Consider the following 60,948-nt stretch of genomic DNA (forward strand, 5'->3'; position numbering starts at 1 on the left):
TATAACTGAGTATTATGAAGGTGATGATGAAGAGTTTCCTGGGAATTCCAGAATGATAGCCCACATGGAGGAGTTTATTCTGGAGCCGGTGGCTAGCCCCCCAGTGCTTAGAACAGTGCTTTGCACATAGTAAGTGCTTAACAAATGCCATCATCATCATTCTGATTGATAAGTGTTTAGTACAGTGCTTGCACTAAACTAAACCCTGTCTCCCCTCAACTGCCACTACTCTCTCCCATCTACCTACTGTATTCCTCAGTCAATCAACTGCCACTCATCTCTCCCATCTACCTACTCTATTGCTCAATCAATCTATCAATCAGTGGTTTTTAATGAGCCCTTACCATGTCCAGAGCACTGCACTAAGCCTTTGGGAGAGTAATAATCATACTAATTTTGATATATGCAAAGTGTTTACAAAGTACAGTACTAAATGGGGTAGATGCAAGGTAATTAGGTCAGATTACGTGCTTGCCTCACCTGGGGTTCACAGTCTAGGTAGGAGGGAGTACGGATGAGAAAACTGAGGCACAGAGAAGTTAATGACTTGTCCAAGGTGATCCAGAGGCAAGTGGCAGAATGGGGATTAGAACCCAGGTCCTTGAATCCCTGACCCATGTTCTTTCCACTAGGCCTTGCTGCTTCAGTAGAGTTAGTAAACACAGTCCCTGACCACAAGGAGCTTACCATCTCTCCCAAGTGCATAGTACAGTGTTCTGAACTGAGGAGACGCTTAGTAAATACTGTTACTACAACCCTAGCACTAGCCCTAGCCTTAACCCTAAACTTAATGCCCCCTCATGCCCCTGAGACCTGGCCGGTGAGCCTCTCAGTGCTTCTGGAGTCCCTGCAGGCAGCTGTCTTTGTGCCCACCAGCTCGGAGCGGAACGTTCCCATTAGTAGCGGGGCTGGACGGAGCGACCTGGTTTCCGCCCCCACGGAAAGCAGAGCCAGGGGCAACTCTGGCAGAACCCCTCCTGGATGCCGCCTTCCCCTCCCCAGCAGGACGCTGGCTTCCCAAACTCCTTCCTGGACCTGTCCCAGCTCTGCCCATCCCTGGCCCTGTCTGCCCCTGCAGGTGTAGGAACCGGAAGCTTCTCCAGAAATATCCTTGTCTTCCCCAGTGGGTACCAAACACCTCGGAGTCAGCATCTTCACAACCACTCATCTCCCCTCTCCCCTGCTCTGCTCACTGCTGAGCCCCAGCTCAGGTCTCCCCTACCCCTGACACCTCCAGGCATGGCTGGACTGTCCCCTGGCCAAAGCCCCAGGCCAAAGGACCCTCTGCCCATGAATTTTACTTCAGCCCAGGAGGCAGGAATCAGGTTGTGCCTGATCCTGCCGCTGGTTTCCTGATCCTACAGCGTATCCCTGGGTACTGCCACCCCCAACCCCCCACCTACCCCCATCTTGAAGTTATGACCTGGTGGAGTGAGTGGGAGACACTCTGCCTCTGTCTCTCTCCTCCATGTCTGTCTCTCTTTTTCTTTCTCTCTGCCTCTTTCTACCTCTTGCTCCCCCTCTCTCCTCCATTTCTGTCTCTTTCTTTCTTTTTCTCTCTCTGTCGTCCACTCTTTCTCTCTCTGCTTTTCAATGTCTGCCTCTCTCTCTCTCTCTCTAGTCTCCCTGCATTCCTGTCTCTCCCCACTCTAGTCCTTAGTTCACTCTGATGTCGGGATCATTTTTCTAAAAAAACAAACTGTTCAGTCCACAGCGTACCTCTCCTCAAGAACCTCCAATAGTTGTTCATCCACTTCCACATAATAATATTTGTTAATCACTTTCTATGGGTCAAGCATTGTTCTAAGCACTGTGGTAGATACATGTTAATCAGGTTGGACACAGCCCCTGTCCCATATGGGGCAAACAGTCTAAGTAGGAAGGAGAATATATTTAATCATCATTTTACAAATGAGGAACCTGGGCACTTAGAAGTTAAGTGATTTGCCTAAAGTCAAACATCAAGTATTTGGCAGAGCATGGCTTCTTTCCATTAGGCCATTATGCTTCTCAATATTTCCAATATTATTAATTCTTCTTATTATAGCACTTGATATTCACCCCTCCCTCAGCCTCACAACATTTATATACATATCCAAGCGCTAAGTACAGTAAGCGCTCAATAAATACGATTGAATGAAAGAATGAATATCCACAATTTATTTTTACTGATGTCTATTGGGTGAGGGGGGAGCAGGAAAAGTGCCTACCAATTCTACTGTATTGTACTCTCACAAGTGCTTAGTACAGTGCTCTGCACACAGTAAGCATTCAATCAATACCACTGATAGATTAATTCGTCTCTTTCTTTTTCTGCCTCTGTCTTCCTCTTTCTGTCTCCGTTCTTTTCCTGCCTCTCATTCATTCATTCAATCATATTTATTGAGCACTTACTGTGTGCAGAGCACTGTACTAAGCGCTTGGAAAGTACAATTCGGCAACAGAAGTACAATTTGGCAACAGACTGCAATTTGACAGCAGAAGTACAGTTCAGGAACAGAATCTCATTCTTCCTGTCTCCCCACTCCCCATCATCTCATCTCCATATCTCCATATTGCTCTTTTTTTTTTTCTGTCCCTCTCTTCCTCTCCCTGTCACTATATTAAGCACCTGGGAGATTATGACAGCAGACACTACTCCTGCCCTCCAGGATCCTCTGTTTATCAGGGGAGACAGATATAAAAAATGTGTAGATGTATTGAATCCAGATCTGCAAAATGTGGAATACCTGTTCTCCCCCGTATCTAGACTGTGAGCCTCATGTAGGCCCTGCTAGACGCAAGATAAATCAATTCTTATGAGTTCTAGATGCCCAGTTCTGCTCTTGCCAGGAGACCCGATCCAACCTGGCTGGGGCAGAGCAAAGCCTATTCTTTCTCAAGGTGCCCAACCTGCCTGCTGACACCCCCAACCCTCCTCAGTGTGCCCGAGCTCTCTGCCCCTGCTCCTGGGTGGCCCTGGCACCAGCCTTGCAGAGTCACCCGGGAAGCCCTGTGTCAGGGAATCTTTCCTAATTAAGGATAACCACTGAGACTTTACCTGCCTGTATGAGTGAGCCAGGGGGCTAGGTCTTGGGCACGGACCCAGCCTGCCCCAGAAGAGCAGTGAGTGAGTGCTCTCTCTGGCAATCAGATGGGGCACAGTCCAAGCCCCACATGAGGCTGCCCGTCTAAGAGGGAGAAACAGCAGAGGACCCTTGTGGAAAGATGTGTGGGACTGGTAGCCAGGACACCTGGATTCTAGTCCTGGCTCTGCTCCTTTCCTGCTATGTGAACTTGGGCAAGTCATTCGATTTTTCTGGGCCTCAGTTTCCTTGCTTGTACAATGGGGTTCTCTCACTCCCATAGGCCTTGAGCCACGTTGGGGACCGGGACTGTTTCTGGTAGGAGTGTATGTTGCTAACTTGTACTTCCCAAGCGCTTAGTACAGTGCTCTGCACACAGTAAGCGCTCAATAAATACGATTGAATGAATGAATGAATGAAGAGTATCTTGTGTCTACCCCAGCACTTAGCACAGAGTAAGTGCTTAACAGACATTGCAGTTAGTATTATTTGTGTCTGTTTATTGTTGTGCTGTACTCTCCCAAGTGCTTAGTATAGAGCTCTGATGATGATGATGACATTCGTTAAGTGCTTACTATGTGCTAAGCACTGTTCTAAGCACTGGGGGGGGGGGGGTACAAGGTAATCAGATTGTCCCACATGGGGCTCACACTTTTAATCCCCATTTTACAGATGAGGTAACTGAGGCACAGAGAAGTTAAGTGACTTGTCCAAAGTCACACAATTGACAAGTGGCGGAGCCAGGATTAGAACCCATGACCTCTGACTCCCAAGCTCTGCCCAAAGTAAGTGCTCAGTAAATGCCTCTGATTGATTAAGAAGGTAGCTGCAGCCCAGTGAGGCTCAGTGAGCTGCCCCAAGTCACCCAGCGGGCTGGGGGCAGAGTCGGGGCTAGAGCTCTGGGGTGCTCCCAGCCCCCGACTTGGTCCACTGGCCCCCCCTGCCCCCGACCTCTCCGGCCCTGGGTCCGGTGAAGCGTTGAGACCATCCTGTTCCATTCAGTTTCCCTCTGTTGAGTAGAGGCGTTTCCGGGCTCTGGTGGGAGTGCTCTATAAAGGAGGAACCACCCGGCTGTTCCTTGCCCATTGCCCAACTCTGCCCCACCTGCCACGCGCCATGAGGGCGTCGCTGCTCCTCCTCACCCTGCTGGTCTACCTGGCCCACGCCCCCCAAGGTAGCACCAGGGCCCTGGGGGGGATGGGGGCCTGGTCTCTGGAGCCAGACCTACCCTGGGACTATTTGGGGGGTGGGATGGAGACTCCACTGGGGACCCCAGCTGCAAGAGGGGGCCCTCTGATGTCGACATCAAGCACCCTGAGTGGAAGAGCCTGTGCTCCTCCTGGGACTCTGAGTCCCAGCAGCCTGCCAAGACCACCCCTCCAACCTCAGACTTGCTTCTCTTATCTCAGAAGCCTCCTGTCCCTAGGATGGTCAGTGTGGGGTTGGTCAGTCGTAAGCGCCCCACTAGCTCTAGCAGACTGTCTTGGACTTGGATGTGAGCCCATCCCCCTCTGACCCGGGAGGTTAGGGCTTTGGGGTCAGAGGGCAAAATGCATTTAGCTTTAATTCTATTTGTTCTGACGACTTGACACCCGTCCACATGTTTTGTTTTGTCGTCTGTCTCCTCCTTCTAGACTGTGAGCCGTTGTTGGGTAGGGACCATCTCTATATGTTGCTGACTTGTACTTCCCAAGCGCTTGGTATAGTGCTCTGCACATAGTAAGCGCTCAATAAATACGATTGAATGGAATGGAATGGTAGGAGATGACTGGCTTCCCAGGGAGGGACATAGCTCACTCAAGTCTGCCAGAGGTGATATTGCCGGTGGGCTCTCTGCTTGGGCCTCTGCCCCTCTGGCTTCCTTAGCCTGGGTTGAAGGTGACAGGTGACTCATCGACTTTGGCTTTCACTCTCTCCCACCAGGCATTTCTAGTTCTGAGTAATGATAATAATAATAATGATGATGTTTGTTAAGTGCTTACTATGTGCCAAGCACTGTTCTAAGCACAGGGGGAGATACAAGGTAATCAGGTTGTCCCATGCGGGGCTCACAATCTTCATCCCCATTTTACAGATGAGGTAACTGAGGCACAGAGAAGTGAAGTGACTTGCCCAAAGTCACACAGCTGACAAGTGGTGGAGCCGGGATTAAAACCCACGACCTCTGGCTCCAAAGTCCATGCTCTTTCCACTGAGCCATGCTGCTTCTGAGTGCCCACAGGGTCTGGACTCCAAGCCCATATCCAGCTCCCTCTCTACTCCAAGGGGCTATTTTAACCCTCTTCCTCCCACACTGCTCCCTCCGTTCCCCCTCCTCCCCCCCTCACGGTTTCCCCGGACCTGGGCACACTCTGAGTCTGGACTCTTACCCCCCACCCCCACCCCTGGGCCCCACTCTGCTCCCTCTGGTGCTGAGCTTTTTCCTGGATCCAGGACCCCCAATCTTGGCTCCCCAAGAGGGGGAGGGAGAGACAGAGATCCAGAGACAGAGAAAATCAGAAGGAGAGAGACAAGGCAAGATGGGCAGAGATAGAGAGGTAGAGCAGAGAAAAAAAAAGCAAGAGAGACAGACAGAGAGGGATACAGAGCCAGAAAGGCAGGGAGAGAAATAGACTGTGCATGTCTTTCCACTGACTTGGAAGTGTCCCCCAGTCCCAAACAACAGGGAAGCATTTTAGCCTGTTTCTTCTCCCACAGCTTTCTCTTGTAAACTAGTGTCTCCATGCCCACAGCTTTGGGGAAACCCCTTTGCTCCCACCATCGTCACCCCAAATCCCACTCTCACTCTGTAACACCTGTTCTTAAACTGGTCCCATCTTTCCCACCCTACCCTCTTCCCAGACCCTCTTCCCTTTCCCTCCTCCTTTCACCCCCCTTTCCACCCATCTAATCCCTTGCCTCTAACCTGGGTAGTTCCAAGGGGCAGAGAAGGAGAATGCCAGGGGTTCAGGTTGGCTCTGGGCCCGGCCTTGGGGAGCCCTGTCACTGGCCAGAAACCTCCCGAGAGGAGGGGCCTGGATTCAGCCTATTATGGGTTTAGGGTTAGCCCCCACCCTCCCAAACCCCTCAGCCACCACCTCCATCTTCCTGTGGTTTCCTGTTGTCTTCAGAGGAGGCTTGGGAGAGGTGGGGTGCGGTTTGGTGGGGAATGAGGGGAGAATCCCCTCCAGCCTGAGGTCCTGGTTCAGAGCTGGGCCTGGGGGTGGGGAAGGTCTCTAGCCATTTCTAGATGATTGTCCCAACCCAATGCAAAGTGGGAGGAAGTTCCCCATATCCTTCTCTGATGGTCGGAACCTCTCTGTACCTTCCATGACTCCCAGGGACCTCTCTCATCCACAGGATGGGGTGGGGGCCTTTGAATGCAGCCTAGCAGAGAGCTATTGGCCAGTCCATGGAGGACATATTGCACTGCTCTCCCTCGCAGATGTCTCTGGGATTTCCGGGGGTAGGTGACTGAACCCCTCCACAAGCGGCCCCCAGAACCTTCCGCCTCTATTTTTCAGCGCAAGGTGTATTTGGACCCAAGCGCTGCAAAGACAAGGTGGGCTATTGCCGCCACAAGTGTCAGCCCAAGGAGGTGCAGGTGAGCCAGTGCTCCAACAAAGTGGTCTGCTGCGGCGTCAACACAGGCACGGGCTCCTCAGGGGACTCCAAACTGGTCCCTGCCGTCAATCCTCAGCCGAACCCCCAGGAGAACGAGCCCGAGGAAAACCCGAGGGAGGAAGCCACCACGGTCTCTGAGTGATGGGGCCCCAGGCCGCAATAAACCTCCCACCTCCTCCACGCTGGTCTCCGGCTTGTGTTTTCCCTCAGACTGGTGCTGCCTTGCAGATAACTACTGGGCCACGCTGGGCCGCCGGGGCATCTCTGGAGGTTCGGGATCCTGTCCGTGGGTCCCTCCCCGTGCCCTTGCTGTCAATCGACCTCCCCTGACCCCTACCCCTATCCCCACCCCTTTGACAGGGCACACAATGCCTTGGGCTTTTCTGGTCCTCCCACCGCTCCATCAATCAATCAATAAATCAATGGTATTTATTAAATGCTCACCTCCCTCCCCTCCAGCTTGCCAGGGTCACTGTGGGGTGGCCAGGAGGGGAAACCGGAAGGCCTGAGTTCAGTCCTGGCCCCAGCCTAGCAGGAGGAAGGGAAGCCTGGGTACAGAGGGGTGGGGGGCTACTGCTGCTCCACCACACAGGCCTCTCTCTCAAATCCGCCCTACTGTTGCAGCAATAGCAAGGACACTGGTGGTCCCAAGACAGAGGGCAGATGCTCGGATTTGTTAAGCATTTACTCTGTGCCAAATGCTGCCCTTAACACCGGGGGTAGATCAAATATAATCAGGTCAGAAATATAATCAGCTTGGACACAGTCCTCATCGCACACAAAGATCGTTATAAGAAGGAGGGAGAACAGGAATTTGATAATAATAGCTGTATAATTTGTTAGGTGTTTGTTATGTGATGAACACTGTGCTAAGTGCTGGGTGTAGGTACAGGTTCATCAGGTAGGACACAATCCCTGTCCCTCATGAGACTCACAGTCTAAAGGGGAGAGGGTACAGGTATTCAATCCCCATTTTCCAGATGAGGTAACTGAGGCACAGAAAAGTGGAGTGACTTCCCCAAGGTCGAGAAGCAGCATGGTTTAGTGGATAGAGCATGGGCTTGGGAGTCAGAAGGACCTGGGCTCTGACCCAGCTCTGCCACTTGTCTTCTGGCTAACCTTGGACAAGTCACTTCACTTCTCTGTGCCTCAGTTCTCGCACGTGTAAAATGGGGATTAAGACTGTGAGCCCCATGTGGGACAGGGCCTTCCAAACGGATTAACTTGTATCTACCCCGGTACATAGAACAGTGCCTGCCACATAGTAAGTGCTTAACAAATACCATAAACAACAACAACACGCAGAAGGCCAGTGGGGGAGCCAGGATTAGAACCCATGTCAGCTCCTTGCTTGAAGGCAGAATGGCCCACCAGGGGCCAGAAGGGGTTCTCCTGCCGGTCTCAGCTCCGCAACATTGCCAAGATCCGCCCTTTCCTCTCCATCCATACCGCTACCCTGCTAATTCAAGCTCTCATCCTATCCCGTCTGGACTACTGCACTAGCCTTCTCTCTGATCTCCCATCCTCGTGTCTCTCTCCACTTCAATCCATACTTCATGCTGCTGCAAGGATTATCTTTGTCCAGAAACGCTCTGGACATATTACTCCCCTCCTCAAAAACCTCCAATGGCTACCGATCAATCTGCGCATCAAGCAGAAACTCCTCACCCTGGGCTTCAAGGCTGTCCATCACCTCGCCCCCTCCTACCTCACCTCCCTTCTCTCCTTCTACTGCCCAGCCCGCACCCTCCGCTCCTCCACCACTAATCTCCTCACTGTACCTCGCTCTCGCCTGTCCCGCCATCGACCCCCGGCCCACGTCATCCCCCGGGCCTGGAATGCCCTCCCTCTGCCCATCCGCCAAGCTAGCTCTCTTCCTCCCTTCAAGGCCCTGCTGAGAGCTCACCTCCTCCAGGAGGCCTTCCCAGACTGAGCCCCTTCTTTCCTCTCCCCCCTCGTCCCCCTCTCCATCCCCCCGTCTTACCTCCTTCCCTTCCCCACAGCACCTGTATATATGTATATATGGTTGTACATATTTATTACTCTATTTATTTATTTATTTTACTTGTACATTTCTATCCTACTTATTTTATTTTGTTGGTATGTTTGGTTCAGTTCTCTGTCTCCCCCTTTTAGACTGTGAGCCCACTGTTGGGTAGGGACTGTCTCTATGTGATGCCAATTTGTACTTCCCAAGCGCTTAGTACAGTGCTCTGCACATAGTAAGCGCTCAATAAATACGATTGATTGATTGATTGATTGATTCTCCTCTGTCTTCTGCCTTTTGCCCCCAGGCTTGCTTGGGGATTGGAAGCCACTGGCACAGGCCCAATCTGAGGAGGACCCGATTACGCTCAAATCCGGCCATCACCCTGTGACCCCCAAAATTAGAACTCCCGAGCACTCCAGCCTGGCACTCCTGTTCTCCGTGACTTTGGTCACCGTCTGGAAGTTTCATTTTCAAATTATCATCTGCCCTCACAACTTTTCATTCTTTAAATTCTGAATGGGGAAATATTTTGATAAAAACACCAACATTTTCAACATCTTCCTAATAATACATGCCAACCACAGGGCTAAGATACAAGAGAATCAGTTTGGACACAGGCCACGTTCCACATAGGGCTCCCAGTCTAGATAAGAGAGAAAGCAGGTATTAAATCCTCATTTTACAGATGAGGACAACAGATAATTTGAGTGACTTCACCAAGGTCACACAGCAGGCAAGTGGCAGAGCCTGGATTAGAATCCAAGTCCTCTGACTCCTAGCCCCGGGCTCTTTCCACTAGACAAAACTGCTTCCTGCTCCTCAGCACCTGGAATTGTTCAACACCACCAGCCCCCCAAGAGGGGTAGTGAACAACCAGGAGAAAATTATCTGGATAATTCAGAGACGGGTGGGACAGTGCAGGGCAATTTCTATCTGGGGAAGCAGTGTGGCTCAGTGGAAAGAGCCTAGGCTTGGGAGTCAGAGGTCATGGGTTCTAATCCCTGCTCGGCCACATGTCTGCTGTGTGACCTTGGGCAAGTCACTTCACTTCTCTGAGCCTCAGTTACCTCATCTGTAAAATGGGGATTAAGACTGTGAGCCCCATGTGGGACAACCTGATCACCTTGTATCCCCCCAAGCGCTTAGAACAGTGCTTTGCACATAGTAAGCACTTAACAAGTGTCATTATTATTATTATTATTATCTGGTGCGGTGGGGAGGAGGAAAAGGAGGAAGGGGAGGATAGGCCAGTTCTTCCCTGCCAGAGCATTACTGAGCACAGAAACCAAGATAAATTTAGCAAAAATCTAATCTACATTCCCTTTCCCCAAGTGATGGGTTAGTGGAGAAGGGACATGGATGGAGAAGGCGGAGTCAGGAATGGAGAGGGCAGAGTCAGGGCTGTGATATGGTCCATGCTGGGTCACTGGAGAGAGTCATGGGTGTTGGAGGGTCCATGCTGGGACAAATACAAGATAATCAGATTGGAAACAATCCCTAGCTCTCATGGGGCTCTCAGTCTGAGAGGGCTGGACAGCAAGGATCTTATCTTCAAGGAACTTACAATCTATTGTGGACAGAACACTGTACTGAACGCTTGGAAGAGTTCCCTAGAGTTAATAGAAAACAATCCCTCATCTCGAGGAGCTCACAGTCTACTGTGTGAAGAACACTGTATTGAATACTTGGGAGTGTCGGATAGCATTAGTAGACACTATCTCTGCTCTCAAGGATTTTATAATCTCCTGTGTGCAAAGCACTGTTTTATGATATTTGTTAAGCAATTACTATGTGCCAGACACTTACTAAGAGCTGGGGTATATACAAGATAGTCAGGTTGGACAAAGTCACACTCAAGGTGATTCCAGGTGATGAGGTAACTGAGGCACAGAGAAGTTAAATGACTTGCCCAAGGCCACACAACAAACGGTGAAGCCGAGATTAGAACCGATGACCTTATGATTCCCGGGCCCGTGGTCTATTTAATTTAATTTGATTATGTATTTATGGTATTTGTTAAGTGCTTACTATGTGCCAGGCACTGTATTAAGTGCTGGGGTGGATACAAGCAAATCGGGTTGGACACACTCCCTGCCCCACGGGTGGGGGTGGGGGTGGGGGCTCATAGTCTCACTCCCCATTTTACAAATGAGGTAGCTGAGGCACAGAGAAGTTAAGTGACTTTGCCCAAGGCCACACAGCAGACAAGTGGCTGAACTGCGATTAGAACCCATGACTTTCTGATTCCCAGGCCAGTGCTCTATCTACTCTGCACACTCATTCCCACGCACACATGTACACAAACACGAGTGTGTGTGCATACACACAAATACAGACACAGACATCTCTCTCAAATGCCTAATCCCTCGGCGTCCTCCCCACCAACACACATACATGGCAGGGCCAGTTGTCTGCTAAGACAGGATGGGGTGAGGAGGGGTGAGATGAGGCCACTCTTTGCCCCAAATGTGGAGTGGGGCTGAAGGAATCTAACCGGGGGTGGGGTAGGGGGTAGAGTCCGGGAGCTCCCAGGACGTCGGACCGTCCAGCTCGTTCCCCACTGGACCATCCTTGCTCCCTGCTCAGAGCTTCAGAGCTCTCTCCCTGGCGAGGGCCTGGGCTGAAGTCCAGGAAAAAGTGACCAGTCCAGCGATGGGCCAGTGATAATAATTATGGTATTTGTTAAGCACTTACCATGTTTTTTTAATGGTATTTGTTAAGCACTTACTATGTGCCAAGCACTGTTCTAAGTCCTGGGGTAGATACAAGGTAATCAGGTTGTCCCACGTGGGACTCACAGTCCTAATGCCAATTTTACAAATGAGGTAACTGAGGCGAAGAGAAGTTAAGTGGCTTGCCCAAAGTCACACAGCAGACAAGTGGCGGAGCCGGGATTAGAACCCACGTCCTCTGACTCTCAAGTCCGTGTGCTCTTTTCACTAAGCCACTCTGCTTCTCACGCTTGTGCGTCTCGCAGGTTCCCTGCCCACAAGGAGTTTACAGTTTAGAAGAGCCCTTAGTGCAGCAGTAAACGCTCAGTAAGTACGATTGATGGATTGATAGAGGAGAGGAGCCCCCAGGCGTCCTGCAAGTAGGGCGGGGCGTCCCCCAAAGTCCCCCGAATTCTCCAGTGACGGGGCGCTGTCCACGGCGGCGCGCTGCGCCGAATCGCCGCAAGGCGGCGCCAGACGCCGTCCCCAGGGCTCGCAACGCGCTCAATCGGCTTGAACAGGTGCATTATTCATGCATTCATTCATTCAATCGTATTTATTGAGTTTTTCCTGTGCGCAGAGCACTGTAGTAAGCGCTCGATGCCCACGCTGGGCGGAAGACGGGGGTCGTGGGGTGCCCCTTCCCCACTGGGAGCAACGGTGAGGAGGAGGGCGCCCTGTTGAAAAGCCCCTCATCTCCTCCTCACCCCCTACCTCCTCTTTATAGTATTTGTTTAGCCCTTACTATGTGCCATCATCATCATCAATCGTATTTATTGAGCGCTTACTGTGTGCAGAGCACTGTACTAAGCGCTTGGGAAGTACAAGTTGGCAACATATAGAGACGGTCCCTACCCAACAGAGGGCTCACAGTCTAAAAGGGGGAGACAGAGAACAAAACCAAACATACTAACAAAATAAAATAAATAGAATAGATATGTACAAGTAAAATAAATAGAGTAACAAATATGTACAAAGCCAGGCACTGTACTAAGCACTGGGTAGATATAACAATAATAATGATGGTATTTGTTAAACCCTTACTATGTACCAAGCACTGTGGTAGATACAAGGTAATTAGGTTGTCCCACATGGGGCTCAGTCTTAATCCCCATTTTACAGATGGAGGTAACTGAGACACAGAGAAGCTAAGTGACTTGCCCAAAGTCACACAGCTGACAAGTGGCAGAATGGGATTAGAACCCACGATCTCTGAGTCCCAAGCCCGTGCTCTTTCCACTAAGCCACACTACTTCATCAGGTTGGCAGGTTGGACACAGTCCCTATCCTACATGGGATTTAATCCCCATTTTACAGATGAGGGAACTGAGGCTCTGAGAAGTTAAGTGACTTGTCCCAGCTCAAACAGCAGACAAGCGGTGGAGTCGTAATTAGTATCCAGGTCCTTCTGAATCCCAGGCCCGTGCTCTATCCACAAAGCCATGTGGTTTCTCTTATTGTGCCATCTTTTAATTGCTTTCTAGGTGCTGTTGTCCACCCTACTCCAACAGAAGCGGCATTGACTGCATTTTCCCTAAAGGGTTAGCATAACCGACTCCACTGTATGCAGGGCTCAACGGCAGGGTTTGTGAGGAAGAGGCATCGACCTCGCGGAAGATTCAGTAATCGAAGAGGGCTGACACTGACCAAAGCGGCTACACACTGTCTGAAACGACCCCATCCTGTGTGGGCGATGTCTCCTGCTAACGTCTCCTCACAACAGGGTGCCAAAGTTTCGCGGGCCCGGGGAATCCTTTGTGTACCTCAGATGGGGAACCAAATAAAAGGGAAGAAGAGGCTGGAAAAGGGGCTGTTCGGCACTCGTACCTCTCGAGAGGTGATCGGGCTAGCAATCAGCTTTCCTATCTCTACTGCTCCATCTGAACTCATGTCTCCGAGTCAATCAATCAATCAATCAATCGTATTTATTGAGCGCTTACTGTGTGCAGAGCACTGTACTAAGCGCTTGGGAAGTACAAGTTGGCAACATATAGAGACAGTCCCTACACAACAGTGGGCTCACAGTCTAAAAGGGGAGACAGAGAACAAAACCAAACATACTAACAAAATAAAATAAATAGAATAGATATGTACAGGTAAAATAGAGTAATAAATATGTACAAACATATATACATATATACAGGTGCTGTGGGGAAGGGAAGGAGGTAAGATGAAGGGGATGGAGAGGGGGACGAGGGGGAGAGGGAGGAAGGGGCTCAGTCTGGGAAGGCCTCCTGGAGGAGGTGAGCTCTCAGTAGGGCCTTGAAGGGAGGAAGAGAGCTAGCTTGGCGGATGGGCAGAGAAAGGGCATTCCAGGCCCGGGGGATGACGTGGGCCGGGGGTCGATGACGGGACAGGAGAGAACGAGGCCTAACGGGGAGGAGATTAGCGGCGGAGGAGCAGAGGGTATGGGGTGGGCTGTAGAAGGAGAGAAGGGAGGTGAGGTAGGAGGGGGCGAGGTGATGGACAGCCTTGAAGCCGAGGGTGAGGAGTTTCTGCCTGATGCGCAGATTGATGGGTAGCCACTGGAGATTTTTGAGGAGGGGAGTAACATGCCCAGAGCGTTTCTGGACAAAGACAATCTGGGCAGCCGCATGAAGTATGGATTGAAGTGGGGAGAGACACGAGGATGGGAGATCAGAGAGAAGGCTGGTACAGTAGTCCAGATGGGATAGGATGAGAGCTTGAACGAGCAGGGTAGCGGTTTGGATGGAGAGGAAAGGGCGGATCTTGGCAATGTTGCAGAGCTGAGACTGGCAGGTTTTGGTGACGGCTTGGATGTGAGGGGTGAATGAGAGAGCGGAGTCGAGGATGACACCAAGGTTGCGGGCTTGCGAGACGGGAAGGATGGTAGTGCCGTCAACAGAGATGGGAAAGTCAGGGAGAGGGCAGGGTTTGGGAGGGAAGACAAGGAGTTCAGTCTTGGACACGTAACGCGGGTAACACATTGGGTAACAAGGAAATGGGGCGGGGCAGTGCCTGTCCCGGAAGTAGCCAGGCTGGCCTTCAGCCGGTTAGAGCATAAGCACTTCAAGGGCAGGAATAAAGTCTTTAATATCTCTGTGACTTCCAAAGTTCTCGTGCTGCGTTCTGCCCAGTGTTTATTTCCCTGCAGGCTGCTGGAGAGGGTGGGACCAGTCCAAGGCCCTGCCCCTGCTGTCCACCCCCTCCCCTTCCTCAGCCTCCCTCTGCCTCAGCATCTCAGCCTCCTCTATCTCAGACTCCCACTACCTCTCAGCTACCCTCAGTCTCTCAGCCTCCTCTGCCTCAGCCTCCTTCTGCCACTCAGCCTTCTTCTAATAACAATAACAATAATGGTGGTATTTGTTAAGTGCTTACTTTGTGTCAAGCACTGTTCTAAACGCTGGGGTAGATACAAGGTAATCAGGTTGTCCCCCGTGGGGCTCACAGTCTTAATCCTCATTTTACAGATGACGGAACTGAGACACAGAGAAGTTAAGTGATATGCCCAAGGTCACACAGCAGACAAGTGGCGGAGTCAGGATTAGAACCCATGACCTCTGACTCCCAAGTCTGGGTTCTTGCCACTGAATCACACTGTTTCTCCCAACCTTCCGCCTCTCAGCCTCCTCTGCTTCAGCCTCCCTTTGCCATTCAGCCTCCCTCCTCCTGGATGCCTTCCATGCAGAGCACTGACTGTGAGCCCACTGTTGGGTAGGGACTGTCTCTATATGTTGCCAACTTGTACTTCCCAAGCGCTTAGTACAGTGCTCTGCACACAGTAAGCTCTCAATAAATATGATTGATTGATTGATTGATTGAGAATCGACTGAGGGCAGAGCCCTGGCCTGGAAGCCTACCTGTGCAGAGCACTGTTCTCCCATTTGGGAAGGACAGTGAAGCAGCGTGGCTCAGTGGAGAAGAGCACGGGCTTTGGAGTCAGAGGTCATGGGTTCAAACCCCGACTCCGCCAATTGTCAGCTGTGTGACTTTGGGCAAGTCACTTAACTTCTCTGTGCCTCAGTTCCCTCATCTGTAAAATGGGGATTAGGACTGTGAGCCCCACGTGGGACAACCTGATCACCTTGTAACCTCCCCAGCGCTTAGAACAGTGCTTTGCACATAGTAAGAGCTTAATAAATGCCATTATTATTATTATTATTATTTGGGAACACACAATAAACATGCAATCAGCCCACTCCATGGAGGAACTTTCACTAATGGGGAGAGGGACTCAGGCCGTACCCATACAAGTATGGCCACATCTCTTCACTCTTTTCTTCCCAGTGCTCCCCACCAGAGGCTAGTAAGCCCCCTTGGGTGGGAGGGACCCCTATGCCACCCCCCCCCCCGTGGCTCAACGGAGGGGACCCACTTCCCCAAGCTCCTCCCATTTGGAGTGACCCCACCGTGGGCAGGGCTTTGTCCATTCGTCTGTCCTTCCTGCCTCTCTGGAATGTTCCCATCCCTCCCATCATTCCCACCCTGTGAGGCACAGGTGGATGGCAGTTGGCGTCAGCCCTGACTCACCCCTGGGGCTTGTAGGCAGGGCCGCCTCTCTGCCCATGGTGCGAGGGGCAGAGGAGGGTGAGACAGGTTCTCCAGGTGCCAATCAAGTGACCCTCCTTGCTGTGGGCCAGCCTGATACCGTGGTACTGGCCCCCAACTCCCCCAATTACAGGCTGGTCTGGCCCAGCCCTGGAGGGAGGGGTGGGCACAGGCCAGTGGGGCCGTGGGAATTCCCACAGCTACTGCAGAATCAACTCTTCCTCCCTGCCCCAATCATTCAATATTAATCAATAATATTGATTGGGCACTTATCATCGTCAGAGCTCTGTCCCGAGAACTTGGGGGAATACAGTAAACTAGATGCTAGATATGATCCCTGTCTTTATGGATCTTACAATCTTATGGGGGAGATAAATGCTAAAATAAATCAGAGATAGGGAAGGAACAGAGTTTAAAAGTATGGGAATAAATTTTACTGAGGGAGGGGTGAGCTTCCAAGTACTTATGGGGAGAGATGATGTGGAAGGGCTGAACTAGCAACGATGAGGGTGCTTAGTACAGTGCTCTGCATTCATTCATTCAATCGTATTTATTGAGTGCTTAATGTGTGCAGAGCACTGTACTAAGCGCTTGGGAAGTACAAGTCGGCAACATATAGAGACGGTCCCTACCCAACAACGGGCTCACAGTCTAGAAGGGGGAGAAGACAACAAAACAAAACATGTAGACAGGTGGAGTAAGTACTCACTAAGTACAATTGATTGAAATGGGGGAGAGGGATGAGGGACACATTTATTTGCTTGGTATCTTTTCTGACCAAGGGGAAACGCTTAATACAGCGTGGTCTAGTGAATAGAGTCTGGGTCTGGGAGTTAGTGGACCTGGGTTCTAATCCAAGCTCTGGTACTTGTCTGCTGCGTGACTATGAACAAGTTACTTCACTGTGCCTTAGTTACCTCATCTGTAAAATGGGGATTATGACTATGAAACGTAGACTGTGTCCAACTTGATTACCTTGAATCTGCCCCAGGGCTTAGTACATTGCCCAGCACACAGTAACCACTGAACAAATACCATTAAAAAAGAGGAACGTGAAGTGCTCTGCACATAGTAAGAACTCAATAAATACAATTGATTCATTGAGTTATCCAGGCGGAAACTCCTTCTGGTCCCCCTGCCGCCCCCCAGGGCCCCACTCCTCATTGGACCAGAGGGGACCCAGCCATCTGAGAGCCCAGGGTAGAATTGGGGGATACGATGATGATGATTGTGGCATTTATTAAGCATTAACTGTGTGCCAGACACTACTAAGCGCTGGGGTGGATACAAGCAAATCGGATTGGACACAGTTCCTGTGCCACGTGGGGCTCACAGTCTCAATCCCCATTTTATGAATGAGGGAACTGAGGCCTCGAGAAGTGAAGTGACTTGTCCAAGGTTACACAGCAGATAAGTGGCCGAGCCGGGAGGCTGGAGTCTGACTTGTCAGTCACTTGATCCTTTCTTTCAAAGCCCTCTACAATTGCGCAGCCTCCGAGTGCTGTAGACATAGATGTGTCACCCCTGCTTCCGGGGGCGGGGTTCAGGGCTGGGGGCTTGGGAGGAAAAGGGATGAGACAATCAAAACCTCAAACTTAATTAGGGCCAAGAGGATGGGCTCAGCAGGGTGAGGTCCTTGCTCCAAGGCACCCTATAAAACCCCAGAGCCCTTCCGCTCTTGGGCATCAGGACGACACCCGCCTGTCTACACCTGTCTACCACCACCACCAGGACAACACCACCACCACTGCCACCACCTCCCAGCTACCATGAGGCTCCACTACCTCCTCTTTGCCATCTTCTTCTTGTTTCTCATCCCTGCTCCAGGTAAGTGGGGTGATGGGCTGGGGAGGGCTGGAGGCCACCCCACGTGGGGAGGCGGCAGCCCCCCGGAAGGCTCTGGGGTTCAGGGGATTTGGGCTGGTGGGAGCCACCAGGCTCATGCTGCCTGGATATGGGCCGAGGGACCGTTTCGGAGTTGTGGTGGGAGGGTTTTCTGGACTCAATCAACAAGTCGTCAATGGTGTTTATTGTGTGCCTGTGCTGGAAGAGCTCAGTACTGAGAGCTTGGGAGAGCAGGTGCGAAGCAAAAGGCGTGTTTCCTTCCCTCAGGTGCTTACAGTCTAACAGATTCCTAAATGACCAGGTTACTGAGCTCTTAGTGGGTGCACAGCACTGTACTAAGTGCTTGGGAGAGTACTCCCCCCTCCACCTAAATTGTATCTTTTTCTTCTCCCTCAATCTGCTGAAATGGCAACGTTTGGGCCCACCCAAGCCAGGGGGTGGACATTGGAGCAAATATCCTCTTCTAATGCCTACCCTCAACCCCTACAACACCCCCAACCTCCCAAGCCCCCATCCCCTATCTCCAAGCCCCCAAATACTCTCTATGTCCAACTCTCCGCTTAAATATCCTTTACCCCAAACCCCCAACGCTTCCAACCCCCAACCCTCCAGTCTTCCCAATGCTCCCAAAACTTCAATAACTCCAAACTCCCCAGTCTCCCAAACCCCCAATTTCCTCAACACCTCACAACCTTCAAATCTCCAACCCCCTGAATCACCCCCAAACTCTCTGACCCACCAAACTCTTCATCACCTTCCTGGTCCCTGAATCCCCTAAATGCTTCAATCCCCCCAACACCCTCCAACCGCCTGAATCTCATCATCCTCCATCCCCCCTTAATTCCCAACCCAACACCCCCAATGCCCCCACACTGAATCTAAAGTCTTCATTGGGGAGCTCACATCAGAGATTCCAGAAATGGAGGGCCAAGGGGGCCATCCACTGGAAGACAAACTCTTTCTCGTGTTTGGGACTAATCTTCCACGGAAAGAAACCATCGAATGGGGAAGATTATCTATGCCACGTTTCCGCCCCCTGGCTTGGGTGGGCCCAAACGTTGCCATTTAAGCAGATTGAGGGAAAAGGAAAAGATACAATTTGGGTGGAGGGGGGAGCACTCTCCCAAGCACTTAGTACAGTGCTGTGCACCCACTAAGCTCTCAGTAAATACCATCAATTAATAGATTGGTAGATTGATTACGAGCCTTGTGTCCTCTGGAGAGGACACAAAGTACAGCAGAAGCCTTCCTCCTACAAGGAGGGGGAGGTCAAGGGAGCAGGAGAAAGAACAGTGTGGCCTAGTGGTTAAAGCCCAGGCCTGGGAATCAAAGGAATCTGGCCCCGGTTTTGCCACTTGCCTGCCTTGCCTGCTGTGTGACCTTGGACAAATCACTTTACTTCCTTATCTGTGAAAGAGAAGTGAAATGACTTGCCCAAGGTCACCCAGCACACAAGCGAGCCAGTCAGGATTAGAACCCAAGTCCTCAGACTCCCAGGCCTGGGGTCTTTCTGCTAGTTCATACTGCTTCTGGAACTGAGGAGACAGATAAATCCATCGAAGGCCACGAGGGCAGAGGACAGTCCATCAGGCTCAACAAACTTCCTCTTCCTTTCATTTGCTTCCTTTATCCATCCTCAGTCCCACAGAATTTACTTCTGCATCCAACATTTATTGATTTATATTAATGCTTGTCTTTCCCTCTAGACTGTAAGCTCATTGTGGGCAGGGAATGTGTCTATAATATTGATATATTGTCCTCTCCCAAGGGTGTGGCTTAGTGGATAGAGCACAGGCCTTGGAGTCAGAAGGTCCTAGGTTCTAATCCCAGCTCTCCCACTTGTCTGCTGGCTGACCTTGGGCAAGTCACTTCACTTCTCTGTGCCTCAGTTACCTCATCTGTAAAATGGATCTACCCCAGCACTTAGAACAGTGCTTGGCACATAATAAGTGCTTAACAAGAACCATAATTATTATTATTACTAGTGTTTTGCACGCAGCAATCGCTCGGTAAATATGATTGATTGTTCGATTGATTCCTTGCAGGGGATGGCCGGCTTCTGGAGCGCATCAACAATTTATACTGCCGGGTGCGGAGGGGCAGGTGCCGGTTGCTTGGCTGCTTCCCCAAGGAGGAGCAGGTGGGCACATGCTCCCTGGGCCGGAGGAAGTGCTGCCGAAAGAGGACCTGAAGCCCCGGTGGGGTTGGGGAGAGGGCAGCGAGGTGACCAGTGGCCAGTTCCTCTGGGATCCCCTCCCTATCCCCTACTCCCGGGCAATTCCACTTCCAACTACATGGTTCCGGTTTCTCCACTCCACCTAGCTCTCTGTTACCTGGGCTAGTTGTGGGGGGAATGGACATAACGTGGATAATCGAAATCCACAGATAATCCACATATATCACTCATATTTATGGTCCCAGTTCCTTCTTGGTGTCCCTGCTCCTGGTTATGTGGACAAGTGGGGGATGGGAATGGACACAGAGCAGATAATTGAAATCCAATTGCCAATTGTGATAATCCACGCACACTGCTCATATTTGTGGTTGTAGTTTCTTCTAGGTGTCTGTGCTCTCAGTTATCTGGAAACAGGGAGGGAATGGGCACAACACGGATAATTGAAATCCATAGATAACCCACACACATCACTCACATTTGTGGTCCCAGTTCCTTCTTGGCTACTCTGCTCTCGGTTATCTGGGCTAATAGGGGAGGGAAATGGAGATAGCATGGCTAACTGAAATCCTCAGTTAATCCACATAAATTCTTCACAGTGGTGATTCCAGTTCCCTCTTGATTTCTCCGCCCCTGCCAACTCTCAGTAGTAGAGGTTGAGGGAAATGGAGATAGCACAGATAATCAAAATTCACAGATAATCCACATACATTGTTTATATTGATTTCATTCCCACCCTGGCAGAAGGTTCAAAGTAGAGGACTTACCCACACCCCCATTGAGAATCAGCCTCTAAATGATGAAGCAGTGTGGCTTAGTGGAAAGAGCCTGGGCTTGGGAGTCAGAGATCATGGATTTGAATCCTGGCTCTGCCACTTGTCAGCTGTGTGACTTTGGGCAAGTCATTTAACTTCTTTGTGACTCAGTTACCTCATCTGTAAAAGGGGGACTAAGACTGTGAATCCCACATGGGACAACCTGATTACCTTGTGTCTACTCCAGTACTTAGAACAGTGCTTGGCACATAGTAAGTGCTTAACAAATACCACTATTATTATTGTCAATATCAAGGGAAGCAAGCCAAGTATTTGCTTCTCCGTCACCTGGCCCTTGGGCCAGAGAGGGTGTTCTAAATGTCTGTCTGTCTCACAAGTCCAGGGTTCACCACTCTGAAAGTGCTCAGAACACAGTGGGCATCCAGTACAGCAGTCTGCACCTAGCAACTGTTTGATACAGGGCTCTACTCACATCAATCACCCAGTTCAGCACTCTGCACACAACAGGCACTTAGTACAGTGCCCTCCTCAATGCAGGCAACCAGAGCAGCATGCTGCACCCAGCAGGCATCCGGTACAGTGCTCTGTCCCCAATAGGCATCTACTGCTGCACACATTAGGTGCCCAGCACAGTGCTCGGCATTCAGTACTCTGCAACCTGTGGGCACCTAGTACAGAGCTCTCCACACAGTGGATGCCCAGTACGGTGCCCTGCACACAGCAGGTGTCCGGCCACTGGGAGAGGACATGTTGCTGGTGTTCCGGCCAAGAAGTGAATGAATTATTGGCCACCTGTGCCTGCCGTGATGCCCCTGGAAATCAGACCTGTGCCTTCCCAGGAATCCTTGTGGGAGCAGCTGTTGAGGGGGCCTGCATTGGACCCCCCCCAACCCTGAGTCTTCACAAATGCATCTTCCCGGGGGGTTAGAGCTCACCCGGATGCTGCCCTGCCTTGCCACCCCAAGCCTGGCCAACAGCCCAGTGCTACAGGGGGAGCTTGGTGCCAACTCCATTCATTCATCCATTCAATCATATTTATTAAACGCTTACTGTGTGCAGAGCACTGAACCAAGTGCTTGGGAGAGTACAATATAACAATGAACAGACACATAGCCTGTCCGCAAGCAACTTTGCCTAGTGGATAGAGCACGAGCCTAGGAGTCAGAAGGACCTGGGTTCTAATCCTGGCCACGCCACGTGTCGGTTGTGTGACCTTGGGCAAGTCACTTCACCTCTCCATGCCTCAGTTACCTCATCTGTCAAATGGGGTTTAATGCAGTGATCCTCATGTGGGACATGGACTGTATCCAATCTGATTAGTTTGCATCTTCCCCAGTGCTTGGCACATAGTAAGTGCCAAATATCGTCATTACTGTTATTACAGTCTAGAGTAGGGTGGTGCACCGCTCCTGGCTTGGCACTCCTGGACTTCCACAAGGGACAGGGTATCCAGGGCTATCACCTTCCTGCAAATCCAGATGCCTGCCCTGTCTGGGGAGGGGTCGGGGCAGGTCCGCCCGGAGGCTGGGGGATGGCCAGAAGCTTCCGCTTCTGAGATTCCGAGCGTCTGAGCAGGCCACTGGCTGGGGATGATCTTTGTCTGGCTGGAGTGGTTAATCTCTGGGAGGGGCAGGAAGCAGAGAGGGAAAGACCGGACCTCCGTCACTGCAGGAGCCTGGCCTGATAATAATAATGATAGCATTTATTAAGCGCTTACTATGTGCAAAGCACTGTTCTGAGCGCTGGGGAGGTTAACAAGGTGATCAGGTTGTCCCACGGGGGGTTCACAGTCTTCATCCCCATTTTACAGATGAGGTAACTGAGGCCCAGAGAAGTTAAGTGACTTGCCCAAAGTCACCCAGCTGATAAGTGGTGGAGCCGGGATTTGAACCCATGATCTCTGACTCCAAAGCCCGGGCTCTTTCCACTGAGCCACGCTGCTTCTCAGCTCTCATGACTAGAGCCCGAGGCTGGGAGTCAGAAGGCCCTGGGTTCTAATCCCATCTCGGCCACTCATCTTCTGTGTGACCTTGGGCAAGTCCCTTCACTTCTCTGTGCCTCGGTTACCTCATCTGTAAAATGGGGATTAAGACTGAGACGTAGACTGCGTCCAACCCAACTAGCTCGTATCCACCCCAGTGCTTAGTACAGTGCCTGGCACATAGTAAGCGCTGAACAAATAGCAGAGTTTTTACTATTAGTAGTAGAAGCACCTTCCAGTGGGCGGCAATGGGGAGGACCAGGCCTGGAGGACCGGGGCAGGGTCCGCCGGCCCGGTCAAGAAAGCTCCGGGAAGGTGGTGGACTTTCCCGGCCAGGGCAGTGGGCGGCAACCCAAAGGGAGGAGTTGATTCTAGAGCCGATGGCTGGCTTGGCACCGCTTGTGCCCTCTTGTCCCTGCCTGCAGGGATGCAGTAAGCGGGCATGGAGTCAGAGCCCGCGCACAGCACTGGGCACATGGAGACGTCTGATGTATGGGACACCCCATGCAGCCCTGTCATCTTCTTCTCCGCTTGCCCCTTTTCTCTCCCCCTTCCCCCCTCTTCCCGTTGCACTCCCTATCATTCATTCAATCGTATTTATTGAGCACTAACTGTGTGCAGAGCACTGTACTAAGCCCTTGGGAAAGTACAGTACAACAACAAACAGTGATATTCCCAGCCCACAACAAGCTCACAGTCTACAGAGGCGGGTGGGGCCTGGTCACCATAGGAATAACAATAATAAAAATAATAAAAAACAGTAATAATAGTTGTGCTTACTGTGTGCTAAGCCCTGGGGTAGACAAATGATAATCGAATCGTACACAGTCCCTGCCCCACATGGCACTCGCGGTCTAAGCAGGAGGGAGAACAGGTATTGAAGATTCACTTTATGGATGAGGAAACTGAGGCTCAGAGAAGTGAAACGGCTTACCCAAAGTCAACCATCAGGCAAGTGGCAGAGTGGAAATTAGAACCCGGGTCTCTTTAATTCAGACATTTATGGATGCGAGAGAGAGAGACTCAGGGTGACAGACTGCTCAGGAAGAGATTGAAAAGCATCTGGATCCTGTGTATCTTTCCAAAGTTTCATAAAATGGTTTGCTTGATCATGGACGGGATTAAATTAGTTATGGACTAAGCTGTGACTGGTGCATACAACTTCTCATCTACCCCAAGCTTCCTCCTTCCCCTGGAATAACCCTAATAATAATAAAAAATGAGAAGTGTAGCATTTATTAAGCCCTTGTTGGTGCCAAGTAGTGCTAAGCACTGGGGTAGATTCAGTAGAATCATACAGAGTCCCTGTCCCACATGGGGCTCAGAGTCTAAAGGGGAAGAGAACAGGTATTGAAGTCCCATTTTATAGATGAGGGAACTGAGGCACAGAGAAGTTAAGCGACTTGCTCGAGATCACACAGCAGACAAGTGGCAGAGCTGGGATTAGAACCTGAGTCTCTTGACTCTCAATTGTTGTCCTCTTTCCTCTCTCAAAGGTACATTATCCTGGGGTGTTCCCCTCTCTGATCAATCAATCAATCAATGTTATTGATTAAGCCCTTTCTATGTGCAGAACACTGTACTAAGCAGTTGGAGAGTAGAGTTGGTAGACATGACCTCTGTTCACAATGAGTTTACAGTCTAGGGGGAGTTTACAGTCTCTAATTAATATTTTCCAATTTGCACTTCCCAGAATAATAACGGCATTTATTAAGCGCTTACTGTGTGCAAAACACTGTTCTAAGCACTGGGGAGGTTACAAGGTTATCAGGTTGTCCCATGTTTGCCTCTTCCTTTTGGGTTCAACGGCTCTCTTGTGCAGCTCCCCTCCCACTTTCAAAGTCCTTCTAGAAAGTCACCTCCTCCAGGAGGCCTTTCCTGATTTATCCCCCTATTTCCTGGGCAGGGTTCCCCTCAGTCTTTTCAGCACCCAGCCAGTCAGTTGTATTTATTGAGAGCTTACTACGTATAAGTACATAAAGAATATAGGTACGTGAAAATATACTTATTCATATTAACGTCAGGCTCCCCTGTCCTAGACCGTAAGTTCATTGTGGACAGAGAATGTGTCTGTTTATTGTTGTGTAGTCCACTCCCATGCACTTAGTACAGTGCTCTATGCTCAGCAGGCACCCAATACAGCACTCACCCAGAGGCACCCAGCACAGTGCTCTTACCCACTGTAAGCACCCGGTAATAATAATGATGTTAAAGCACTTACTATAGATTAAGCACTGTAGATTCAAGCTAATCAGGTTGGGCACAATCCCTGTCCCTCCCGAGGCTCACGGTCTTAATCCCCGTTTTACAGATGAGGTAACTGAGGCACAGAAAAGTGAAGCGACTTCCCCAAGGTCACAGACGTAGATGAGAGGCAGAGCCAGGATTAGAAGCAGGTTCTTTTGACTCTCAGGCCGGTGCTCTATCCACTAGGCCACATCGCTTCCCATCCAGCAGTCTGCACACAATAGGCACGTTCAGGACAATTTCATGGCTGATGAAACCCTTGCATTTTTGCAATCTACATCATTTGCATTTTTGGTGGGTTGTCCCACTTCCTTACCTGATTCAGGTTTCCTGATCCTCTACCATGCTACTTTGCCTTCCCCGGAGTCACAACCCTGGCATCAGTGGGGAGGGACGTTCAGTGGACAGGCAGGTCACTGTCCTACCCAGTCTACCACATTTCCTAAGGTCTCCCGCCCATCTATGATGTCCGTTTCCATCTCTGTGTGCTCTGTGCAAGGATGGGATAGGCTAGCAGGCTAACATAGCAGCTGTCCCATCAGTGCCAACGCTCTGTACGGGCAGGGGATGAAGCCCTTCCTTCCTTGGTACTTCCCAGGCACTCAGTACAGCGTCCTGCAATATTATTACTCCATTCCAGTCCATACTTCACTCTGCTGCCCAGATAGTTTTTCTACCGAAATGTTCAGGATATGTTTCCCCAATCCTCAAAGAACTCCAGTTGTTGCCCATCCACCTCCGCATCAAAAAAACCCTCCTCACCACTGGCTTTAAATCACTTAACCACCTTGCCCCTATTCTACTACAACCCAGATCACACACTTCACTCCTCTAATGCCAACCTTCTCACTGTGCCTCAATCTCGTCTATTTCGCCACTGATCCTTTGTCCACATCCTGCCTCTGTCTTGGAATACTCTCCCTCCTCAAATCTGACAGACAATGACTACCCTCCCCTTCAAAACCTTACTGAAAGGACATCTCCTCCAAGAGGCCTTCCCTGACTAAGCACCCCCTTTCCTCTTCTTCCACTCCCTTCTGCATCACCCTGACTTGTTCCCTTTGTTCGTTCATTCATTGAATCGTATTTATTGAGTGCTTACTGTGGGCAGAGCACTGCACTAAGCACTTGGAAAGTACAATTCGGCAACCTATAGAAACGGTCCCTACCCAACAACAGGCTCACAGTCTAGATGGGGGAGACAGACAATAAAACAAAACAAATTTGTTCTTCTCCAACCCAGCCCCACAGCACTTATGTACATATCTGTTATTTATTTACTTATTTATATTAATGTCTGCCTCCCCTGCCTCTAAACTGTAAGCTCATTTTGGGCAGGGAATGTGCCTGTTTACTGTTATATTGTACTCCCCCAAGTGCTTAATACAGTGCTCTGCACACAGCAAATTCTCAATTAATATGATTGAATAAATGAGTGAACATTAATAGCGATGATCAGATTTTATCAAGTGCATAGGAAGAAAATAGTATTTAATGTTGAGGCACAGAGAAGTTGTGATGCCAGCTTGTTCTAGCGTACTTTCCCAAGTGCTTAGTACAGTGTTCTGCACATAGCACTCAATAAATACCACTGATTGATTTTTCCAAGATCACACAGCAGCAAACTTTGGAACTGGGATTAGAGCCCAGGTCTCCTGACTCCCAGCCCTCTGTTCTTTCCACTAGGGCAAGGATCATATGTGTCTAATAACTCTACTGTCCTCTCCCATGAGCTCAGTTCATTGCTCTGCACACAGTAGAGTCAGGTCCTTTACAGCAGGCATTCTATCTACTAACAATAGCACATTCTCCCAAGAGCTTAGTACAGTGTTTTGCACACAGTAGACTGCAAGCTTCTTGAAGGCAGGAATTGTGTTTACTAATTCCATTGTACTTTCCCAAGTGCTTAGTATAGTGCCTTGCGCTTAGGAAAGTACAAAACAACAACAAAACGACACCAATCATTATCGCAATATTCCAACTCCAGTCCTTGACTCAATCGCGAGCACACTGTGAGTGACGAATAGATACCACCATGACTATGAGTGAGTGAATGAGTGAATGTCCCAGTACTCAGCACAGGGCTCAGCACAGGGCTCAGCACAGGCAGCAAATGCCATCCCTGGCTGACTCAGTGGCCCCCGGGTATTGTCAGCGTACAGGTAGGACTGGACCAAACACTGAAGCTGGCCTCCAAGCTGGCCCCAACCTCCCTCCCTCTCTGTCTTCCCTCTCTTCAGGGTGGTTGGCCTGGCCTCTTGGGGCACGATCTGACCAGGTACCCAGGAAGTCCCAAGCCTCCACCCCTACCCCCGTCCCTGGGCTTCTCCCCGCCCCTTCCAGAGCCCTATAAATCCAGTGCCGGCGGCTGACCAGGCTAATGTGTCCCAGTCATCAACTCCCTTCCTTGTCGCCTCTCAGCTACAGACCAGAGCTACCCACCTTCACCATGAGGCTCACTTACCTTCTTCTACTGCTTGTGGCTGTGTTGTTCCAAGCTGAGGCTGGTGAGCCCCGAGATCTGGGCTGCTCTTTGGGATGGGGGACTTGGGAGGGTGGGGGGGCTGGGACACTGCAGTTTAGGGGCCTGGGGGGACAGGAGGGTGGAGGGCAGGGGGGCAGGGGACTGAGGGACTGGGAGCCAGAAGACTGTGGTAAGGGGGACCAAGGGGCTGGGGTCTGGAGACTAGGGGGTCTGGGGGCCTGGGAACCAGGGGAGTCGTTCATTCATTCAATCAATCATATTTATTGAGCACTTACTGATAACTGGGGTCATGGGCCCAAGGGGCCAGGGGCTGGGTGGCTAGGGGATCAGAAGTGTCCAGGGGTCTGGGAACCAGGAGACTGGTGTGGGGGGAAACACTTAGTAAAGTGCTGTGCACACAGTAAGTGCTCAATAAATACAATTTAAAGAACTGGGGGCCAGGAGGCTGGGCAGCCAGGGGAGAAGGAACTGGTTGAGGTGATTTCAGGGTCTCACCAGTGGGGCAATCACCTACACCCCAGGAGTCACTACGTCTGGTGCAAAGTGGGGCTGGTAAGGGGGCCCTCTGGGAGTTGGACACCTGGGTTCTGAGCTCAGCTCCTGGCTTGCTGGGTGACCCGGGACAAGTCATTTCACTGCTCTGTGCCTCAGTTTCCTCCTCTTTCAAGTAGGGATTCAATACCTGTTCTCCTTCCCCCTTACACTATGAGTGGTTGTGTCCGATCCTTTTATCTTGTACCTACCCCAGGGCATAGCACAGTGCTTGGAACCTAGAGTAATCAGTTATGAAAAACGCTGCAACGCTGCTTCTAGACTGTGAGCCCGTTGTTGGGTAGGGACCGTCTTTATATGTTGCCGACTTGTACTTCCCAAGCACTTAGTACAGTGCTCTGCACATAAGTGCTCAATAAATACAATTGATTAAATGAATGAACCTTTCTCTTTGTCTATGTCTGCATGTCTCACTGATTCTGTGTCCGTCTTGCTCTGTATCTCTTTCCCTCTCTTTGTATCTCTGATTGTCTCTTTCTGTATCTCTGATGGTCTCTGTCTCTTTTCCCGTCCCCTCCTGCCTGTGTGACTGTGTGTCTCTATCTGTGCCTCTGTTTCTGTGTCTCTGCAGGATCATCCAAAGTCAAGCCGGTGTTAAGATTCCCACCCTGTAAGACCCTCAAAGGGGTCTGCAAAGCCAGACGCACCTTGAGATGCCAAACAGTGATGGGCCACTGTAACAAACCGGGCAAGAAATGCTGCAGGGAGTAGCCGACTGCGGCTGCCAGGGCTTGCCCAGGGAGCACGGTGGGGCCCCCCCTCCTGGGGCCCCCTCCGCCCCCTCCCCATACCCCACTAAATAAAAGAAGTCAAAACGCACCCCCAGACTCCAGTCTCTTTCGTGGGGTCTGTCCTGGGAGGGCCCTCCTCATCCTGGGATGGACGAAGAAGAGGCTGGGAGTTTTTGGAGAAGTGGTGGTGGTGGTTGGGAGAAGAGAGGCCAGGGCAAATGTGAGCAGCAGGGGGAATGGCCACGCTGAAGGACCCCAGTGCTCTGTGGGTGATGAGTGCCCTTTACAACGTGCAGCTGAGGCTGAAGATGTTGAGGCTGAAATCAATTAAGCAATCCTATTTAGTGAGTGCTTTCTGGGTGCAGAGCACTATGCTAAGTGCTTGGGAGCGTCCAATATAACAGAGCTGGAAGATGCATTCCCTGACCACATAGAGCTTACAGTCTAGAGGGAAACTGAGGCTGAAAGTAAAATGAGATTAAAGAAACCGAAGCTGAGGCTGAAACTGAGGATTAAATTAATCAATTGTATTTAACGTGCTTTTAGAGTGTTCAGAACACTGTAATAATAATAATGACGGCATTTGTTAAGTGCTTACTATGTGCAAAGCACTCTTCTAAGTGCTGGGGAGGTTACAAGGTGATCAGGTTGTCCCACGTAGGCTCACAGTCTTAATCCCCATTTTACAGATGAGGGAACTGAGGCCCAGAGAAGTTAAGTGACTTGCCCAAAGTCACATAGCTGACAGTTGGCGGAGCTGGGATTTGAATCCATGACCTCTGACTCCAAAGCCTGGGCTCTTTCCACTGAGCCACAATGCTTCTCTGTACTAAGAGCTGGTGTCCCAACATAACAGTATAACAGAGTTGGCTGATATATTCCCTGCCTACAACAAGCTTACAGTCCATAGAAAAGCTGAGGATGAAAGAGGTTGAGGCTGAGGCCTCCAGACTGTAAGCTTGTCACGGGCAGGGAACGTATCTACCAACTGTGTTAGATTGTACTCTCCCAAGTGCTTAGTACAGTGCTCTACACACAGTAAACACACAACAAATATGACTGGTTGAGGCTGAGAGTGTTAAGTGACCAGATTCTTTCCAGATCAGAGCCTGTGGCACTGCTCAATCTCAGAAAAGGGATGGAGATCAATTTCACACTCAACATTATAATGAACCAGTCCCACAGCACTTATGTACATATCTGTAAATTATTTATGTTATGTTAATGTCTTTCTCCCCTGCTCTAAACTGTAAGCTCATTGTGGATAGGAAGAGTGTCTGTTTACTGTTGTACTCTTCCAAGTGTTAGTACAGTGCTCTGCACACAGTAAATGCTCAATAAATACGATTGAATGAAATAATGAAAACCACTTGTGGAGACCAACCATGTGCACAGTATGGAGCACATTGTACTGGGAGTGTACTGAGTGTAGATCACTGTATGGGGCACTTACTGTGTGCTGAGCACTGAACTGGATGCCTGATGTGTGCTGAGAAGGAGTGAAGCACCTGAAGCTGGGCTTTCTAGTTAGGGGAGATAAGCCCTGTGAGCTGGGGTTGAGGGAGTTACAAACTTCCAGGGGCCACAGCCATGATTGGGGTGATCAAAGGAACTGGCTCCCCCTCCCCATGTTATCTGCACTTCCTGCAGGAGAGCAGAGACACCTGTGAAGACCCTTGGTCAGGGTGTTTAGTGGAACGAGCCTGGGGACAGAGTGTTCCAGGGTGTCTGCCGGACCTGGGAAGCGAGTCCTCAGTCAGTCAGTGGTATTTATAGGGCACTTACGGTGTGCAGAGGGTTGTACTAAACACTTTGGAGAGTACAACATAATGTAACAATAGACACATTCTCTGCCCACCACAAGTTTACAGTCTAGGGGGGAGACAGACATTAGTATAAATAAATAAATTACAGCCAAGTACAAAAGTGCCGTGGGGCTGGGAGGGGGGATGAATAAAGGGAGCAATCAGAGTGATGTAGAAAGGAGTGGGAGAAGAGGAAAGGAGGGCTTAGTCAGGGAGGGCCTCTCGGAGGAGATGTGCCTTCAATAAGACTTTGAAAATGGGGAGAGCAATTGTCTGTTGGATATGAGGAGGGAGGGTGTTCCACGCCAGAGGCAGGACTGGGCGAGATGTTGGCAGTGAGATAGACGAGATTGAGGTACAGTGAGGAGATTAGAGTCGGTAGTCACAGGCCAAGGAGGGTGGCAGAGGAGGCTGAGACCTGAGAACAGGCTCCCACAGACCCAGAGAGTGGGCATGGTGCAGTGGCAGGAGGGACTGCTGTCTAGCCACCTTGTCCAGCTGCTTCTAGGGCGAGGTCCGTTCCATGGACAGAGGGTCAAAGACCAAGCTGTCCATGCTGGGTCAGAGGTGGGAAAAGGAAAGTCAAAGGAGTTGGATGGTCCAAGCAGGGTCACCGGAGAAGCCTCAGGGGTGGAGAGGGGAGAGTCAGGGGAGTTGGTTGGTCCATGCTGAGTCACTGGGGGAGAGTCAGAAGCGAAGAGGGGCAGGTCAGGGGTTTGGCCTTCTTCCATATTTCACAGTGTTTTACTTTCCTTTAATCATCCCTCCCTGCCCCAGAGATTCAGTCTCTCCCATGAGTTCCCTTGTCCTCCCCTCATACCTCATCATAGTCATTATGCCATTATGGACTGTTTCCTGCATGCAGACCACTGTACTGGACATCTGCTGTATGAAGAATACTGGACTGGTCACCTATTGTGTGCAGAGTGCTGTACTGGGTGCCTACTGTGTGCCGAGTGCTGTACAGAGCACCTGCTGTGTGCAGGGCATTTTACTGGATGAAAGCTGCATGCAGAGAGCTGTAACAAGTGCCTAATGTCTGCAGAGCACCATACTAGATGCTTGAGAGGATGCCCACGAAGTAAAAATCCCTGGCCTAGAGATTACAACTCTAATGATGAAGACCAGAGGTTACAAATTGCTGGACCTGCTACAGGGAAAGATTAAAGGCACAGACTACCCTCCTATGGCTCTCCTGTGGTCTCCTTGCAGCCGGGCTCCTGCCCCCAAGTCTCGCCCTCGGACCCCTGCCCATAGTCCCTGCCCATAAGAGCCGGTGCCACTCCTGAACTGAGGAGGTGGTGAGAGAGGAGAGTGGAAGATGGGCTGGAAACTCTTTATTCAGGAGAATGATGGGGAGGAGGGGGCACCGGGGTGTGCCACGCATCCTCTACCGACGAGTGCCCTCTCCCAGCCAACTGGACCTCAGCGGGCAGCCACGGTGGGCAGGCAGCACCTGCTGCCCCGCGGACAGCTTCCCCGCACCCGCTGGCACGGGACGCCCTGAGGCTGGCACTGCCCATTGACCTCCTCACAGGGCGGGCCTCGGCGTCTCCTCCACTGCTCCGCAGACCCTGCGGGGAGAGAGAGAGGGCCGGGGGGGTCTGAGGGTCTGGACATCAGTGGGGCAGGCAGCCCAGTCGTGGATGGGAGCCCAAGGAAATGTTCAATCACAGGCTGGATGGCCATGGGGGCACAGCTGACCACGGTGGCCACATGCCGAATTCCATCCGCCCTTGGCCTTTTTAAAACATTGCCAACCACACTTTATCCTCACAATATGCCCGAGAGGCAGCCATGAATCTCTCCATCATATAGAAGAGGAAACCCAGGCCAAGAGAGGTTTAGTGACCTGTCCTAGATCACATAGCAGGCCAAGGACAGGGTTGGGATTAGAACCCAGATCTCTTGACTCTCAATCTGGGGGTCTTTCCTATGGCCGTAGGGAAGAGCTCTGAGGAAACCAGGTAATGAGCGGCTGCAAAAGGCTGATTGATGGAGGTACTTTGGAAGGTGGGAATGGGGAGAAGGACAGGAGAGGGAGCGAGACAGTTTGAGATGGGGAGGAATGGGAGAGGGGAAGAGGAAAGGGTCAGGGAGAGGAAGAGGTATCAAGATGGGGAGAGCATACTGCAGGCACAGCTATTAAGCAGGATTTGTAACCTTTGGGCATTTGATATTCACCCCACCCCCAGATTAATAATAGATTAATATTTATCTATATTAATGTCTGTCTCCCCCTCTATACTGTAAGCTCAATGTGGGCTGGGTACATGTCTAACAACTCTGTTGTGTTGTACTGTACTCTCCCAAGCACTTAGTACAGTGCTCTGCACACAGTAAGCACTCTTAAAATTCCACTGATGAATGATGATGATGTTGATGATGAACAGATCCTTTAGCAACAGTTCCAGCCTAAAGAGAAAATTTGGAGAAGAGCAAGAGAGATAGAAAGGCACAATTCAAGGAGAGGCTAAAAATGAGACCGATTCATAGTGAAGTCTAGAACCAAAAGAGAGACATGAAAAATGGAATAAATAGATGATGGATACATGCATCTCAGGGGATCGATTAAAGTAGGGGTAGAAATAAATTCTAGAAAGTGGAAAGAGAGTGGAATGATAAATGTGCCTGTATAAATGTCCAGGAAGGATGAGAAACACTGGACAGGCAAATAATTTGAAATGATAAATCCTAGATTTAATCAGTCAATCAATGGTATTGTGAACACTTTGTGCAGAGCACTGTACTGAGCACTTGGGAGAGCACAATGTAACAGAGTTGGTAGATACGTTCCCTGCCCATAAGGAGCTTTCAGTCTAGAGGGGCTGGGGGGCAGATATAGTGGAGTAGTGATGGCTGGTTAGTCAGACAGACAGTCAACCAGTCAGGCAGACAGACAGACAGATGCAAAGAAGTAGAGAAGCAGTGTGGCCTGGTGGAAAGAGCACAGGCTTGGGAGTCAGAGGACTTGGGTTCTAATCCTGTCTCCACAACTTCTCTGCTGTGCAATCTTGGGCAAGTCACTTAACTTCTCTGTGCCTCAGTTACCTCATCTGTAAAATGGGGATTAAGATTGTGAGCCCCATGTAGGACATGGACTGTATTCAACCTTGTGTCTATCGCAGCACTTAGTACAGTGCCTGGCACACAGTAAACTCTTAACAAATGCCATTAAAAAGAGAGACTCAGAGAGTGAAAGAGATGGTCAGATGAATAGAAAGACAGATAGACAGGCAGGCAAGCATTAACAGAGAGACACACAGTGACACAGATGAAGAGAGAGAGCAACAGACAGACAGATCCCCAGACAAAGAGATAGGTGACAGACAGAGACAATCAGATGGACAGGTGGACAGAGAAAGAAAGCACTAAGGGGCAGGAAGAGAAGGAGTCTGTGAAGCTCAGAGAATGTGGGGGGGAACAAAGAGACAGAAGCAGAGAGATGGGGGGCCCGAAAGAGGTCGACTAGGATTTTGGCCCTGCCCCCTCCCCTGTCTTCTCCCTAACATCCTGCCCTTGTTCCTCTCTGCCCATTCCTGCTGCCACAGGCCTAAAACCCCTGGGCCCCGGCCTAGAGAAAGGGGCCCCAACCCCAGGCTGCCAGCTCCCATGCCCTCCGACTCCGCAAGTACTCGGTTCCCCTTACCAGGCCCTGCCAGGGACAGGAGGGTGACTACAGCCAGCAAGAGGAAGAGGAGCCTCATGGTGATGTTGGGCAGAGCTCACAGTTGCACAGGGCTGGAGGTGGCAGGCCGGCGGGCAACAGAGATCCTGTCCTGGAGGGGCCCGGGCACTGCTGGTTATAAAGCGGGTGGCAGGAAATGCCATTGACCCCAAGGGCATTGGGAAATAGCAGGGGGGGAGAGTTACCACACCCCAAGAGCAATCAATGGCCCCAGAGGTCACCCTAGGATACAGCTGGGGCAGAACCAGAAACTGCCCCTGCTGTTCCACCCCGCACACACCTTATGAGAAGCAGCGTGGCTCAGTGAAAGGAGTATGGGCTTTGGAGTCAGAGGTCATGGGTTCAAATCCCGGCTCTGCCAATTGTCAGCTGTGTGACTTTGGGCGAGTCACTTCAAATCTCTGTGCCTCAGTTCCCTCATCTGTAAAATGGGGATTAAGACTGTAAGCCCCACGTGGGACAACCTGATCACCTTGTATCCCCCTCAATGCTTAGAACAGTGCTTTGCACATAGTAAGCACTTAACAAACACCATTATTACTATTATTATTATTACCTCCATTCCAGTGTTCTGGGAGTAAAGCCCAGGTCCTGGGTCAGGGGTCACTGACCCAGGGAGTGAATAGCAACAAATGTTAGAACACCCGGCCATCAGTTAAGCCCCTCTGGACCGTACTGGTCAGCCCCATGGCCTATTCAGCCTGGACTTCGAGCTTGACAGCAGGATAAGATGCTGGTAGGAACCATGTGCTGGCTGCTCTTCTGGATACCTGCCCTCATGGACCATCCAACACCTCTGACTCTCCCCTCTCCATCCCTGACTCTCCTCATGTGACCCAGCACAGACCATCCGACACCCCTTACTATCCCTTCTCCATCCCTGACTCTCCCCAGCATGGGCTAACCAACACCACTGACTCTCTTCTCTTTTTACCCATTGTCTATCTATTGTTTATGATTCTATTAAACCCTTCTTGATCCCTTCACCATCTCTAACTTCACCGTTAAGAACCCATTATGGATCTCTCATCATTTGATCAATCAATCAATCCATCAGCTGTATTTCATTCAATCATATTTATTGAGCACTTACTGTGTGCAAACACTATATTGAACCCTGACTGTACAAAGAGTCCTTGTACTAAGAACTTGGAAGAGGACATTAGAGTTAGGTAGACATGATCCCTGCTTGCAAGGAACTTACAGTCTACCATGTGCAGAGCATTGTACTGAGCGCTTGGGAGAGGACAAAAGAGTTAGTACATGTGATACTTCAAGTGATTTACATTCTATCAGGGGATATGGAAAGACCCAAATTATTTATGAACTGTGAAAGCAAGAGATGGAATAATCCTAGAACAACACAAAATAATTGGTACATTAGCCTTAATCAAGGGATTATTAAGGACTAAAGATCACAGCTGAGAAAGGAGAAGATTAGGCTGAGAAGATCTCCTGGCGAGGTGGGGGGTTTCAGAAGGATTAACTTTATAATGTTAAATAAATCCTTCGTTGACTCGTAGTTTTGGCCTGCTAAACTTCTTGCTGGATGAATTCCATGTATTCAGCCATTCTGTGTTAACACATTTCTTCCACAAAGTAATTCCAGTTTAAAACCTCTCCTTCTGTTCAGAAAGAGCACCACCACCTTAATAATAATAATAATAATAATGGCATTTATTAAGCACTTACGATGTGCAAAGCACTGTTCACCATCAACATTACTATCACCACCCCCACTATGATCCCACCACCATCATCACCATCACCACCGTTACCATCTTGAGTAGAGCCTTTTGTGACTCTGGATCCAATAATGAGAGGGTGAAATTCTGAGGCTGTGGCAGTAAATTGGAACTGACTGAGGGAGAGATCAATCAATCAATCGTATTTATTGAGCGCTTACTGTGTGCAGAGCACTGTACTAGGCACTTGGAAAGTACAAGTTGGCAACATATAGAGATGGTCCCTACCCAAAAGTGGGCTCACAGTCTAGAAAAGTCTAGAGATGAGCATAAGGAGCATATAGGTGGAGGTAGGGGAACGGAACCCTAGTCCCCCAATTCCCAGGCTAGCAGGGTGCTGGGTGGGGAGGGAAGGGATACAGTTGATTCGATTTAGGGCTGCTGCCTTCATCTCCCCCGAACTTGGTTCCTGACTCCCTGGTGACCTCAGGTCCAGGCTGATGAACCCCTGCCCACCCCCCCCCATCCACCCCCTGTCCAGTGAACACGTCACTTTCCTGATCTTTGGTCACCTCATCCAGTGCCAGGCAGGGTCTGAGCTGCCCTGTAGAGGCAGACAGGGACCCCCACCCCCTCTCTGTGCCCCCACAGCCCCTCTGTCCCCACCCCCTCCCTCCCACCGAGGACTCCCTCCTGCCAACCCTCCGGAGATGTTTTGTCCAGTGAATGTCCAGAACAATGGGCCATTGGAGAGGGAAGGGCTGCCAGGGGAAAGTGGTCCTGGCCGGCTCTGGCCCTCTGAGCCTGACATCGTGCCCAGCAGGGACACTGATATCTGAAATCAGCCCTGGCTAGCAGCACTCTTCAAGACACATCAAGTGCCGATGCTTTCTAGGCCCCCAGAGTACACCAAGGCTCTGCCCCTTCACCCCCCAGCTCCAATCTCTGGCAACAATAAAAGCTCCAGTAGAAAAGGGAGAGAGAAGACAATGCTGAGAGTGGCAGGTGGACCTGACCCTTTCTGGAATGGGCTGGTTTTGTGACACTGCTGTTTATTTGCCTGCCCAGGGCCCCGGTTCTATCAGCCACCAAATGGATAGAATGGTCACGGTTACAGATCACCAGGGCGGGGAGCCAGGTGAGAAAGTCTTGTACCTGAACAAGGACAAGGGGTAGGGAGCGATAAGGAGGGCAGAAGCCGTGAATTAAACATTTGACATATGAGAAGGCTGGAGTCAAGAGGAGGGAATAATTCTTCTCCGAGGGCATGATGGTTGTGAGCTCCCTGAGTGCTCCCCCAGTGCTCCTACATAGTGCTCCTACAATGCTCCCAAAGTGTTGTGACATTGCCAGTTGAGTATGACAGGGGAGTCCCTTCTGTGTTTGGTATTTTGGCATTTGGTTAACCACTTACTCTGGTCTGTACTAAGCTCTGGGGGAGATAGAAGATAATCAGGTTGTACACAGTCCCTGCACCCCATGGAGCTCGCAGTCTAAGGGGGAAGTGGAACAGATATTAAATCCTCATTTTATAGATGAGGAAACTGAGGTACAGATAAGTTCAGGACTGTACGTGCTGCTTCCCCTGGACTGCCTGGTGACTCTTCAAGAATCTTCCCTACTATTCCACCATCTCTGTGAAGGGCTTCATTGCTACTGTTTTTATGAGGGCCCACACTGTCACCATCTTTGTTGGGAGACCACACTCTTGCCATCTTTGTGAGGGAGGAGCACTGATGCTATCCTCAGGAAGTCCACACCGCTGCCATCTTTGTGAGAGGTCACACCGATGTCGTCTTAGCAGGGGAATAAACTACCCCCATTTTTGTGGGGGAAATGGTGACCCTATCCTAGGAAATGCCACATGGCTGTCCTCTTTGCGAGGCACCACACTAATATTACTTTTGTGGGGTCTGTGCTATAATGATAACGAACCACACGTGACTGAAATAGCTGAGTACCAGAAGCCAACCTAGGGATTTTGGGTAGGGGGAATATTGATATTCTGCTCTTTTGCCTGTAGTAACTCAGAGAAGGATATAAGTCTAGAAAGGCCCCGGTCCCTAGGGATGCCAAAGGGGCCCTTGGGCTCAACTCTCTCTCAATATTACTGTTGCCTGCAGCTTGGTGCTCAGCCAAGACAGTTATTTCCCAATGGAATGTCGTTGCTCCACCTCCAGATGTTTCCTGTGGCCAGTTGTAGTGCTGATGCCTGGCTTGGTGCCCATCATGCCCTCTGGTCCTGGTCCACGGGGGCTCAATAACACTAGCAACAATAATAATAGTGAAAATAATAATAATAGGGGTGTTTGTTAAGCACTTACTATGTACCAAGCACCGTGTTAGATGTAGTGCAATCATACAATAGACTACAGTAAGAAGCAACCTGGCTTAGAGGAAAGAACATGGGTCTCTTATCAAGTGGCCTAGGTTCTACTACAGCTTCTCTGCTTCCCTGCTGCATAATTTATTTACTCATTTATATTAATTTCTGTCTCCCCCTCTAGACTGTGAACTCACTGTGGGCAGGGAATGTGTCTGTTGTTATACTGTTCTCTTCCAAGCCCTTAGTACAGTGCTTTGCATACAGTAAGTGCTCAATAAATACAATTGAATGAATGAATGAATGAATCTCAGACAAGTCATTTGACTTCGCTGAATTTTTGTTTCTTCAGCTGCAAATTGGGGATTAAATACTTCCAGCGCTAAGAACAGTGCTTCAGTGCTTAGAATAGTGCTTGGCACATAGTAAGCACTTATCAAATACCATCATTATTATTGTTCTCCCTCCCTCTTAGACTGTGGCTCCCATTTGGGACAGGGACTGTGTGCAACTTGATTATCTTGTGTCTACCCCAATGCTTAGTATAGTGCTTGGCATGTAGCAAACACTTAGCAAATGCCAATAATTAATCACTTGCAACCTAGTCCCTCCCTACATGACACTTCCATTCATTCATTCATTCATTCAATCGTATTTATTGAGCGCTTACTGTGTGCAGAGCACTGTACTAAGCGCTTGGGAAGTACAAGGTGGCAACATATAGAGATGGTCCCTACCCAACAGTGGGCTCACAGTCTAGAAAGGGGGAGAAGGGAGAACAGGTATTTAATTCCCATTTTGCATCTGAGGAAACTAAAATTCAGAGAGGTCAAGTGACTTGTCCAAGATCACCCAGCTGGCAAGTGGTAGAGCCAGGATTAGAGCCCAGGTCTCCCAACTCCCAGAATCCTATGTTCTTTCCACTGGGCCCCACTGCACCTCTAACTAACCCTAACTTCTAGAGTTTGTTTAGTATCTCACAGCTTCCAGGTCCTCATCACAAGTCACCAAATCACCAAGACAAACAGAATAAATTGTGGAATGTGTAATTTAATATGCAAATATCCCTAAGTGGGTGGGAGGAGTAAACAAGTGTTTGGGGCAGCTGAGGGATTAACAAACATCATTATCATTATTACTAATAGTAGCAGTACTGGGTTTCATGGGTTTCCAATCCACCAGGGCAGCAGGAAGGGATGGGAAGTGCCCGACTTCCACCTACTGGCCTCGAGAGAACGGGCAGGAAGCCCAGGGAGTACAGGTCTGAGCCTAGAATCTAATTAAATAATAATAATAATAATTGTGGTATTTGTTAGGCGCTTACTATGTACCAAGCACTGTACTAAGCACTGAGGTGGATACAAGCAAATCGGGTTGGACACAGTCCCTGTCCCTCTTGAGGTTCACAGTCTCAATCTCCATTTTACAGATGGGGCAACTGAGGCCCAGAGAAGTGAAGTGACTTGCCCACAGCCACACAGCAGACAAGTGGTGGAGCTGGGATTAGAACTCATGACCTGCGGACTCTCAGGCCCGTGCTCTATCCACTATGCCAGGCCGCTTCCAGAATCAATCAGTCAGACAATCAATGCTATTTTTTGAGGGCTTACTACGTGCAGAGCACTGTAATAAGCGTTGTACTATCTATATCTATAGATAGATATAGAGAATACGTTCCCTGCTCATAACAGGCTCACAGTTTGGAGCGGAAGTGGGTGGGCTGGGGGCTTGGCGCATCCCCTTTGGAATGTTCATTCATCCATCCATTCATTCGATCGTATTTATTAAGCACTTACAGTGCAGGGGACTGTACTAAGGGCTTGGGAATCTACAACACAACAATAATCCCTGCCCACAACTAGCTTTCATTTAGGAATCCTGTTTTGTTCTTAACTCCTATTGGGTTCACTTTAATCCTGCATTTTGTCCCAGTCCAGAGAAAAAAACCCAGGCTTGGGAGTCAGGGGACCGGAGTTCTAATCCTGGCTTTGCCACTTTCTGCTGTGTGACCTTGGGCAAGTCACTTCACTTCTCGGCCTCAACTTCCTCATCTGTAAAAGTTATCTCCTCCTGTGGGGGTCGGGAACTATATCTGATCTGACTGTATGGTATATTGCACTGTATGTATATGTATATGCACACACACATATGTATACATATGTATCAGATATATGGTATAATAGTAATAATAATGATGATGGTATTTGTTAAGTGCTTACTATGTGCAAAGCACTGTTCTAAGCACTGGGGACGTTACAAGGTGATCAGGTTGTCCCACGGGGGACTCACAGTTTTAATCCCCATTTTACAGACGAGGTAACTGAGGCACAAAGAAGTTAAGTGACTTGCCCAAAGTCACAGCTGACAGCTGGCAGAGCCGGGATTTGAACCCACGACCTCTGACTTCAAAGCCCGTGCTCTTCCCAGTGAGCCATGCTGCTTCTCTCGTATCTGTCCCAGCACTTAGCGTAGTGTGTGACACCCAGAGGCAAAGATGGTGGAACCTCTTACTGGGAGTGATGGACTGGCTTTGGTGGAGGAGGAGTTGATTTTAGTGCTAGTGACCGGCTTTGGGCCACTTGTCCCTGCCCACTGTGCCACCGCGAGGGCCCAGGGTGCAGCAGGTGGGCAGGGGGCCATGCATGGAGGAGGGCACAAGGAAACATTTGACACACAGGACTCACAAACCGCTGCCACGATTTGGCAGGCAGTTGTCTCAAGTCTGTGGTAGACAGGCTGGAACCACCTTCCACCCCTCTGCCCCACTCTCTGCATGCCTTCCCACCCTCTACTCCCTCAAGGAAGAGGAACTGAGTGTTCTGGCATTAGCTTTTATTCTGTCTGGGCGAGAGTCCCCCAGTCGATGGTGCCCTCGGCCATTCTCCGCCCCAACTGGCTCCTTACCCAAGGTTGCAGCAGATGGTGGAAGACTTGAAGGTCCTGAGGTTGTGCCCATGGGCCACAGTGTCCAGGGTTGGGGGAACATCCCACGGGTGGAGCAGCGCTTGTGATAACGTCGGGCCTCGGGGACCTGCGGAGGGTGAGAGGCTCAGAGAGGGTCAACAGTCCCAGACACATCTCAGCACACAGGGCTGGATGTGGGTTGCCTCCCAATGACCAGCAGCAGGAGGAAACCTATTTATTTTATTACTATTTATTTTATTTTGTTAGTATGTTTGGTTTTGTTCTCTGTCTCCCCCTTTTAGACTGTGAGCCCACTGCTGGGTAGGGACTGTCTCTATATGTTACCAACTTGTACTTCCCAAGCGCTTAGTACAGTGCTCTGCACACAGTAAGTGCTCAATAAATACGATTGATGATGATGAGGCGGAAACCACTCCCAGCCCCCACCCCTCTTCCCTAGTGGTGGACTTCTTTTCTTCCCCAGACCTGGGGAGACTCACCTTTCCAAAGCAGTGCCGGGCCACCGAAGCCCCCACCCCAGGGCTTGAGTGGGAAGGGGCATGTTGTGTAGACCTTTAATTCTATTTGTTCTGACAATTTTGACACCTGTCTACGTGTTTTGTTTTGTTGTCCGTCTCCCCCTTCTAGACTGTGAGCCCGTTGTTGGGTAGGGACTGTCTCTATATGTTGCCGACTTGTACTTCCCAAGCGCTTAGTACAGTGCTCTGCACACAGAAAGTGCTCAATAAATATGACTGAATGATTGAATGAATGAATCAAATGTGTCCAGTCCCATGTAGCATCATGCATGTCCAGTGTCTGCAGCTCAGAGAGTCCCCTGGGGCACTTCTGAAGTTTGGCAATCTCTCCATCCACCCATCACAATTCTGCACAAAGTCCCTGGCCCTCCTCCATTCTCCCCTCAAGTGGGCTCTGAGGACCCCCTGGGAGCCACCTTCTTCAACTACTGTCAGGCCTGGGGGGCTTTGAACCTCTGGCCTATCCAGGTAAGCAAGGAAGCAGCAAGGAGGAGAAGGTAAGTGACCTTCACTGGGCAGACTGGGGGGACCAAAGTTCCAGGACTCCATGGAGATGGGAGAGGCTCAGTGTTGGCAGGACTCCTGGAGGCCCTGGCTTTATAACCCCGTCCATCTGGGGGGCTGGAGCTGTGTTCTGGTTGCACTGACCGTGCCACAGAGCCGGACGTGGCTACCAGTCCGATCAGCACATGTGAACAAGGGCAGAGGGGACAAGGCTGCCTGCCCATCTACTTCTCACCCGGGGTCATTGGAACCAGCGCAGTCTCCAAGGCCAGGGAGAGTCCATTCCCCTGGGCCCTGGGAGGAGGGCTGGCTGGGAAAACCCATTCCCTTGGGCTGAGGGACACTTGGCTGGGAGAGCCCATTCTCCTGGGCTAGGGGAACCATCATCATCATCATCATCAACTGTATGGCTGGGGGAGATTCCTTTTCTGGCCTGGGAGGTCAGCCGGGACACAAGGACTGTGTTTGGGGCTGAGCTCACATCCCAAACCGAAACCCACCCGTTCAAACTGGTGTCCAGCCCTAGCAGGACCTGGAGGGCTTTGGGGCTTTGGATGTGGAACTGCTCCCTCCTCAATTAAGGTAAATTTGGGTGGGAGCTCCAACCAGGACTTGCTTATCTTCTGGAATGCCCCTTCAGTTTGCACCTCACAAACCAGCCTCTCCTACCTCCATAGGGGCCAAGACAATGGGCCTTTGTCTCCAGAAACAGGTGAGACAATGGGCAGGCACGGCGTGGGGATGGAATGATCCAGGGCCCGGCCATCAGGGCACGGTGCCTTCAGAGTGGGAAGACCAGGGCTCCACTCACTGTGCTCTGTGGCCACTCCCCAAATTCCTGGGGGCTCAGCTCCGGCCCCTTCCACCTTGGGTTCCCTGAGGACCCCATTAAATCAAGAAATCACTCTTCGTGTATTCAGGGGGGCGAGAGACCATCAACAAATACAAGGGATTGATCGGTTGATTGACTTTTACCTCCGCAAGTTGAATAAAATCTTCCTCAGGCTGTGCCCACTACCTCACTCCTAACCTCTAGACTGTAAACTCTTCGTGGGCAGGGACTGTATCTGTTTATTGTTATATTGTACTTTCCCAAGTGTTTAGTACAGTGCTCTGCACACAGTAAGTGGTCAAGAAATACGATTGAATGAAGGAATGAATAAACTCTACTGACCTCTCTGTTCCTTGTGAGCAGGAAATGTTTCTACCAAATCTGTTATATTTCACTCTCCCGAGTGCTTAAGTACAGTGCTCTGGATGCAGTAAGTGCTCAATAAATACCATTCATCAATTTACCTCATTGTACCTCAATCTCATCTATCCTGTTGCCTACCCCTAGCCCAAGTCCTGACACTGGTTTGGATCTCCCTCCCCTTCATATCCTGCAGACGATCTCTCTCACCTCCTTCAAAGCCTTGTTAAAGTCACACCTCCTCCAAGAGGCTTTCTCCAAGCCCTCATTTCCCCTATACCCCCCAACTTTGCCTATGCATTTGGATTTTTCTGTGGTATTTGTTAAGCGCTTACTATGTGCCAGGCACTGTGTTAAAGTGCTGGGGTAGATACAAACCAACGATCTGTCCCAGATGGGGCTCACAGTCGTAATCCCAATTTTACAGATGAAGAAACTGAGGCACAGATAAGTAAAGTGACTTGCCCACAATCATATAGCAGACATGTGACACTTGACAGTCACCCCACCCTCAGCCCTATGTCCCTATCCATAACATAACTTAATGTCTGCCTCCCCCTCTAGATTATAAATTCCTTGCAGGCACAGCTATTGTCTACCAACTCTGTCATATTGTACTCTCCCAAATGCTTAGTATAGTGTCCTGCACACAGTAAGTGCTCAATAAATACCACAGATTGATTGCCCGGGTCTGCATCATGCCTCTCCTCCTCCCCCAGCGCTGGGGTCACTTGCCACGTGTCCCGGCTTCTGGACAGCACATGACTCCCACTGGGCCCTGCCCCAACCACCGGACAAAAACTGGAGCAGGTGCCGACAGGCCGGAAAGACTGGTTCCGGCAAACCCAAGCAGGCTCCGGGTGAAGGCCCAGCTTTATTCTCTCTGATTGGTGGGTACGTGACCTTCGCCACGTCGTGGGAGGGCAAAGGGAAGCAGAGTTCGGTGCTCTCGGTTCAGCGCAGACAAGGTTCGCAGGCAGCAAAGGATTCTGGGAAAGAGGAGACTAAACCGCTGGATCCAAAATGATCTCCAGATGATGGAGGTGCTGCTAGGCAACCAATGAAGCATCCTTTAACCTCCTCTAATCTTATGCAGGGCTGAAGCCTTCACCCCCTTTACCCAACTGCTGGCTCTCAAATGAATCAGCATGGCCTAGGGGAAAAAACCAGGCCTGGGAGTCAAGGGACCTGGGTTTTAATCTCACTCTTCTACTTTTCTGCTGTGTGACCTTGGGCAGGTTACTTTACTTCTCTGTGCCTCGGTTATCTCATTTGTAAAATGGGGCTTAAGACTGGGAGCCCTGTGAGGGACACAGGGACCGTATCCAACCCAATTATCTTGTATCTACCTCAACACTTTGTACAGAGAAACAGTGCGGCCTGATGGATAGAGCACAGACCAGGGAATCAGAAGGACTTGGGTTCTAATTCTGGCTTCACCACTTGTTTACTGGGTGACCTTGGCTAAATTACCTAACTTCTCTGTGCCTCAGTTCCCTCTTCTGTAAAATGGAGATTAAGATTGTGAGTCTTATGTGGGACTGTGTCCAATCCAATTATCTTGCATCTATCCCAGTGCTTAGAACAGTGCCTAGTACATAAGTGCTTAACAAATATCATTATTATTACTATTACAGTGATTGTAGAGCTTAATAAATACTGTTTAAAAGAAATACAATTGATTAATCCCATTCTTGGTAAAGGCTTCAAACGTCCTGAATAGCTCTCCTCTACTCCTGACCCTCTGTTCCCCCATCTTCCTGGACTCTGGCTCTAAAGGACTGGAAGACAGGTCCTGAATTTGCTACTGGCCTGCTGTGAGACCTTGGTTAAGTCATTTAACCTCTATGGTCCTCAGTTTCCTCATTTGTGAAATGAGGATTAAATACCTGCTTCCCATCCCTTTTAAGGCTCTGAATCCCCTATGGGTGAGAGGGTTTGTGGCCAATCCAATTTTCCTGGGGCCGCCCCAGTGCTGAGTACAGTACTCAGGCACATAGTAAGTGCTTAATAAGTACCATCATTAATCAAATAATTGGGGCCAAGTTCTAAGTTTGGAATTCCCCAGGCTTTTCCTGATCCTGATTTGGACTGGGAGTCAGAGGACCTGGGTTCTAATACTGGCTCCACCACTTGCCTGCCATGTGACCTTGGGTAAGACCCTTCACTTCTCTGTGCCTCAGTTTCCTCATCTGTAAAATGGGGATTGAGAGCCCTATGAGGGACTTGGACTGTGTCCAGCCTCATTAATTTGTAACTACCCCAGTACTCAGAACGATGCCTGGCACATAGTAAGAGCTCAGTTAAAAAAAAAAAAATCAGTGGTTATGTCCCAACGCTGCTGTGGAGCCAGGTGGGTATCCAGCCTGGGCAGTTGTCCTTACCACCCTCCAGATGTTTCCCGTGGGGAGTTATGTCCCAACATCCTTCATCCCTGCATCCGCTAATGGTTTCCTCATCCCACGTCCAGGCCCCAAGGCTCCCAACTGCTGCACTGGCTAGGTACCGCCCCCCTCCTCTCTGCCCACCCCCCAAAAAACTACAATTCTGAGGCCTCCCCATCTACCACACTTCTGAAGGGAAGTTTTCCTCCTCTATTTTTCTGGGCCCCACCAGTCAGAGGGCGGATCACATGAGGAGGGTGGGGGCCTGGAGTTGACCTTCTGCAATGCCAGAAGAGGAGAAGATGGACTGCTGACCTCCCTTGAGGAGGGTGGGGGCCTGGCCCTCTGCAATGCCAGAATAGGAGAAGTTGAACTGCTTACCTCCCGTGAGGACCCTAAAATCCAAACACTGGAAGCTGCAGAAGAGTCCCTTGAGACACTGGGGAAGCCCCCTTCCTTTCCTACATCAGCCTGGAGCCCCCGTGGGGGCCCAGTGAGCCCAAGAAGCAGCCTGGTCAAGTACCGGGTCCATTAGGCATCCCTCATCTCCTCTTCTGATTGGACAGACTGCTAGGCATAGACCTCCCCTGCCATTCCAACCTCCCATTAGAATAGGCTGCCATCACCCTGAGATTGCACAAAGAATAGGTTTTTAGGGTTTTTCTCCGGGGGGGTGGGTGGGTTATGGTATTTGTTAAGCTCTTACTATGTGCTAGGCACTTACTAAATTCTGGGGAAGATATAAGCTAATCAGGTTGGACACAGTCTGTGTCCCACATGAGGCTCACTGTAATAATCTCCATTTCACAGAGGAGGTAACAAAGGCATAGGTTCACATAGCAGACAAGTGGTGGAGCTGGGATTTGCTGCCAGTCTGGAGAGGTTGGTGTGAGGACACATCTGGTTCAGAGTGTTACCATGGAGACAAGGAATGGAACAATTCTTGCTGGGGCATCTCCAGGGAGCAAACTGTCAGTTCCAGGAGGTTACCAAGGAGACATGGTACCACCGGGTCAGAATGTTGCCAAGGAGACGAGGGTTGGACTGCAGCTGGCTGGGGCATCATCTGGGTCAAACTCTGACCCTCCAGATGACAGTGGAGCCAGATCCAGCACTTAGTACAGTGCCTAGCACATAGTAAGCACTTAACAAATACCAGTATTATTATTATATGGTTAGGACTTCTGGACCTCATTCTCCCACTTTACAGCTTGGCCCCATGGGAAACCCCTGGTGTTGGGAATGCCCTAGGATGGAACAAAACCACAGTCACACACACACACACACACACACACACACACACACACACACACACACACACACACACACACACACACCCACGATGCAAGATTTTATTTAGGGCAGAGACACATTTGGGTGGTATCAAGGACAGAAAGCAGAATGGACCATCTTTCCATTATTGGCATTGGCCTTATCTGTTAGTTATTTCTTAAGTGCTTACTATGTGCAAGGCACTATGCTAAGCACTGGGGTAGATATAAGATAAAAGATTATTGGTTTGTACACAGTCCCTGTCCCACAAAGGACTCTCAGTCTTAATCACCATTTTACTAATGAGGTAACTGAGGCCCAGAGAAGTGAGACGACTTGCCCAAGATCACACAGCAGACAGAATCAGGATTAGAACCTAGGTCCTCTGATTCCCAGCACCATGCTCTTTCAACTAAGCCCCACTGATTCTCAAATCTTCCTGGAATGTTCCACATTCCTCAAGAACGTAAGCTCGTTGTGGACACAGAACATGTCTACCAACCGTGTTGTACTGTATTCTCCCAAGTGCTTAGTACAGTGCTAGGCACACAGTAAGCGCTCAATAAATACCATTGATGATAGGGCTGGTGACGGCAGCAGCATATCTTCAGCAGAAGGTCAGGACATATTCCCTGGGCTGGCATAGAAGTCTGCAATGGAAGAATATCTTGGTTGAAGATTCATGGCCTGTGGAAAGAGAAGACTGCAAATTCTGGTGTTCATACTGGCCAAGAGAGAGTGGCTGTCTACGCCATTTTTTAAAAATGGTATTTGTTATGCACTTACAATGCGTCAAGCACTGCTCTAAGTGCTGGGGTAGAAACAAGTTAAGCAGGTTAGACACAGTCCCTGTCCCACTTGGGGCTCAGAGTAATATTTTAGGACTTCACCTCGTGTCTCTGCCCCCGGGCCCTGACCCCAGGCAGACTGGTTCCCTAGCTCCCTGTCCGGTCTGGGCTCCAGCCCCCGCAGTCAGGGCCGGCTCGTCTCTGGGCCAGGGGCACAGGCTCTCAGACCTCGGGGTCCCCCCATCCCCTACCTGCAGCATTGCCATCTGTGGATTCGGTGTCCACCACAGAGGTTTCTGGATCCTTGACTATTGCCACAAATACCTCCTGAGGCCTCTCCTCCCTGTCCTTCAGGGGCTGGGCAGGGATGAGGAGGGTGAAGAGAAGGCTGAGGGTCTGAGGAGCAGCTGGTAGACGGGGATCTTGGAGTCCTGGTAGAGGCGGGGGGAAGCTGGGTGCTCTGGGAATGGGGGGGATAGAGCTAGGCCCCACCAGCAGTGGGTTTTCCCACTTTGCTCTTGGTTATCTCATACTGTAGCACCAAAGGTGCTGCTGACCCCTTTACCCATCTCAATTTGGGGGGGTCCCACTCTCCCTTCCCACATCCCACCCATCCATCCGTTTCTGCCCGTGTTACCCAGCTGACCTCCATTAACTTACATTAAGTTGTTCATCCACTGTCTGCTCCCATCAGCCATAATGTTTGTGAATGACTTGTATCAGCCACCTCAAGTGTAAGCCCAGTGAGGACTAGCAACTTACCCCGCCTTCTACTAAACTGCACCCTCCCAGGCTCTTTCCGGGGTAGGTGCTCAGTAAATACCAACAGAGGATTACTAATGGATTGACTGAAGGAAGGATTGACCATCTTGCTCAGATTGACAGTGAGTCAGGCGGCTTCCCACATAGATCCTCATGCATACAGTCTGGTCTTTCTGGGAAAGCCCAGCGGGGAGACTGATAATTCTCCCAATTTTCCCTTCACAGAACCAGAAGTTGGCATCGGTTGTGACTCTAGTAGCTTTGGGGAAGTGTTGTTTCAAGGAGCCCCAAACTCTTGAAATCCAGATTTCCAATTCTCTCTCCAGAAGCAAGCTAGCTACAGTTATGTCCCAACTCTGCCATCATCCTCAGTTTGGTGCTTGGCCTGGGTCAGTTATTTCCCATCCCCAGGAGTGTCCCATGGTGGGTTATGTCCCAACTCCACTGGTTCCTGCCGCTGCTTTCCCAATCCAGAGACTGTGATAAGCTCCCATCCCTGCCCAGTGTTACTGTGATGGTCCGTCTCTCTCCCACCTGTCCAGGAAATGAAGATGGCCATTACCATTCCCCATCTGCTGCCATTTATGATTCTGAGAGAACAGGGCCTCATCTAGCATTCAATTAAATCCCCTGGGAGAAAGGTGATCCAGGTCTTAATTACAATCTGGAAAGAAGTTTCTGGGAAGTTAATAAAACTTTTCACTTGGACTGGTAGCAGAGCTGGCTCTGGATAACCTCTCTGGATCATTCTTCCCCGCTTGAGAGCAGGGGATGCACCTTGGGCTTCTGTTCTCCTTTTATAGCCTTAATAATTGAGGCCTTGTTTGTTAAGTGCTTACTATGTGTCAAGGACTCTTCTAAACACCGGGGTGGATACAGGTTAATAGAGTTGGACACAGTCTTTGTCCCACAGGGGGCTCACAGCCTAAGCAGGAGGGAGAATGGGTAAAGAATCCCTCTTTTACAGTTGAGGAAACTGAGGCCCGGAGAAACTAACTGACATGCCCAAGACCACACAGCAGGCAAATGATGGAACTGGGATTAGAACCCAGGTCCTCTGACTCCCAAGCTCATGCTCCTTCCACAGGGTTATGCTGCTATGCTTCTTTCCTTTGCTTTCCTTTCCCCTTAGTCAGTGAACCCCAAATATGACAGGGACTGTGTCTTATTTGGTTATCATGCATCTTCCCCAGTGTTTAGTACAGTGCTTGGCACCTAGTGAGCATTTAACAAATGCCACTGTAATAAAAAATTCTTTTGCACTTCCTTAGAGCTTAATACAATCTTCCACTCAGTAAATATGGCAGTGACTACAACCAGTACTACCCTGGGAACAGCCCAGCTTTCTGGATGGGAAAGAAAACAGGAGCTTTCTGAGGTCCCCTGCAAATTTCTACCTGTGCAGGGTATTCCCTGGGGCTGGGAAGGCTGCCGAAATGATGGACAGAGTTGAAAGCTGGCTTCCTCTCCCCTGCAGGAAGCTGGGGCAGGAGAAGATGCAGCTTTGAGCAGAATGGGGAGGCAGCTTGTGCAGTGGGGGAAAGCCCAGGGAGGGTCTAGGGGTTTGCCCAGAGCCCTGTTGGGGGTCTGAAATGGGTCTTCTGACTGTCCCCCATCTTTCCTCCCACCTCCAGGATCCTATGATCTTGTGGACTTGTGACCTTTAGGCATTTGATTAGACCAACCTTATTCTGCTGAGCTGATTATGCCCTGCATAGGGAAAATGTGGTGAAGCTTGGGGAAAGGAATAGAGGCTGTGGGTCATGACAATACCCACTCAGAGTGGTTACCATGGAGACATGGCACCGCCGCCTTAGAGGGGTTAGCATGGAAACATGGCACTGGGCGATTAGGGATGTTACTACAGAGACATGGGTTCACCAGTTCAGAGCAATTATTGTGGAAACACAGCACTGCTGGTATTGAGAGGTTCATTCATTCAATCGTATTTATTGAGTGCTAACTGTGTGCAGAGCACTGTACTAAGCACTTGGGAAGTACAAATCAGCAATCCAGCTCCGCCATGTTTGGCACAGTTACCATGTCTGACTGGTGCAATCTTTGGGTATGAATTGGTGGTTCGGAAGGGTTGGAAACATGGAAACACATCACTGCCAGTTCAAAGTGTCTAGTGGAGACACGGGATGGATCCTGTCTGGCTGGGTCATCATCTGCGTCAAACTCCAACTTTGGACATGCATGGCGAGTCACAGTGGGTTTGGACCACCTGACCTCAACCCATCCCAGAATTGCCCCCTGGCCCCAAGGGAAACTGCTGGGGTCAGGAGGGACCCAGGTTGGAGACACACACACACACACACACAAATCTGTTGCAGGACTATATTTGGGTCAGAGACATAGTTGAGAAGGTTGAGGACAGAAAGGAGTAATGAGCGTCCCCGCAGGATGGGAACTGTGAGAGAGATGCTTCATCTGCAGCAAAGCCTGTAGATGAAGATTGATCGATAGCATCTCCCCCGTACTCGCTCCCAAAAGAAGCAATTTGTCTTGCAGGAGCAGTAGATCCTTCGCTGTTCAGGGTCTGTGGAAAGAAGAGACAGATGTTCTGATTCCCAGGTTTGCCCCCACTCTTTGGTAGGGACAGGTCTCCCTTCCATTTTCTCCTTTTTTTAAAAAAATGGAATTCGTTAAGAGCTTACTATGTGCCAGGCACTGTACTAAGTTCTGGGGTAGATACAAGGTTGGACAAAGTCCGTGTCCCATGTGGGGCTCACAGGCTTAATTCCCATTTTACAGGTGAGATAACTGAGGCTCAGAGAAGTCAAGTGACTTGCCCCAGGTCATACAGCAGACAAGTGGTGGAGTCTGGATTAGAATCCTGGTCCTTCTGATTCCCAGGCCCTTGCTCCATCCACTAAAGCAGGCTGCTTCTCCTGTGGCTTTCTTTGCCGATACCTCACTTCTGGAGGCCCAGGGCCAGTAACATATGGCCAGGCAAATGAGAGAATCGGGCAGCCATCCATCAGGCAATCCTGACTGCCCTAATCCTGACCCCTCCACTGCCCCCCGCACTCTTGGTCTTCCTTTTATTTATGGTATCAGTGTGGTATTACTGTGTGTCAAACACTGTTCTAAGTGCTGGGGTAGATACAAGTTAGGTCAGACACAGTCCCTGTCCCACATGGGACTCACAGTCTAAGTAAGAGGGAGATTTATCTACTAGGGCATACTGCTTAATTGCTTTCTTCAAGTGTTCTGACTGCCTCAGGGGATTTTTTTAAAATTTTAGTGGTATTTGTTAATTGTTTACTCTATGCCAGACACTTTACTAAGCACTGGGGTAGATACAAGTTAATCAGGTTGGACACAGTCCATGTCTCACATGGGGCTCATGGTCTTAATCTCCAATTTACAGATGAGGTAACTGAAGCACAGAGAAGTGAAATGACTTGCCTAAGGTCACACAGAAGACAAGCGGTGGAGCTGGAAATAGAACCTAGGTCTTCTGACTCTCAGGCCCAAGCTCTTTCTCCTAGACCATGCTGCTTTCATGGATTGAGCTCTTCTTGGTCCTCTGACCTCCCCACTCCCCACACTGTGACTGTCCCTGTCTCTTTCTGGCCCCTCCCATGGCTGTTCCTCATACACGGCCCGACCCAGCCATCCCAACCCTCCTGTCTCTGTCCACGCTCCAGGCCCCAGGGGGACTGGTTCCCCAGCTCCCTGTCTGGGCTCTGGCCCCAGTGGCCCGGGCTGGCTCATCTCCAGACCGAGGGCACCAACTCTCAGAACTCAGGGACCACCCCCCACTCCTTACCTGCAGCATAGACATCTACAGCACTGGCAACCATCAGGGCGGCGGCTGGATCCTGGGTCTCCACAGCCTCTGGTCGCCCTATGGCCTCTTCTGCCCCCTCCCCCACAAGTTGGGCTGGGGTCTGGGTGGCCAGAAAGAGGAGGGCCAGCAGAAGGCCAAGGGTCCGCATGCCGGCTGGTGATCAGGGGCCTTGAGTTTCCCAGGTTGGGTAGGGGGCAGTTGGGTGCTCTGGTTTGGGGATGGGGAGCCATAGGATTTATATTGGGATGCTGGGGGCAGGGATCGGGGGGGAGGAGTTGAAGGGGGTAGTGCTGGAGGAGATTGGGACATGGCTGAGGGGAGACCAGGCAGGAAAGGGGGGAAGGGATGGAGGGGTGGTGAAGCTGGAGGGGGCAGGAGGTGTAATGACTGCCATCAGGGGAGACCCTGTGGAGTTTGGATGGTCCCAGCCCCACTGATATCTCTCCTCTATGCCAGCCCCAACCAGCAGCGGGTCTACTCAGCTTTCTCTCGGCTACCTCGAACAGCAGCATTGACCGTGTTGATGACTCCTTTACCCATTTCAATTTGGGGGGCTCAACTCCCCCTTCCCACATCACACCCATCCATCCGGTGTTATTTGTGCTTCCCAGCTGATCTCTGTTAATTTATATTCCTTTGTACACCCGCTAGACTGTATGCTCATTGTGGGCAGGGAACATGTCTACCAACATGTTATATTGTACTCTCCCAAGTGCTTAATACAGCACTCTGCACAGTAAGCTCTCAATAAAGCTCATCAATTAGGATGATGTGTTGATCCTTCCTCACAACTGCTCCCATCAGCCGTAGTGTTTGTGAATGGCTTGTGTCCACCCATTTGATCATAAGGCTTGTGAGGACAGGGAGAGCAACTGTGCCTTCCCCTGCTCTTCCTGCATATCATCAGCAACTGGATTACTGATGATTGACTGATGGAGGGATTGGCCATTTTGCTCAGATAGACAGAGAGTCAAGCAGTTCCCCTCACAGATTCTCATGTACAAAGTCTGGTCTTTCTGGGAAAGCCCGTCAGTAAGTCAGATAATTCTCCCAACTTTCCCTCCAGGGGCTTTGGGGAAGGGTAGTTTCAAGGAGCCCCAGATTTCCAAATCTCTCTCTAGAAGCAAGCTAGCTACAGTTATGTCCCAACTCTGCCATTGTCCTTGGTTTGGTGCCCACTCGGGACAGTTATTTCCCATCTCCAGGGTTGTTCCATGAGGAGTTATGTCCCAACTCGACTGGTTCCTGCCACTGCTGCTGCTTTCCTAATCCAGAGCCTGTGGCCAGCTCCGGCCCCTACCCGGGGTTGCTGTGACAGTTCATCACCTTCCCAACCGTCCAGGAAATGAGAATGGTCATTACCTTTCCCCATCTGCCACCATTTACAACTCAGAGATAGTAGGGTTTCATAGAGAAGCAGTGTGGCTTAGTGGAAAGAGTCCAGGGTTGGGAGTCAGAGGTTGTGGGTTCTAATCCCGGCTCCACCACTAATCAGGTGTGTGACTTTGGGCAAGTCACTTAACTTCTCTGGTCCTCAGTTACCTCATCTGTAAAATGGGGATTAAGACTGTGAGCTCCACGTGGGACAACCTAATTACCTTGTATCTACCTCGGTGCTTAGAACAGTGCTTGGCACATAGTAAGCGCTTAATAAATACCATCATCATCATCATCCAGCATCCCACTAAATCCTTTGGGAGAGACACAATCCCGATATTAATTTCAATCTGGAAAGGGGTGCCTGGGGATTTTGCAAAAATTTCCACTAGGATTAATAGATTGATACTAGAGCTGACTTCAGTAATCTTTCTAGATCATCCCCACCCTTCCCCAGAGTGGAAGATCCTTTTGGGCAAAAAATTTGCCTTGGGCTTCTATTCTCCTTTATAATAATAATAATAATGGTACTTGTTAAGTGCTTACTACATGCCAAGCACTGTTCTATGGTTTAGAGTAAAGACAAGTTAAACAGGTCTCATATGAGGCTCACATTCTAAGTAAGAAAGAGCACAGGTACTGAATATCCATTTTGCAGGTGAGGGAACTGAGGCACAGAGAAGGTAAGTGACTTACCCACGATCACACAGAAGGCAAGTGGCGGAACGAAATTAGAACCCATGTCCTCCAACGCCCAGGCACTTTCCAGACTCTTTCCAGAGAAGCAACATGGCTCAGTGGAAAGAGTATGGGCTTTGGAGTCAGAGGTCATGGGTTCAAATCCCAGCTCCACTAATTTTCAGCTGTGTGACTTTGGGCAAGTCACTTCACTTCTCTGTGCCTCAGTTCCCTCGTCTGTAAAATGGGGATTAAGACTGTGAGCCCCACATGGGACAACCTGATCACCTGTATCCCCCAAGTGCTTAGAACAGTGCTTTGCACATAATAAGTGCTTAACAAATACCATTACTATTATTATTTTCATTAGATTACACTGCTTCTCTCTTCTGTGTCCTTTCTCTTTAGACCAGGATCCCCATGTGGGATGGATGTTGTTCTACTTGGTTATCTTACATCTCCTCCGATGCTTAGTACAGTGTCCAATGCATAGTAAGCATTTAACAAATGCCTCTATAGTATGAATTCCATCGTCCTTTCCAAACTCTTTTTATTCATTCAATCATTTATTGAGGGCTTACTGTGTGCAAAACACTGTACCAAGCACTTGGGAGAGTACAATATAACAACAAACTCTTTTACACAGTCATGGGGGTCAAGGGCAGGGAGCAACATGGAAGTTCCATGGAGATCAGGGACTCCTTATCATGCGCCTACAGCAGTAAGACCTGGCCAGGTAGATGACACTTCCCAGTATACCTCTCAAAAATGTAGCAAGACACCCTGCAGTGGCATTTGCGGCTGCCTCGCCGTTCAGCATCTGTGGAAAGAGAAGATGCCCAGATTATCCATTTTGCCCCTGCTCTTTGAGTAGGGAAGTGTTTCCCTTCTATTTTCTCCCATTTGGCTCTCTCTGCCATCACCTCTCCCCTTCAGTGGCCTAGATCTGGCCACCTCTGACTGGGCAAAGGGGGAATTGGGCAGCCATCCAACGGACAATCAGACGCTCCTAATTCTGACCCCTCTGCTGCCCCCCATTCTCTTGGTCTTCCTTCAAGATCCCTGAGCACCTCAAGGGATTGAGCCCGTTCATGCCCTTTGACTTTCCCCCTCCCCAACATTTGCAACTGTCCCTGTTCCTTTCTGGCTCCTCGTCCCCTGTCATGTATGTTCCCTGCACATGCCCAAGCCTGGCCACGCCAACCCTCCTGCCCCAGCAACCTCACTTTCCAGTCTCTGTCCTCACTCCCAGCCTTGGGTGGACTGCTTCCCCTGCTGCCTGTCTAGGATCCAGCCCCAGTGGAGAGAGCAGGCTCATTTCCAGACGGTGGGCTCCGAGTCACAGCCCTTGGAGTCCCCTCACCCCTCACCTGAGGCATCACAGTCCACAGCTCTGGCAGCCATCAGGATGGCGGCTGCATCCTGGGCCTCTGTGGCCTCTGGTTCCTGGATTGTGCCCCCTTCCTTTCCCTCCCCAATGGGTTGGTCCGGGGTCTGGGTGACCAGGAAGAGGAGGGCCAGCGGAGAGCTGAGAGTCTGCATGGTGGCAGGTGAGTAGAAGTCTCAAGGTCTCAGGAAAGGCAAGAGGGAGCTTAGTGCTCTGGTGGATAGGACGGGAAGACTCAGGATTTATGCCAAGGTGGTGAGAGAGGGCTGCAGTGGGAAGGGATTCATTCATTCAATCGTATTAATGAGCGCTTACTGTTTGCAGAACACTGTACTAAGCGCTTGGGAAGTACAAGTTGGCAACATTTAGGGATGGTCCCTACCCAACAATGTGCTCACGTCATCCCCCTGGCCTAGAATGTCCTCCCTCTGCCCATCCGCCAAGCTACCTCTCTTCCTCCCTTTAAGGCCCTACTGAGAGCTCACCTCCTCCAGGAGGCCTTCCCAGTCTGAGCCCCCTCCTTCCTCTCCCCATCGTCCCCCTCTCCATCCCCCCGTCTTACCTTCTTCCCTTCCCCACAGCACCTGTATATATGTATATATGTTTGTACATATTTATTACTCTATTTATTTATTTATTTTACTTGTACATATCTATTCTACTTATTTTATTTTGTTAATATGTTTGGTTTTGTTCTCTGTCTCCCCCTTCTAGACTGTGAGCCCACTGTTGGGTAGGGACTGTCTCTATATGTTGCCAACTTGTACTTCCCAAGTGCTTAGTACAGTGCTCTGCACACAGTAAGCGCTCAATAAATATGATTGATTGATTGATAGAAGGGGGAAGACAGACAACAAAACAAAACATGTGGACAGGTGTCAAGTCGTCAGAACAAATAGAATTAAAGCTAATTGCACATCATTAACAAAATAAATAGAATAGTAAATATGTACAAGAATAGTAAGGCAGGAATGTGTGTTGACAGTCAACGTAGGGGGACACTCTGGGTTGTCCAAAAAGTCCCCTCTCTTTGATGTCTCCCCCTGGGCCAACTCCTCCTCCAGCAGGGATACTCCCTGTTTGCTCTTGGTTATCTCCTTCAGCAGGATTACTCTCCCTGCCGCCCAGCAGCTGGATGGACCATTCAATGTGGGGATGGCTGAGGGACCAGACACGTCATTCAGAGAGGCCAGAGAGAAAAACAGCTCCCCACCGCCTCAGGCAGACAGGACCCACAAACCCTGGTCTTCACTGAAAGGTCCAGGGAAGGGAAAAATTCCCCTAGAATTTTTCCTCCCATATCTACCAGTGGTATAGGAGAAAACTGGGGGCCTTTGAGACAGGATGCTGTCATATTTACCCCCTCTGCCTGGTTTCCGGAGAATCACACAGACGTTCTCCCAGCTTCCAACTCCGTCAGATCAAAGCCTTCCTGAAAACCCACCCCCTCCTATGCCCCTTCCCCGATTATTTCCCAGCATCTTATTATAGCTGTAATTTATTTATACTAGTGTCTGCCTCTCCCTCTAGACTGTCAGTTTGTTGTGAACAGAGGATGTGTCTGTTACATTGCTATACTGTACTCTCCCAAGTGCTTAGTACAATGCTCTGCACACAGTAAGTGTTCAATAAATATGATTAAATCCAAGTCATATCAACCCATCATTCATATCAAGCACTTATCTATACCTACTCAGTCTCCTGCAGCACTTATGAATATGCATTTATTCAACTGTACTTTCCATTATTTATTTTTATTTCAATGTTTGGAATGACTTTTATGTCTGTCTCCCCATTAGATCGCAGGCAGGGAATGTGTCATTTGATTGTTTTGTATTTTTCCAAGTGTTCGGTGCAATGCACTCAATGAGCACTCATTTATGCTGTGGGGAAAATATTCTGGAAAGTTTCCCCTGGGACAATTAACCTATCCACCACCTGGTCCCGGAAGAAAGTTTTGCTAAATCCTCTGAAACTGCTTTAAGGCCAGGCCATGTAGCTGGAAGTCTACCCCACCCAGAGGGAAGATGGGAGGTCAGCGTGACAGATGGTGGGCAGGATAGGCCAGTGATGAGTCCAGGTGAGACCTTGTGCCTTTTAAGGACACCGCCACCCAGGCCCCGCCTCCTGCCCCCTCCATGTCACTCTGGGATAAATCCGGGTCCGCTCCATCCTCCCACTCCACACATCACCAGCCTTCTGCCTCCTCTCCGGTGCCTAGGAGAGCCCCTTGAGCTGCCAAAATGAAGACCCTCTGCCTGCTCTTTGCCTTCCTCTGCCTGGTCACTTGGACCCAGGGAGCTGAGGTCGGGGAAGACCTCACGGCCCAGGATGGGCAGGTGGACATTGCCGGGGACCCTGGGGATTTCCAGCTGGCGTTCGACGCTGATGACCCCGAGGCCTTCGGGCTCGAGACCCCCATTCTAGGTAAGAATGAGCCGGGAGGGGAGCTAAGGGCTGGGGAGTGGGTGACACTGGAGCTCAGTGATGGAAATGCAGGGGTCTAGGCAGCCCTCAAGTCCAGGGAGCATGTGGCAGTGGGGGAAGGCCGTGTCCTGTGCATCTCTTCAGCTCTCAGTCTGAGTCCCCAAATTGCTCTGCTGGTCCAGGCTGATGGGGAGTCTCCCCACCATATCTGGACAGGCTCAAACAAGGGGCCCTCCTGGACCAGGCAGCTAGAGCCCCCTCCTCCCCTGGCTGGAACCTCTTGCCCCCTACCCAGAATGCACATTGAATTGCTCCAGAGAGGCAGCGGGCAATGGAGCAGGGGGAGGGACAGGACAAGAACCGTCCACGCAGCCCTCCACCCTTACTCCCCCACCCAGGATCCCATCAAGATAGATCTCCTTAACTGTGAACCCTGTTCCCCATCCCCACTCTTGTCACCTCCTGCTGACTGGCACAGATAGCTGCCCAACACCTTCTGCGGAGGTGGGGATTCAGGCCCTGGGTATTCCTATCCGCCCCACCCTGCCCGGGCTCATCACTGGTCAAGGGGGAAGCAGGGATTCAGGAGGGGGAGGCTTCTTCTTAGAAAACCTGCTTCCCTGGGCCTGACTCTCCTTGGTTTCTCCAGTGCTGAAGAAGCTGGACAGGTGGAGTGGACTTGGGTGCTTCCCACAGAGGAGGAACAATACCCCTAAACACACAACACACATGCACACTCTCTCTGGGTGCCCGTGCCAAGTGCCAGGACACAGGCAGAGAACTGTGATGTCTGAAACCAAGGCAACTGCCAAAGTCCAGAGAAGTGGTTGGAGGTGATGATGGTGGTTTGGCTGTTAATGGGAGACTCTATGGCAAAGATCAAAGACACAGCAACAAAGCTGTCATCCAGGCCGTGCCCTTTCCTGCAGAGATGCACATATACCATTGAAGGTCTTATTATTATTATTACCATCATCAGTTAATAATTGATCAACAAATAATGATATTTGTTAAGCACTTACTATATGCCAAACACTGTACTAATCCCTGGGGTAGATACAAAATAATCAGGTCCTGCATGGGGCTCAGAGTCTAAGTAGCAGAGAGAACAGGTACTGAATCCCCAAGAGACCTAATACCTGGAAAACTGAAGTGACTTTCTCAAGATCACACAGCACATAAGTGGCAGAGCTGGGATTAGAACCCAGGTCTTCTGACTCCCGGGCCCAGCCTCTTTCCACTGAGCTATGTAGCTCAGTGGAAAAGAGCACAGGCTTTGGAGTCAGAGGTCATGGGTTCAAATCCTGGCTCCGCCAGTTGTCAGCTGTGAGACTTAGGGCAAGTCACAACTTCTCTGTGCCTCAGTTACCTCATCTGTGAAATGGGGATTAAGACTGTGAGTCCCCCGTGGGACAACCTGATCACTTTGTAATCTTCCCAACGCTTAGAACAGTGCTTTGCACATAGTAAACCCTTAATAAATGCCATTAGTATTATTATTATTACTCCCCAGCTGGTCAGCTCCAAGGTCACCAGCCACACCCACCTGCCCATCCTGGGATAGAGCACGGGATTGGGAGTGAGAAGTTCACCCCAAACCCACCAGTTATCTGCTGCGTGGCCTTGGGCAAGTCACTTCACTTCTCTGTGTCTCAGTTTCCTCATCTGTAAAATGGGCATTAAGATTGTGAGCCCCATGAGGGACAGGGACTTGTCCAACCCAATTTGCTTCAATCTACCCAGTGCTTAGTACAGTGCCTGGCACATGGTAATCACTTGACAAACATCATTATTATAATAATAATTATTACTATTATTATTATCCTGGGCTGGAAGCTCTTCCTCGACCTCAGCCCCCTGGGCCTGGATCCGGTGGCCAGACAGAAGAGTATTTCATCAGGGCAAGTCTCTGGTCCTATCTGGAGTCCATACACTCCTTGGCCCTCATTAAATAATTAGCGGACAATGAGTACATGACTCTGAAAGTCTTCCCTCCCCACAGGTCTTCACAAGCGTCGTTTCTGAGCTTGCAGGCAGACTTGTGGACAAGTCCGTAGGGGACCTTGTGGCAAACATCGATGGATCTGTTGTTCCCACTGAGGCCGCAGAGGCGAGAAGGCAACCGGAGAAACAGTTCTTGGGAGTTACAACCCATTAATCACTGGATACTGAGTGCCTAAAATTAAACCCTCTACCAGCATAGAAACCTCAGGCTCATTCTTCTAGACCTCCACTCATTAGCGCGCTCTGGGCGTGTTGAATAAGTTCCTTGTTGGTCCAACAACACTGACCCTGAATTCAAGGCTTTCTGAAAACCTGGTTCTTCCAAATGGAGATGTAATTCTTATCTCCACTCTCTCCCACCTCTGGATATATGTCTCGTGTTTACTAGCTCTTGAGATTTCCCACTGGTCAGTATGACCTCAGCATTTCTCAAATCTGTCCCCTTCTTCTCCATCCCAGTTGCCACCATGGTCCAGGAGCTCTTTATACCCCACCTTGACAACACTCTCCTCACTGACCTCCCTGGCTCCAGCCTCTACACTCTCCAATCCATAATTCACTCTTCTGCACAGCTAATTTCCCCCGAACAGAACAGAAATTCCTGATCACTGGCTTTAAAGCACTGTCAGCTTTCTCCTTCCCACCTCTCCACTCTCTTCTCCAAAAGCACCCCAGCTTGTACTCATCATTCCTTCCAATCCTACCTTCTCTCTGTACCTCCTTCTCAAGTCTCCCACCTACCATCCCAGGCTCACCCCTTTC

General features: G+C 50.2%; 3 protein-coding genes across 3 annotated transcripts; 2 read left to right on the forward strand and 1 right to left on the reverse strand.

The window, feature by feature from the left end:
- Positions 1–4,181: 4,181 nt before the first annotated feature.
- Positions 4,182–6,810, forward strand: LOC119949200 (defensin-B4-like). The gene is made up of 2 exons (XM_038770750.1): positions 4,182–4,239; positions 6,569–6,810. The coding sequence occupies exons 1-2, from the start codon at positions 4,182–4,184 to the stop codon at positions 6,808–6,810; spliced, it is 300 nt and encodes a 99-aa protein (XP_038626678.1).
- Positions 6,811–17,647: 10,837 nt separating this feature from the next.
- On the forward strand, positions 17,648–19,914 carry LOC119949118 (beta-defensin 103A-like). Its single transcript, XM_038770600.1, has 2 exons — positions 17,648–17,705; positions 19,769–19,914. The coding sequence occupies exons 1-2, from the start codon at positions 17,648–17,650 to the stop codon at positions 19,912–19,914; spliced, it is 204 nt and encodes a 67-aa protein (XP_038626528.1).
- Positions 19,915–50,868: 30,954 nt separating this feature from the next.
- Positions 50,869–55,910, reverse strand: LOC119949099 (defensin-A1-like). The gene is made up of 3 exons (XM_038770573.1): positions 55,739–55,910; positions 55,128–55,188; positions 50,869–51,056 (listed from the first exon to the last, which is right to left on the reverse strand). The coding sequence occupies exons 1-3, from the start codon at positions 55,908–55,910 to the stop codon at positions 51,050–51,052; spliced, it is 240 nt and encodes a 79-aa protein (XP_038626501.1). The 3' UTR covers positions 50,869–51,049.
- Between the last annotated feature and the right edge of the window lie 5,038 nt (positions 55,911–60,948).

This window comes from Tachyglossus aculeatus, chromosome X2 (genome assembly GCF_015852505.1).
Source record: "Tachyglossus aculeatus isolate mTacAcu1 chromosome X2, mTacAcu1.pri, whole genome shotgun sequence".
Lineage (NCBI taxonomy): Eukaryota > Metazoa > Chordata > Mammalia > Monotremata > Tachyglossidae > Tachyglossus > Tachyglossus aculeatus.

Bases quoted from the DNA above. Each gene is read 5' to 3' on its own strand.
- LOC119949200 (XM_038770750.1), top strand. From the start codon at position 4,182: ATGAGGGCGTCGCTGCTCCTCCTCACCCTGCTGGTCTACCTGGCCCAC. The intron at 4,240-6,568 runs GTAGCACCAGGG...TCTATTTTTCAG, and splicing joins CCTGGCCCACGCCCCCCAAG to CGCAAGGTGTATTTGGACCC.
- LOC119949118 (XM_038770600.1), top strand. From the start codon at position 17,648: ATGAGGCTCCACTACCTCCTCTTTGCCATCTTCTTCTTGTTTCTCATC. The intron at 17,706-19,768 runs GTAAGTGGGGTG...GATTCCTTGCAG, and splicing joins GTTTCTCATCCCTGCTCCAG to GGGATGGCCGGCTTCTGGAG.
- LOC119949099 (XM_038770573.1), bottom strand. From the start codon at position 55,910: ATGCAGACTCTCAGCTCTCCGCTGGCCCTCCTCTTCCTGGTCACCCAG. The intron at 55,189-55,738 runs GTGAGGGGTGAG...CTCTTTCCACAG, and splicing joins TGTGGACTGTGATGCCTCAG to ATGCTGAACGGCGAGGCAGC.